The following is a 72,089-nucleotide window of genomic DNA, read 5'->3' as shown; positions in this document are numbered from 1 at the left end:
CAAGCTCCTCCTGCACCCAGCTCCCTCCAGCCTCCTGCACCCAGCTCCCTCCAGCCTCCAGCACCCAGCTCCCTCCAGCCTCCTGCACCCAGCTCCCTCCAGCCTCCTGCACCCAGCTCCCTCCAGCCTCCTGCATCCAGCTCCTTCTGCACCCAGCTCCCTCCAGCCTCCTGCACCCAGCTCCCTCCAGCACCCAGCTCCCTCCAGCCTCCAGCACCCAGCTCCCTCCAGCCTCCTGCACCCAGCTCCCTCCAGCCTCCTGCACCCAGCTCCCTCCAGCCTCCTGCATCCAGCTCCTCCTGCACCCAGTTCCCTCCAGCCTCCTGCACCCAGCTCCTCCTATAGGAGTTCAGCTCCCTCCAGCCTCCTGCACCCAGCTCCCTCCAGCCTCCTTCACCCAGCTCTTCCTATAGGAATCCAGCTCTCTCCAGCCTCCTGCACCCAGCTCCCTCCAGCCTCCAGCACCCAGCCTCCTCCAGCCTCCTGCACCCAGCTTCCTCCAGCCTCCTGCACCCAGCCCCCTGCACCCAGCTCCCTCCAGCCTCCTGCACCCAGCTCCTCCTATAGGAATCCAGCTCCCTCCAGCCTCCTGCGCCCAGCTCCTCCTATAGGAATCCAGCTCCCTCCAGCCTCCTGCACCCAGCTCCTCCTATAGGAACCCAGCTCCCTCCAGCCTCCTGCACCCAGCTCCTCCTATAGGAATCCAGCTCCCTCCAGCCTCCTGCACCCAGCTCCCTCCAGCCTCCTGCACCCAGCTCCCTCCAGCCTCCTGCCCCCAGCTCCCTCCAGCCTCCTGAACCCAGCTCCCTCCAGAACCCAGTTCCTCATGCACCCAGCTCCCTCTAGCCTCCAGCACCCAGCTCCCTCCAGCCTCCTGCACCCAGCTCCCTCCAGCCTCCTGCACCAAGCTCCCTTCAGCCTCCTTCACCAAGCTCCTCCTGCACCCAGCTCCCTCCAGCCTCCTGCACCCAGCTCCCTCCAGCCTCCAGCACCCAGCTCCCTCCAGCCTCCTGCACCCAGCTCCCTCCAGCCTCCTGCACCCAGCTCCCTCCAGCCTCCTGCACCCAGCTCCTCCTATAAGAATCCAGCTCCCTCCAGCCTCCTGCCCCCAGCTCCTCCTGCACCCAGCTCCTTCCAGCCTCCAGCACCCAGCCTCCTGCACCCATCCCCCTCCAGCCTCCTGCACCCAGCTCCTCCTATAGGAATTCAGCTCCCTCCAGCCTCCTGCACCCAGCTCCCTCCAGCCTCCTGCACCCAGCTCCCTCCAGCCTCCTTCACCCAGCTCTTCCTATAGGAATCCAGCTCCCTCCAGCCTCCAGCACCCAGCCTCCTCCAGCCTCCTGCACCCAGCTTCCTCCAGCCTCCTGCACCCAGCCCCCTCCAGCCTCCTGCACCCAGCCCCCTCCAGCCTCCTGCACCCAGCCCCCTCCAGCCTCCTGCACCCAGCTCCCTCCAGCCTCCTGCACCCAGCTCCTCCTATAAGAATCCAGCTCCCTCCAGCCTCCTGCACCCAGCTCCCTCCAGCCTCCTGCCCCCAGCTCCTCCTGCACCCAGCTCCCTCCAGCCTCCAGCACCCAGCTCCCTCCAGCCTCCTGCACCCAGCCCCCTCCAGCCTCCTGCACCCAGCTCCCTCCAGCCTCCTGCACCCAGCTCTTCCTATAGGAATCCAGCTCCCTCCAGCCTCCTGCACCCAGCTCCCTCCAGCCTCCTTCACCCAGCTCCCTCCAGCACCCAGCTCCCTCCAGCCTCCTGCACCCAGCCCCCTCCAGCCTCCTGCACCCAGCTCCTCCTATAGGAATTCAGCTCCCTCCAGCCTCCTGCAACCAGCTCCCTCCAGCTTCCTTCACCCAGCTCTTCCTATAGGAATCCAGCTCCCTCCAGCCTCCAGCACCCAGCCTCCTCCAGCCTCCTGCACCCAGCCCCCTCCAGCCTCCTGCACCCAGCTCCCTCCAGCCTCCTGCACCCAGCTCCTCCTATAGGAATCCAGCTCCCTCCAGCCTCCTGCACCCAGCTCCTCTTATAGGAACCCAGGTCCCTCCAGCCTCCTGCACCCAGCTCCCTCCAGCCTCCTTTACCCAGCTCCTCCTATAGGAATCCAGCTCCCTCCAGCCTCCTGCACCCAGCTCCCTCCAGCCTCCAGCACCCAGCTCCCTCCAGCCTCCTGCACCCAGCTCCCTCCAGCCTCCTGAACCCAGCTCCCTCCAGCCTCCTTCAACCAGCTCTTCCTATAGGAATCCAGCTCCCTCCAGCCTCCAGCACCCAGCCTCCTCCAGCCTCCTGCACTCAGCTTCCTCCAGCCTCCTGCACCCAGCCCCCTCCAGCCTCCTGCACCCAGCCCCCTCCAGCCTCCTGCACCCAGCCCCCTCCAGCCTCCTGCACCCAGCTCCCTCCAGCCTCCTGCACCCAGCTCCTATAAGAATCCAGCTCCCTCCAGCCTCCTGCACCCAGCTCCCTCCAGCCTCCTGCACCCAGCTCCCTCCAGCCTCCTGCCCCCAGCTCCTCCTGCACCCAGCTCCCTCCAGCCTCCTGCACCCAGCCCCCTCCAGCCTCCTGCACCCAGCTCCTCCTATAGGAATTCAGCTCCCTCCAGCCTCCTGCAACCAGCTCCCTCCAGCCTCCTTCACCCAGCTCTTCCTATAGGAATCCAGCTCCCTCCAGCCTCCAGCACCCAGCCTCCTCCAGCCTCCTGCACCCAGCCCCCTCCAGCCTCCTGCACCCAGCCCCCTCCAGCCTCCTGCACCCAGCTCCTCCTATAGGAATCCAGCTCCCCCCAGCCTCCTGCACCCAGCTCTTCTTATAGGAACCCAGGTCCCTTCAGCCTCCTGCACCCAGCTCCCTCCAGCCTCCTGCACCCAGCTCCTTCTAGTCTCCTGCACCCAGCACTTCCTATAGGAATCCAGCTCCCTCCAGCCTCCTGCACCCAGCTCCCTCCAGCCTCCAGCACCCAGCCTCCTGCACCCAGCCTCCTCCAGCCTTCTGCACCCAGCTCCCTCCAGCCTCCTGCACCCAGCCCCCTTCAGTCTCTTGCACCCAGCTCCCCCCAGCCTCCTGCACCCAGCTCCCTCCAGCCTCCTGCACCCAGCTCCCCCCAGCCTTCTGCACCCAGCTCCCTCCAGCCTCCTGCACCCAGCCTCCTCCAGCCTCCTGCACCCAGCTCCCCCCAGCCTCCTGTACCCCTGCCCCCTCCAGCCTCCTGCACCCAGCTCCCCCCAGCCTCCTGCACCCAGCTCCCTCCAGCCTCCTGCACCCAGCCTCCTGCACCCAGCTCCCTCCAGCCTCCTGCACCCAGCTCCTCCTATAGGAATCCAGCTCCCTCCAGCCTCCTACACCCAGCTCCCTCCAGCCTCCTGCACCCAGCTGCTCCTGCACCCAGCTCCCTCCAGCCTTCAGCTCCCTCCAGCCTCCTGCACCCAGCTCCCTCCAGCCTCCTGCACCCAGCTCCCCCCAGCCTCCGGCACCCAGCTTCCTCCAGCCTCCTGCACCCAGCTCCCTCCAGCCTCCTTCACCCAGCTCCTCCTATAGGAATCCAGCCCCCTCCAGCCTCCTTCACCCAGTTCCCTTCAGCCTCCGGCACCCAGCTTCCTCCAGCCTCCTGCACCCAGCTCCCTCCAGCCTCCTTCACCCAGCTCCTCCTATAGGAATCCAGCCCCCTCCAGCCTCCTTCACCCAGTTCCCTTCAGCCTCCTGCACCCAGCTCCCTCCAGCCTCCTGCACCCAGCTCCCCCCAGCCTCCTGCACCCAGCTGCCTCCTGCACCCAGCTCCCTCCAGCCTCCTGCACCCAGCTCCCCCCAGCCTCCTGCACCCAGCTTCCTCCAGCCTCCTGCACCCAGCTCCCCCCAGCCTCCTGCACCCAGCTTCCTCCAGCCTCCTGCACCCAGCTCCCTCCAGCCTCCTGCACCCAGCTCCCCCCAGCCTCCTGCACCCACCTCCCTCCATCCTCCTGCACCCAGCTCCCTCCAGCCTCCTGCACCCAGCTTCCTCCAGCCTCCTGCACCCAGCTCCCCCCAGCCTCCTGCACCCAGCTTCCTCCAGCCTCCTGCACCCAGCTCCCCCCAGCCTCCTGCACCCAGCTTCCTCCAGCCTCCTGCACCCAGCTCCCTCCAGCCTCCTGCACCCAGCTCCCCCCAGCCTCCTACACCCACCTCCCTCCAGCCTCCTGCACCCAGCTCCCTCCAGCCTCCTGCACCCAGCTTCCTCCAGCCTCCTGCACCCAGCTCCTCCTGCTCTGTCCCTCCCTGCCAGTCCTGTATAGTGGCAGTGTGATCAGCAGAGCAGGCAACAGCAGCAGCAGTACTGGTAAAGGTACATGATACACCCCCAGAATGATACAGTACCTTCAGATAGCTGCTTTTAATCCAAGATCTGTCCTGGGGTCCCTTCGGCAGGTGACGCAGTTATTGTCCTAAAAAACAACTTTTAAACTTGCAGCCCTGTGCCTAACAGCTGTGGCCTAGATTGTGTATGCATTAGGCTGGCACAACCTCTCCGTCCCTCCTCCCCGCCCTCCTCATTATTAGGAATACTCCAGGCAGGTATTTTCCTATTCATCACCTGGGTGAGCACAGCACATGGGCTGGATTGTTAAGGCACCTGTGCATTGTTCACTGCAGAGGAATAGGAAATATCCTGCCAGTGGCATTCCTAATGATGAAGAGGGTGGGGAGGAGGGACAGAGGGGTGGTGCAAGGTTAGGGCACGGATACGTTTGGCACAGGGATGCAAGTTTAAAAGTTGTTTTTTATGACAATAACTGCATCACCTGCCGAACGGACCCCAGGACAGATCTTGGAGTAAAAGCAGCTATCCGAAGGTACAAGTGGTTTAGGGGGGTCAGATTGTGGGAACAGAGTCACTTTAAGTAAAACACTAGTACAGGTGATAGGGGGCTACAAGGAGCGGCCTATCTAGGCAGTGCTGAACTCTGTCAGAGTGACTTTAGTGACTTGACTTTTGATAGATGAAACCCGTAATAAGGGTTTAGAGAATATCGCCTCTTGTCGGAATCTCTTCGGGCAAGAAGTGGTATTCTCTAAACTGTGAGATTAATTGCTGTGTGCAATATAGACAGCAGTTAGTTGGGCTGAGACTGACTCTAAGAAAGATTCGTGGACCAGCGTGTGCAGGTGAAGACATCAGACGTGTTTATTGGAAAGACCCATAAGACCATGGACACCTCGATCACTTCTCATAGAACGTCAACGCGTTTCCGGCGCATGCGCGCCCTTGATCACGACAAAGATAGGTAACATAGTGCACACATATATACACGTAGCCCATCCCCCCTCATGAGGAAATGGCTCACGTGTTAACAATATAAAGCATTCATTATAACTAGTTACAAATATGTTTAAAAACATTGCTGTATAAGTTCACTGAAAGGACTGTACATGAATATTAGAAACTTATTCCATTATTAGATATCAATAATACAAATGCAGTTCACGACGCTGATTCAACCCGTTAGGGGCACATGTTTCTAAGTGATACATCCAGAAAGCTTCTCTTTCTTGCAATTTAACCCTTCTGTCCCCACCCCTCCATGGACGCTGAACTTGTTCAATAGCCATGACTTTCATGTTATCTACCTTACCCTCATGGGCATCGGCAAAGTGTCGCGAGGCACCAGAGAGGTTGCGCGAGTTGCTATGTCCCGCATCATAGATATGTTCTAAGATACGGGTTCGTAGCTGTCTCGTGGTGCACCCCACGTACTGTACGTTGCATGCCACACAGATTATGGCGTACACCACAAAAGAGCTTTTGCAGTTTAGAAAAGTTTTTATTTCATGCCTGTTGGCATTTTTGTTGTCTAAAAATTTTTTACTTTGGTTCGCATATTTGCATATGCTGCAGCTCCCGCATCTATAATACCCTTTGCAAGATAGCCATGTTCTCGCTGAAGTGTTAGATCTGGGAACCGATGGGGATAAAGTATCCCCTAAGGTTTGTGCTCGTTTGGAAACTATATTACACCCTTCTTTCAGAATTTCATTCAGAATGGGATCCCCTCGCAAAATACTTAAATTTTTGGTGATAATTTGTTTGATGCTCTTGAACTGTGGACTAAATTTGGTTACAAAAACTGGTTTGTTTTTTATTTCCTCCCTGTTTTTCCTTGGGTTAATGAGATTTTCTCTATCTCTATTCTCCACCCTTCTTAGGGCTCTTTTTAGCATCCATGTCGGGTAACCCCGATCATGGAGTCTCTCCTGACTGATATTGCATTCTTGGGCAAATGCCTCCATGGTGCTGCAATTACGTCTCATACGTGTCAGCTTCCCAACCGGGATAGACCTGACAGTATGAGGTGTATGGCAGCTTCTGGCATGAAGTGTAACATTCCCTGAGATCGGTTACCTATGAGTTCTCGTCATAACTGTTTTGTGCTGAACACCTGTTAGCTCAAAATCCAAAAATATAATTTTATCTTGACTGTACACATGAGTAAATTTTAGACCCCATGGATTGGAGTTGGCATACTCCATAAACAGTGGTATGGCAGGCACAGGACCACTCCAGACCAGGAGCAAGTCATCTATGTACCTGCCATACCACTGTATATACTGTAAATATGGATTATTATGTGCATAGATATACCTCTCCTCCCAATACGCCATGGCTAAATTTGCCATGGAAGGCGAATGTTTCGCCCCCATGGAAACTCCTGCTACTTGTAGGTAATATGAGTCACAGCACAAAAAATAGTTATGAGTCATTAAGTACCATGCCACACATTTAGTAAATTCTTGAAAGTTTTCGTCATAGTTGCTGTATTTTTTAAGATGGTAATCCAGAGCCTCCATTGCCAGTGTATGTGGTATACTGATGTATAAAGACACCACATCCATACCCACCCAATGGTAGCTGTTGGACCATTCAAATCCTGAAAATATTTCAAGAACAGAACCCGTGTCCTTCAAATACCCTGGTGTGCGTTGAACAAGTGGCTGTAAGATGTCATCTAGCCAAGCAGATAATCTTTCCCCTAATGAACCCCTCCCTGATACTATGGGTCTCATCGGAGGTGGGATGAGGCCCTTGTGTGTTTTAGGGAGACCATATAGTATTGGGGTCACAGGGTCAGAAGGACATAGGTATTCTTGTTCTCTAGTGTTCAGTACACCTAATGCAACACCTTCCCCCAATAATTTAGACATTTCTTCTATGTACTTGCTAGTCGGATTTTTATCTAGTAATTGGTAAGTGGAAGTGTCAGAAACCATATTGAGCATCTGCTCCCGATACATACTCTCGTCCATCACTACAACCAGACCACCTTTATCTGAATTTTTTATAACCACATTGGTCAGAGCCCTAAGTTCTTGTACAGCAATTTTTTGTTTGGTGGTCAGGTTGTACGAGTGAGAGCGAGAGGATGCATCATACAGCAGTTTCAGCTCATGCATAACCCGGTCCTGAAAAAGTTCCATGTGGAAGGTTCTGTCTTGTATTGGATAGTAACCTGGGTTATGCATTCTGAAACCATCATGACGTGCGATTTTATTTGTGGCATGGTAATCACTACCCAACTCCAACAAATCCTTAAAGGGAACCAATCACACACAAATTGGCCATAAAGATAAGGAAACGTGCTGGTACATCAGCCAGCACGCTTCCTAACCATCCCCCTGTCCCCTCCGTCCCATGAACATTCAGCCCGCAAAGTTAGTGTAATAGTGTCCCGCGCTGTATGCAAATTACCATCTAAGTAGTCAAGGTGGGCGGGCGGCTGGTCAAGTAGTCACGGTGGGCGGGGGCTTCGTCATGTAGTCACAGGCTCCTGGGCCGCCACCGGTGCTGTAATCACGCCCCTCCGGGCGTGTTGTAAAGCGGCTCCTGGTGACGTCACTCGGGGGGGGGGGGCGACATTGCACGTCGGCCACGCCGACGTCTTTACTAAGCTGCGCATGCGCAGTGCAGCCTGAGAAGACGCTGCTGTACTGCGCTTGTGCGGCATAGTACAGCAGCGGCTTCACCCACTGTACTGCGCATGCGCAGCTTAGTAAAGACGTCGGCGTGGCCGACGTGCAATGTCGCCCCCCCCCGAGTGACGTCACCAGGAGCCGCTTTACAACACGCCCGGAGGGGCGTGATTACAGCACCGGAGGCGGCCCAGGAGCCTGTGACTACATGACGAAGCCCCCGCCCACCGTGACTGCTTGACCAGCCGCCCGCCCACCTTGACTACTTAGATGGTAATTTGCATACAGCGCGGGACACTATTACACTAACTTTGCGGGCTGAATGTTCATGGGACGGAGGGGACAGGGGGATGGTTAGGAAGCGTGCTGGCTGATGTACCAGCACGTTTCCTTATCTTTATGGCCAATTTGTGTGTGATTGGTTCCCTTTAAGGGCAACCTGTTCTAGAAAATTAAATTCACAAAATTCATTGTTATCATTAACCTTGTTAAGTACATTTTTATTTTCTTTTTGTATATCATGCTCACCAAAAAAGTGCTTCTTAACAGTAAGATCCCTTATGAATTTGTTAACGTCCGTAATGGTGGAAAATAAATCAAAGTTCTTAGTCGGAGCAAAGTTCAGACCCAACGAAAGAACATCTATTTGTTCAGGAGTTAAATTAACACTTGACAAGTTCAAGACGCTTTTACTTGTTGTTTCCGATGTGCTCCTTGACTCTTCGCCTCCCTTGGTAATGTTGCTCTTGTGCTTCCGCCCCCCCCCCCTCCTCCTGCGTTTTTTGGAGACTTGCGGTTCCTGGGTTTCTTATAATAGGATGGAGCTGGGGCGGTTGTAGTAGATTCGGCTCCATCTGTGTCAGTTTGATCATCTGTGGAGTCACATTCTGTGGAGGTAAAGCTGACATGAGTCTGTAATCTATTTGACACATTACGATCCCCGGGTGTTTTTTTCTTTTTAAGAATGGGCTTTGGTTTCGGGACGTCTCGGTCCCACCTCCCCCACTCATAAACTTGATCATGTTTGTAATCGTATGTGTCACGCTGATATTTACTTTTTTTAAGTTTTGCAATGATATCTTCTAATTCTTCTATACGTTTATTTACTTGATTAAGCATAGTATCATAGTCAGATAAAACATTGTACTTTACCATTGCAGTCTTTAGATCCTCTATTTCCATCTGCGTTTGTTGATGTTTCTCCTTTTCATACCGAATAATTAGCTTCATTAGATCCAAAGAGCAGCGTGTTAGGAGAGCATTCCATTCACATACGAAAACCTCTGAAAATACCGTTGTTGGGATTTTCTTTATTCTTAATCCTCTTGGTATCATCTCTCGTTCAAGATAAGTTTCCAATGTGGTATAATCCCACCATAGACGTGTTTCACTCGATTTGTGCTTTTCCAATTTCTTGGTATCAGCCTTAAATTCCAAATCCAGCAAGTCAATGGTGTTCTCCTGAGCAAACACATCAGCTGCTTTGTCCATGCGTGATCGTGCACCTGTGGACTCGGCCATGTTTTGTCAGTCTCAGTGAAATTGAACAGCAACAAAATTCAACAGAGAAGGATGGCAAAATTAGATCGGAAAGTCCATGTTCTCATCAAATGATAAGGGTCTTGTACATAGCAATGAATTGCAAACCTGGAGCCCGGCTGCTTGAAATCAACTCTGTGAAAGATATATACAGCCAGCTCCCCTCGGTTGCTGGTCTGCCTCGCACGGTCTGGCACTCAAGCATGTGCTGCAAATATTCCAAGAAAGATTCGTGGACCAGCGTGTGCAGGTGAAGACATCAGACGTGTTTATTGGAAAGACCCATAAGACCATGGACACCTCGATCACTTCTCATAGAACGTCAACGCGTTTCCGGCGCATGCGCGCCCTTGATCACGACAAAGATAGGTAACATAGTGCACACATATATACACGTAGCCCATCCCCCCTCATGAGGAAATGGCTCACGTGTTAACAATATAAAGCATTCATTATAACTAGTTACAAATATGTTTAAAAACATATTGTCCACAGTGTCTTCCCTTTAGTTTCTCAGCAAATGCAACAACAATAGTAGCTTGGTTCTTATTGTAACCCTTTCTTTGCTCTGATCCTGCTGCCTTTTCTGTCGTTTGCTCACACAGAAATTTGCCAACCCAGTGCATCAGTAACTTCCTCTCTCTTCACATGCTATCCATAATAGTGTACTGTGTAAATCATCACAACAGGACAGTGCCAACTTTTTTTCATCCAGTGAACTTTCTGTAGCACTTTGTCATGAAATAGCACACAAAAGTATGTGCTGTGCTGTGACTGGACAGAGAAGTAAGTTTATATATGTGTGCTACTGGGAAACAGCCAAGCTCTTAGCTGACCCTGTTAAATGGAGAGAATGTAAATGGCTATTTAATACAATTGGAAAACATAATCTGACCCCCTTGTTTGCACTTGAATGTACGCATAGGATACCAGCACGCCCCCAGCCTCCGGGTGCCCCACCACAAGTGGTTTTTATTCATATCTTGCACTATAAGGACAGAAACATTGTTCTACGCAAAGCTCAGGAGATAGAGCACTTAACCATTGATAGGCACAACATATCAATATTCCCTGACTTCTCTGCTGAAGTACAGAAGAGAGCAAAATATGCAGATATAAAGAGGAGGCTGCGCTCACTTGAGATTCCTTACTCCATGTTTTACCCTGCGCGCCTTGGGGTGATAGCCCTGGGCACTACACATTTTTTTGATGACTCGGCTTCTGCACTTGTCTGGATCGATGACAACGAAGCTAGGCTCTGCAGATCCAATAGACGCTCTCCAGATTAAAGGAGTTATCCAGGGCTACAAAAACATGGCCACTTTCTTTCAGAGACAACATGACTCTTTTCTCCAGTCCAGGTGCGGTTTGCAATTAAGCTCCATTCACTTCAATGGAACTGAGCAGCAAAACCCCGGCCAAGCTGGAGACAAGAGTGGGGCTCTCTTTAGAAGAAAGTGGCCATGTTTTTGTAGCGCTGGATAACCCCTTTAAGGGGCTGCCTTGTGTTGGTTGCTATGGAGACAATGTACTTGGTTGAAGAGTCCTGAGGGCCTATTGAGTTTTGCCTGTTCCCAGATGGCCAGGACTTATCAATAGAGTTCTATTTCAAGTGGATGCTGTGCTGTACAGTTTATTTGCTCATATTTACCATGCTCATGGAAGAGGTCTTATTCAAAAAGTTGCCTGGGTGAAATATGTTGTACAGTATTGTATTGTGTGTATCAGTTCTATATTCACAATAAGAGGCCATATACTAACGTGCACTACTCTTGATGCATGTTCTATTGCTTTACCCTCTAATATTGTAACTCTCCCTTGTCTGTTTTCTTCCTTCTTTATGAGCTGTTCCATACTCACCATTCATTTGATAGATGCAATGTTTCTGATAGAGCAGGACTGAGATATGATTATGAGCCGTGAGCCGTTCATTGTTGTTTTGCTACTGTATGTCCTGCTCTCAATTTTGGCCTATGGTTTTGGTCCCATGCACCGCCACAGGCACTTGAAATTTTGTATTGTGCACTATGTCTGTTGTTTCCCAACTAATCATATTACAGTTCTATGTTTGCTGAGATGAAATCCCTAGTGGATTCAGAGGGGAAGTTTGTGAGTCTATGTCTATACTGTCAAATTTATTGTGTACGCTACGTCATAATTTCTGTATATATCCCTCCTCCATATTCCCATGGCATATTTAGGGCTCTGATATCTTTTATGGGAGATAGAGATAGGTGGGAGATAGAGAATAGCTCCAACAGGATCACTCTTTAAGGGCCCTATTCCACCGGACGATTATCGTTTGCATAATCGTTAACGATTAACGATCTCAAACGACCGCTATTGCGAAAGACCTGAAAACGTTCACTCACTTCCAAGGAACGATAATTGTTACTTATGATCATAACTGCGATCGTTTTTTCTTCGCTATTTATTAGCTATTGCGTTCGTATCTATTGCGAACGACCGAACGATGTCTTATTCAATGCGAACGATTTGCGAACGAGCAACAATAAAAATAGGTCCAGGTCTTAAGGCCCTATTCCACTGGTCGTTTAGAGGAGCAATATCGTTAGTATTCGGCCGATAACGGCCGCTACGAACGATATTCGTCCCGTGGAATAGAGTGCCACGATCAGCCGACATCGTTCATGTCGACTGATCGTTGCAGTCGCTTGTTTTTCAACATGTTGAAAAACAAGCGACTGATATAGCAGCGATCTGCTGCCGTCGCTCCGTTGAATAGGACCGTCGGCAGCAGATGCTGCTATATCCTATGCATACCTCCCAACCGTCCCGGATTTCGCGGGACAGTCCCGTTTTCGGGGTGCTGTCCCGCGGTCCCGGAACGGCCCCCCGTGTCCCGCAATATATGTGGCCCCAGCGAAAAAAACAATAAACCAGTAACTCACCTGTCCGCCGGTCCCAGCAGCTCCTCTCCCGGCAGAGCGCGCACTCCCGTCATCCTCCGGGGCGGGCAGCGGAGTACAGAGTCACTGACAGTACCGGAAGTAATTCATATAGAGGCTGCAGGTCACTTCCGGCACAGTCAGTGTCTCTGTACCCCGCTGCCCGCCCCGGAGGATGACGGGAGTGCGCGCTCTGCCGGGAGAGGAGCTGCTGGGACCGGAGGACAGGTGAGTTACTGGTTTATTGTTTTTTCCGCTGGGGCCACACTAATGGGGGGTATTGGCTACTATGTGGGGCACTATATGGGGGGATTGGCTACTCTGTGGGGCACTATATGGGGGCATTGGCTACTATGTGGGGCACTATATGGGGGATTGGCTATGTGGGGCACTATATGGGGGCATTGGCTACTATGTGGGGCACTATATGGGGGATTGGCTATGTGGGGCACTATATGGGGGATTGGCTACTATATGGGGGATTGGCTATGTGGGGCACTATATGGGGGATTGGCTACTATGTGGGGCACTATATGGGGGATTGGCTACTATGGGGCATATATGGGGGATGGGCTACTATGTGGGGCATATATGGGGGATTGGCTACTATGTGGGGCATATATGGGGGATTGGCTACTATGTGGGGCACTATATGGGGGCATTGGCTACTATGTGGGGCACTATATGGGGGCATTGGCTACTATGTGGGGCACTATATGGGGGATTGGCTATGTGGGGCACTATATGGGGGATTGGCTACTATGTGGGGCACTATATGGGGGATTGGCTACTATGGGGCATATATGGGGGATGGGCTACTATGTGGGGCATATATGGGGGATTGGCTACTATGTGGGGCATATATGGGGGATTGGCTACTATGTGGGGCACTATATGGGGGCATTGGCTACTATGTGGGCACTCTATGGGGGATTGGCTACTATGTGGGGCACTATATGGGGGGATTGGCTACTATGTGGGGCTCTATATGGGGGATTGGATAATATGTGGGGCACTATATGGGGCATTAGCTACTATGTGGGGCACTATGTGGGGCACTATATGGGGATTGGCTACTATGTGGGCACTATATGGGGGGATTGGCTACTATGTGGGGAACTATATGGGGGGATTGGCTACTATGTGGGGCACTATATGGGGGCATTGGCTACTATGTGGGGCACTATATGGGGGCATAGGCTACTATGTGGGGCTCTATATGGGGGCATTGGCTACTATGTGGGGCACTATATGGGGGCATTGGATACTATGTGGGGCACTATATGGGGGATTGGATTCTATGTGGGGGATTGGACACTATGTGGGGCACTATGTGCGGGATTGGATACTATGTCGGGCATATATGGGGGCATTGGATACTATGTGGGGCATATATGGGGGCATTGGATACTATGTGGGGCACTATAATGGGGGATTGGATACTATATAGGGCATTTTTGGGGGGATTGGATACTGTATAGGGCACTATTCAGTCAGCAGCATGTGGTGACTGTAGGGGAGTGGCTATGGAGGGTTGCTATGGGGGCGTGGCTATGGAGGGTTGCTATGGGGGCGTGGCTATGGAGGGTCGCTATGGGGGCGTGGCTATGGGGACCGCGGCGCACATGTCCCTCTTTGCTCTTTGCAAAAGTTGGGAGGTATGCCTATGGGCTGCCCGGACGATCAGCGATCCCCCGGGCAGCCCCCCCAGCAGCTCCCCGCCGCCCCTTCCGCACTCACCCACTCGCTGCAGCCGCGTTGAATAGCCGCGGCAGCGAGCGGGGAACGAGGAGCAAACGAGCGCTAATAGCGCTCGTTTGCTCCTACAAACGACTCGTGGAATAGGGGCATGAGGGCCCTATTCCACCGGACGATCAGATCCATCGTTCAGATTATCGTTAAATCGTTCGAATCTAAACGATAATCGTTCGGTTAAAATGCAGTTAACGATTAACGACCGAACGAGAAATCGTTGATCGCTTTATAAGACCTGGACCTATTTTTATCGTTGCTCATTCACAAAACGTTCGCAAATCGTTCGCATTGAATAAGACATCGTTCAGTTGTTCGCAATAGATACGAACGCAATAGCGAATAAATAGCGAAGACAAACGATCGCAATTACGATCATAAGTAATGATTATCTTTCCATGGAAATGAGTGAACGTTTTCAGGTCTTTTGAGATCGTTAATCATTAACGATTATGCAAACGATAATCGTCCGGTGGAATAGGGCCCTTATAAAGTGATCAATGATTTCTCGTTCAGTCGTTAATCGTTAACTGCATTTCAACCGAACGATTATCGTTTAGATTCGAACGATTTAACGATAATCTGAACGATAATCGTCCGGTAGAATAGGGCCCTAAATGTGTGGCTGGTGGTGTGCTTCTGGCTTATTTGCTGGAAATTGCTTCACAGACTAGACCTTCTAATGTATCAGTTCTCTTATCCATGATTTAAAAAAGTTTAGGCACACATTTTGAAATGTGTGCCTTATACTAAATTTAACTCCACTGTGGCGCAATTTGTACTTTTTGCATTTAAAAGAGGGGCCACATTTAGGGAAGGCAAGGGGCTGAGCACTTTGTCACAAATATATAGTAATGGATCCTTTAAAACATTTGCTCAGTTGTAGTCTGATTTAGAGCTGCCTAATTCTGGCCCAGTCTCCTGTCAATGCTGTGGATGGCTAGCAAAAAAAATTACAGTGACATCACATACTATGAGGGGGGCATAAGGCAGATTTGCTTTTGCCCCCCTCCCCCCAGATGCAGTGCTAGCAGAATCTCAGAATCAGCAGGACAAAGTGCCCCCACACAGTATCAAATACCCCAGTACATACACAGTTATCTTATTATAGTGCCACCATACAGTGATTACATATTCTCTCGATACTGCTAGTGAACAAAACAGAAAGATTACTAATTATATCACTACATAATAACACCACATCATGACCACTATCACTACATCTACATACAGTGGCGGATTAAATGTACCCTGGGCCCCGGGTTGCCTCTGTGCAACCCTTTGTTATATAGAAACCTCTGTGTAGCCCCAATGTGGTATAGGATCCTCTGTGCAGACCCGATGTTGAATAGGCCTCTCTGTGCTGCCCCTATGTTGAATATGCGTGCACTGTTAATATACAATGCAACTTTTTCCTGTAGTTTTTGTATGCAGCAAAACTGCTTCTGAACCTTTTATGAGTGTATTAGTTTCATTTAATTACAATACTGCATCTCACACATAGGTGAAATTGCTGAAAGAATGTTTACACGGAACGATCTGCGAATTTTTTTGCAAACGATCAACGATGATTTAAGAACATGTTGAAAGTTAAAAATGAACGATTTTTTGCTGGTCATTTGATCGTTCGCTGCGTTTACACGTACGATTATTGTTCGAATTCGACCGTTATCGTGCAAAAACGAACGATCAATCGTCCCGTGTAAAAGTACCATTACACAGCGTTCTCTGCTGACATCTCTGTCCTAGACAGGAACTGTCTAGAGCAGTAGCAAATATCCATAGAAAACCTCTAAGGACAGTTCCTGTCTCAGACAGAGGTGGCAGCAGACAGCACTGTGTCAGACTGAGAAGAAAACACCACTTTCTGCAGGTCATACAGCAGCTGATAAGTACTGAAAGACTTAAGATTATTTAATAGAAGTAAATTACAAATCTATATAAACCAAATCTAAATAACTTTGTGCTGAGAAGCAGTGGATCCGTCTATAGCATTATAGCATGTAGATGTGCAGTTATGTCTTTTTTTTCTTTATGGCTATGTTTCCACAACATCTATCCTTGCTCATTTTACGGACGCATTTTTGTATTGCTGTCATTCTGGCACCAAAATACGGCATCTTATGCAAATCATGTCCATAACTGACTCTGCCCTGTAAGCCAGCACCAATCTGCTAGATCAGCGCTCACTTACCAAGCCTAAAAACTGCTCAATAATCACGTGGCGGGGCTGTATACATCGCCGGATTAAAGGAAGGGCACCAGGGGCACGTTCCCCGGGCCCTCCACCACCTGGGGGCCCCCACCAGCCTGAACCGTGAAGCAGGGTTTCAGGTTCACGCTGGTGGATCTATAACAACCCCCAGCAGAGCCCAAACAGTGGGGGCCATGGGGCCGGTGGTCAGGTAGGGGCCGGAAGGAGGCGGAATTAACGATCACGGCGCCCCGCATCCATGCTGTGCCACACAGGGAAGCCCCAGAGATTAGAGCTCCCTCACCTGCTTCTCCAGGATATTGCTGAACTCGTCCCTCCAAAAGAAACTTGCTCTAATTCTTTTGGAGGGACGAGTTCAGCCACATCCAGGAGAAGCAAGTGCTGGAGCTCTGATCTCTGGGGCTCTCCTGTGTGGCAGAGCGGCGCACATCATCGTCCGCCTGAAGGAGAAGACCTGCACACTCCTTAGACCTGAAGGTGAAGACCTGTACCTGAGCCTTACAGCCAGGAACGAGCAGGGGTATGTGCTCAACAGTCCTCAACAGTAAGCAGCCATCTGTATAGTTTTTTGGAGGGAAATTGTCGCCCAGGGCCTCCACCAACCTTAATCCGGCCCTGGCTGTATATATAATCTAATATAGTCTAATATAATAAAGACAATACTAACCTGTCAAGGCTCCTTATGTCCTTCAGCCTTGTTCCTGTGTTTCCCACTGACCACAGCTGCCTTGGGAACTTCTGATCCCATCTCTAAAGTGGCAGGCTGCTCAGCCAATAACTGGCCGAAATGAGACGCGTCCAGTAATTTCAGAGATGGGTTTGGAAGGGCCGGAGGCGGCTGTGGTAAGCGGAGAACACAGGAACAAGCCAGCAGGACACCGGGGAGCCTGGACAGGTGAGTATGATCTTTATTTTTTTCCTTACCCTTGCATCAGCTGTTGGCTGCGCATCATTACACAGAGCGATGCGTGAACGGATGTCAATGATTTTAAACATTTGTAAAAGACAACGATCAGCAAATGATTGGCTCTTCAACTGATCGCTGTCTTTATTACACGGAACGACAATCTGCCAAAGAGGCCTTATCAGGCAGATTATTGCAACGTAGAATAGGGTCCTAAGGCTTATCCATAGAGGAAAAAATTAAATATTGAAATCTTAGAGAGTCTTTGCAGCTCCATACAGATTGGATTGTTGGACAATCCCTCTTAAATTAGTGGGTTCGGACAACTTTAGTCTAGTGTATATAGACTCCTTTGGGGAGGTTTAAGATTCATGCAAGTAATCCTTGCATTTAAAGCTTAAATTCAGAAATCACACATATATGAGAAAAAACATATGTCCTAAGCTTATATTAAACATTAGCTTACTTTCCTCTTTGTACTAACAAGTAAACATAGACTTTACCCAGAGACGTGTCAGCAGATTTTCAGTTCTTTTAACTGTGACCACAAACCCTTGACTTGTTAGTGTAATCTTCCTGACGTTTAGACCTGACAATAAAATCTTCACTCTCAAGATGATGGAAAGAGCTGCAAAACAGGAGACAATCTCTATTGTTGGTGGCGGACTGGTAAGCAAATAATTCAAACTGAAAATCATTTAACTTGTACTTTTTACTGTAGTGTAATGGGCCACGACCACACAACATCTTTTTTTGGCCAATTGATGGCCATTTTTTTTGGATGACCATCATATGGCAGCAAAATAACAGCCGTTACTTGGTCACGAAATTATGAGGGACAAAAAAAAAAAAAAAAAAATTGTGTGGTCGTGAGCAAGTTCTGAAAAGACAAACGAGGAGCGCCGTCCTCTTTTAGTAAGCTTCTGTGGCAAAGGAGTGTGTAAACTCTCCCAGACCAAATGTAATTATCTGGTGTGGTTGTGTAATGGATAGGCACAACTCTATAGGACACTGAATATGGGTCAAATTGCAACTCTCAGAGGGTCAACAGTGGTGTGTCCTGGGGTGTGGAGGGTTGAATAGGCTCACCTGGGCCAGTTAAGTAGAGAAGGATGATACCTCCTATAATCAAGCATGCCTGAGGAAGGTTCGTTGTTACTTTTGAGCCAAAACATGTTACTTTTATGAATAAAGGTTTTGCATCTTTGTGATATTGCCTTTGTGGTCAATGTGCTTGATCATAGGAGGTATCGTTCTTCTCTACTTACCTGGTCTGGGTGAGCCTACTTTCTACCTATGACATTTTGGTTGTGTAATGACGATGATCATTGATAACGATGAGGACACCTTGGCAGTGCTGTGACAGAATGAGAACAAACAGCACATTTTACATATACAAACAACTGATTCTGATAATTTATAACAATCATAACTTTGATGTGTTTAGCAGAAAGATTAAAACAGATCTTATTTTTAATGGATAACATATTCGGTCACTTCCTGATGACAAGTAGGTTTCAGTTTGAGTAGCTTCTTTGTGGCTTCTCATTTAAGATTATTGCAAAACATAATGGCTGCATAGAAGACTTTACTTTTTTTCCCATAACACTTTGGTTACAAATACATGGATAAGTACAATGAACATGACGGTTGGATGCCACTGTATGTTGCATGTTACAGAACTTAATTTCACTATTTAGTGAGTCCTGGGACTTTGTGATATCTTCAATAGTCAGGTTTTGATCTAGTCACTGCTTGCTTACAAAACATTCATAGAGTTACACGTAAAGAACTGATAGAAAAGTTGAGTGAGAATTGGACTTAATCCCTGGATAGTTCAGTGGATTTGTGGTTTGTGAAGGATAGATATCAGAGGATTGTTGTTAATGGTGTACTGTATCTTTCAAGCAGAGACTGTTTACAAGTAGTGGCCTCAAGAGTTCTGGGTCCTGTTCTTTTTAATATGTAAGTAACATAGGAGAAGGTTTGGTAGGTAAGGATAGTGACATAGGAGAAGGTTTGGTAGGTAAGGATAGTGACATAGGAGAAGGTTTGGTAGGTAAGGATAGTGACATAGGAGAAGGTTTGGTAGATAAGGATAGTGACATAGGAGAAGGTTTGGTAGGTAAGGATAGTGACATAGGAGAAGGTTTGGTAGGTAAGGATAGTGACATAGGAGAAGGTTTGGTAGGTAAGGATAGTGACATAGGGGAAAGTTTGGTAGGTAAGGATAGTGACATAGGAGAAGGTTTGGTAGGTAAGGATAGTGACATAGGAGAAGGTTTGGTAGGTAAGAATAGTGACATAGGAGAAGGTTTGGTAGATAAGGATAGTGATATAGGAGAAGGTTTGGTAGGTAAGGATAGTGACATAGGAGAAGGTTTGGTAGGTAAGGATAGTGACATAGGAGGAGGTTTGGTAGGTAAGGATAGTGACATAGGAGAAGGTTTGGTAGGTAAGGATGGTGATATAGGAGAAGGTTTGGTAGATATGTTTAGTGACATAGGAGAAGGTTTGGTAGGTAAGGATAGTGACATAGGAGAAGGTTTGGTAGATAAGGATAGTGACATAGGAAAAGGTTTGGTAGGTAAGGATAGTGACATAGGAGAAGGTTTGGTAGGTAAGGATGGTGATATAGGAGAAGGTTTGGTAGATATGTTTAGTGACATAGGAGAAGGTTTGGTAGGTAAGGATGGTGATATAGAAGAAGGTTTGGTAGATATGTTTAGTGACATAGGAGAAGGTTTGGGTAGGTAAGGATAGTGACATAGGAGAAGGTTTGGTAGGTAAGGATGGTTATATAGGAGAAGGTTTGGTAGATATGTTTAGTGACATAGGAGAAGGTTTGGTAGGTAAGGATGGTGAAATAGAAGAAGGTTTGGTAGATATGTTTAGTGACATAGGAGAAGGTTTGGTAGGTAAGGATAGTGACATAGGAGAAGGTTTGGTAGGTAAGGATGGTGATATAGGAGAAGGTTTGGTAGATATGTTTAGTGACATAGGAGAAGGTTTGGTAGGTAAGGATGGTGAAATAGAAGAAGGTTTGGTAGATATGTTTAGTGACATAGGAGAAGGTTTGGTAGGTAAGGATAGTGACATAGGAGAAGGTTTGGTAGGTAAGGATGGTGATATAGGAGAAGGTTTGGTAGATATGTTTAGTGACATAGGAGAAGGTTTGGTAGGTAAGGATGGTGAAATAGAAGAAGGTTTGATAGATGTTTAGTGACATAGGAGAAGGTTTGGGTAGGGAAGGATAGTGACATAGGAGAAGGTTTGGTAGATATGTTTAGTGACATTGGAGAAGGTTTGGTAGGTAAGGATAGTGACATAGGAGAAGGTTTGGATAATGTATTGGACATCTGGTTCAGCCGTACAGATAGGATTTGGTAAGGAAGAGATTTATGGATGGTTTTAGCTACTCCTCTCGCTCTGGTAGTTGGGTTATTGGCATAATGCCACTGTGTATAATGTCTGTGGCATAAGGTGGGTGCATGGCCTGTTTTAAAACATGATCCTGAAAGCAAACAATGGAAATGATAAAGAATTTGCGACTTTTGCGGGTGTGTTTTGACCCTTCAAGTTGAAGGAAGATAGATGTAGAAATGTAGATCCATCATTAGTTAGAAGAAGTTGGTGGTGGATGTCAGAAACATGAGGGATTGGAAAATGAAGACAAAAACAAAAGGGAGGGGGGGGGAAGAGATGAGTAGAGAAAAGACCAGTAGAAAAGGAAAAAAAAGTAAGATGAAAAAAAGATGAAAACCAAGCAGTACTGATACAACAGATAAGATATTCAGTAACTATTGTTTTCTGAAAAACTGGAGAATGGATGGTTTACTGGACACCCAGATCAACTATGGTGGTAGAAATCTGATTTCGTAATAAGTTATCGCACCTGAAATGGATCTCCACAAGCTATGGTTTGTAAAGCTATGTTCACACAAAGCATCTAAATAGTGTTTATGCATCAAAATGTAATAATCGTGGTAGAATAGCGCTATTTGACTTGTTTCTCCATGGATAGTGAGGATTCTATCCAATCTGTATGAAAGAAAAATACAAGCTCCTTAAGTAGAATATGTTTAGTGGGAAGTGGGTTTGATATCCATTACACAGATGTAATGTCTATAATACCCAAGGGAAAGAAGCCTGCACATCTCCTCATTCTTCATTTAATCATTGGCCCAGATGTTCTCATGTGTCTGCGACAGAGTTGTGTCTAGAAATGTTGCACACAGGGCATGGCTTCACATTTATTATAGTTTTTATTTTAGGGTCCCTGAGACCCTGTGTCACTTAAGAAGCAAACTTTGAATTCCATATACCTTATTGTTGTGTGTTACAGGTTGGGAGCTTAAATGCTTGTTTCTTTGCAAAGAAAGGATTCCAAGTTGACCTGTATGAAGCAAGAGAAGGTACGTTCACTGTATTTTCTACATAAAGGGAATCTGTTGGCTGAATTTCAAGTTCCAAACTGCTGACACTGTTAGATATGACTGATATATGGAAAATACCACGTGTCTCCTTGACTGGTGTTTTTAGGACTTAAGAAATATTTAAAAGATATTTTTATTCTTCAGGGGTTTGGAAACGCCTCTTGCATTTTGCACTAAAGTGCTGTAGGTGCTAAATGCCTCCTCGTTCCTTCCATCCCTATCCTCCTGCTTGGTTGACACTTAGCTAAGCCCCAAGCAAGGCCAAGAATAGCAGGTGTTACACACAGTGTCTTGTAATACATTTTAAACACAATAAAACACATTTAAAAGATGCTAAGGGTAATAGCACCCTTATTGGGAAACAATTGGACTTACCATGCCCCACCCCCCAGTGTCCACCACTGAGCCTGTATATGCCTATGGGAGGTGGGGAATGATCACTTGCTCCTCCATGTTGGCCATCTTATGGACAGACTCACCACAGAGCAGGGCAGCACAGCCTGGAGGAGGGAGCCTGATTTTAACTGTATGAGGTACAAACGGAGCTGCTGTCAGTAAGTAATGTGAATACACCTACTAATACTACACACACTATACTAAACAATACTACTATAAAGTGGCCAACCCCTTTAAATACTATTATTTCTTTTAGAAGCATGGGGGAATAGGTGCTAAGAGGGGGAATGAAGGTAAATTAGTTCCCCTAAGGAGATGTTTTGTTTCGGACGTTCGGGTCTGGACCTTGTTTAGAGAGCAAAATTATATGGAATAAGTGTTTGGAAGCTTGGCTGTAAAATTCTCCTGTCCTAACTGTGAGGTGAATCAATATTGGGTGGGGCTGAAAATTTTTATGCCATGTTTTTTATCTATTTTGTTTTCTTTCTTTTTTTTTAATTTACAAGCAAATACATACTATTTTCAGTTTCCATTACATCTATTTTTCCCCTTTCTCCCAAGATTCTCAAATATTTGGTTGGATTCGGAAATATTTGAGAATCGCAAACTTTCTAATAAAAGATTTAACATGTTCCAATCTCCCTTCAAGTACCCTTTCACTTCACGGTGTGAAGCACCTTTTGTATCCTGTGTTAATTTGAGTGGCAACAGTAACTTTTAGTTTAATTAAAATAAACTAGTGCATGGATGTTGAAGCGTTTAAAATGGTCTGACCCTATCATGGTATGGCTAGTTGCAGCGTCAGACATGGCGATTCTAGCAAGCTTGGACCAAGGTTGCAGCCCCTAGTACTGTGACCATAAAGTGGCTCAGGAATTTAGGTTCAAACCCAGGTACTACTTCTTATGCATCAGCACATGGAAGAACCGGGACCCCCACCCCACGGATTGCCTGTAAAAAAAAAAAAAACGTCTGCAGCCACCTTTGCACAGCCCCATCTCTCCAAATCAGGATTATGAAACCACGGTTGGAAGCAGTAGGTCCATCACATCTACCTCTGCCTCCTCTGTCGGGACAAGAGGGAAAACACCACCACAGCCGAGACAACAGTTACTGTCTTAAGCCATCAGAATAATGACAGTACTACGCCAGCACCCACCCTACGGCAAATATGATTCATGGACAATTGGCTATGTTGATTGCCCTGTATTTCTTATATTGAACTTTCATATATAAAAATAACTAAATATCAAAATAAACGTACCATATCTTAATTGAAGAAAATAATAAAAATCTACAAAACATAACTACACCATAACATAAGGGTACAAACGGTCTTTCCCTACACTCATTCCTCCCCACAAACAACCTATACAATCCATATTTACAATTTATCCCCCCCAAATTTTAACTACTAATAACTATAACATAAAAATAACCCTGACTAGTTAGCAGCTGAGGGCAGTCCCCATGTCTTCATCGGTAGGATGTACAAAGTACGACTTTGGAGCCATATAAGTAACACTCATAGCTATTAGTTATGTGGCTGGAAATAGTACACGGGGGTCATATAGCAATGTATTTATAGCTACAGGGGGGATTTTTCAGTGATTGGTTCCCTGTAAAGTGGATCCAGCCTCAATCTAGTCCTTTAAGTGTTTTGTGTTAATATTATATATGTTGTATTCCACTAGGGGTGTTACTGTTACATACACCCTTCGCAAAAGTCTGTACTTTTTTTGGTCTTATTATGATGAAAGTATTATTAAGAGTTGGCCACTAGATGTCGCTGTATTGTGTATTAGTGTATGTAAGCTGCACAGCTGAAGGATCGCAAAGGGTTATTGTGTTTATGTGTTACCAGAATCTGTAGACCAGTAGGATTTCTGCTTTCTACTTTCCTATCACCTCTCCTCTCTGTTCTTCTATTGCACTCTTTTCACCCAATCACAGCGCACCCTACCTGCTGTAGAGGAAGTTAGTCCCATGGGTGGGGGAGGAGCAAGAGTCTTCTGTTCGGGACGGTGTGGAGAAAGGACGCTAACTAGACAGTTATCCACAGTGGTCCTATCTGGGCCCTGGCCCTCTGCCAGGTCCCCAAGTAGTCAGTCTTAGCCAGTACCCTGCATGGGTAGGACGCAGAACAGCACACTTTTACCAACCTTCTTACAAGTACCTACACCAAGCACTATGCAGTGTTAAGCCTCTCAGGAGAGGACTAGCGAAAGGATAACCTCAACCCACGCCATGGACATGGAGAAGTCACAGAGCAGGACAGTATCCACTATAGAGCCACAGAGTTAGGAACTGGTCTGGACAGAGCAAAGTTGCAGTAAGCCTAGGAACTCTGTCTCGCAGTGCAGGTATCAGCAGGGAACCCTCAGCATTCTGCTCAACCCAGGTAACAAGGTCTGGGACCTGTGTCACCCATTAGTACGGTTCAGCCAACGCTAGTGGGCATAAGGTGATGTGAAGACTGAAGTCAAAGGTCAATACACAGGCACAGGTGTTCTTCCTATTCTTCTCATTCTTCTAAGTATTCTACCTCATCCTCCAACATCCTGGCAGAGCACTCCTACACTGCATTTATCCTACAGATCTGGTCGTCCTATGTTCAAGTCTTTTCTGGAACTTTGTCAAGTGTATATCAGAGACCTTCTGTATTACCTGTTGCACATTTACAAGTAGTAAACTAACTCAACATTACTCCAAGAGTCTGTGGTTCATTCATCACCACCTTTGCAGCATACACCGCAACCTTGGGACACTTCCCCTTTCTTTGGGTGGCGGGTCCTACTTTCTGGGAGGGTCATTATACCGCTCTGGCCACCTGTGACTACATCATCTGTGACACTATCCCAAGGGACCCGGTAGCAACCTGGCAGAACACTGACCACAGGGGAAAAGGGTACAACCGGCTTTACCCACTAAAAGCAGGCATGTCATCACACCTGTGTACCCACCAGGCACTGGCGTCACGTGACAACCTATTAAGGTCTGGCTGTATTTCGGCCATCCACCACCGGAGTGGTGTCACACTACAACACCTAGCAAGTGACCGGCCGTCCCTCCGATATAACACCTCCGGGGGTTCACCACATATACAGTGCTACTATTTAATATATAATGCAGTTATTGGCTATCCTGTTTGTGCCCACATTTATTTGGCATCCATTTTGTGTGTGTGTGTGTGTATATATATATATATATGTGTGTTACTGTCATCTTCATCATCTAAGGTGGAGATGCCTCAGCATTATTGATAGTGCCATGTTGAGCTCTACTGCTACTCTTAGGGCCCATTCACACTGAGCAAAACAGGTGGAATTCCTGTCAGCCTCAGTGTCACACAGTGCCTCTATGGGATGGCTTACGTGCCTCCGCTTCCATGGCTGTCCGCTCAAAGAATTAAAGACTAGCAGTAAGTAGCAGTGCATCTTGCACCCCTACTTTCTGTGAAAGAGCGGGGATTCCTGTCATAATGATGGGAATCCCTGTTATAAACAGGTGTTCCCCGCAGCAGAGAGAGAGTCTGGAGTGGGCTGCTGTTTAAATTTGCTGCGCTGCTCCTTCTTCTCTCAGCTGCTGGAAACACTCATTAAGAGCGGGGATTCCTGTCATTGTGACAGGAATCCCCTCTTCTTTAGGGTGCCTTCACACCTACCGGATCCACAGCGGATCTCACTTCTGCGGATCCGAAGCGAGAACCGCTGCGGATCCGGTATCAATTCACCCCTATGATAGCACATATTCGCAGCGGGATTAACATCCCGCTGTGAATATGTACTTTAACTCCCTGGTGCCCGCAGCCCCGCCGTCGCATCCCCCATCCATGGCGGCGGCACATCCCCCCCATCCTGGCCACATCCCCCCATCAGCCCATCTCCCGCCCGCCGCCGCGCGCATACATTACCTGCTCGGTGGCGCGGCTGCAGTGAGGCTCCCGGCTCCGGTCCCGCTCAGCTGATCTGCCGGCTGGGTGTGGGCTGATGGGGGGATGTGGCTGGGATGGGGGGGATGCGCCGGGGATGCGACGGCAAGGCTGCGGGCACCAGGGAGTTAAAGCACATATTCACAGCGGGATGTCAATCCCGCTGCGAATATGTGCTATCATAGGGGTGAATTGATACCGGATCCGCAGCGGTTCTCGCTTCGAATCCGCAGAAGTGAGATCCGCTGTGGATCCGGTAGGTGTGAAGGCACCCTTAAAGGGTATTCCCTTCAGCTGAGAGAAGCAGAAATGGCACGGCAAGTTTAAACAGCAGCCCACTCCTGTCTCTCTCTCTCTCTCTGCTGCGGGGAACACTAACAGATGCACAGCAGTGAAGAGGCGCATGGACAAGGCAGCACTGATCGGAGGTAATTCAGCAACTGTGCACACTGCAAGCAATAGTATGTTAGCAGAAGACCTTCGGTGTTACACACTTATTGGATCTTGTTTATGAAACCTCTCTTCTATAAAGACGGGCCTTATTGTACATATCAACTAATCTGAGGTTGGCTTTCATTTCTCCTCTGGAAATATAGCTAAATAAATAAAAATAACCAAATAAAATAGCTATGTTGCCACTTTGAGAACATATTGTGGCCATCTTATTAAATAGGTTGAGACCGCCTCTATGTTCCCCCACTATGTTCCCGAAGGGGGACTATAGCCTCAATGTGTATATTAAATTAGCTAAGCTATACACTTTTTATTTTATTGAGATACAAACAAGTTGAATGTATTTTTTGCCATTTTTTCTGTTATAGATATAAGGACAGCCAAAAGTGTTAGTGGAAGAAGCATTAATTTGGCATTGTCACACCGAGGTCGGCAAGCTCTTAAGGCCGTTGATTTAGAAGACAAGGTACAGGAAATATTTATTTCATACATGTTAAGCCTCTTTCACATTATATTTTGAGCATTTGTTACTGGTATATGTTGGCAACTTGTCAAAAAAGTACAGCAGTATATACTGCGGCATGATCCTGGCAGGCACATTCAGTTTAACAGACCAAATGTAATCTAATAGTGCTTATGTTTGCCTATTGATAGGCTGGGGAGGGATATCCTGACGTTGTGAGGTCCTGACATTGTGAGGACGTTGGTCTCTGTCTCCCCCTGCCTTCCGTTCCACCCTCTGTCCTCCCGCACAGTGTTAGCTGTAAGTGCGCATGCGCCATTGTCTGACCCCCTGCCACTGCTGCAGTGACGTTGCCAGGTTCGCGCCGCCTCTGTGGTGTGTCCTCTTTGCGTCGTCCCCGAGCAGTGGTAGTGACATGCCCAGCCCTGCACCACCTCTTGCCTGTCACCCTCCCCTCATACCATGGTGCCGCCTGCTACCGGAATCAGCTTCCCCTCTTCTTTGCACATGCGCCATTGCACGCCGTTTTACGCCAATCCCGCACAGGTGCAGTGACACGACCGTCTGTCTCCAGCCTAGTGCGGCGCCATGCAGGAGAGGCGGTGCAGGGCCGGGCGCATCACTACAACAGGGCGGGGACGACGCAGAGTGGACACACCACAGAGGCGGCGCGGACCCGGCAACGTCACTGCAGCGGCGCCTGGGGTCAGAAAATGGCGCATGAGCACTTACAGCTATACCTTTAAAGCATTGCTGCCACTAGGGTGTGCTGCTCTCAGGGGTCCCAGATTAGGAGCACTGTTTGCTCTATAGTTAGAGTGCCCTGACCAAAGTTATTAATTATATGGGTGAATTGCAATACTGAGTGAGATTAGAAATACAATACAAAGATCTAATGATCCATTTATACGCAAGACCATAACTAAAACAAAGGGCAGCCACTAAAGGAGTTTCTACTAGAAAGTCACCAATAAACTCAGTGCCAGAGCTATCAATGAGGGGCACATGTCCCTATGTTGTCAGAACAGTGGATTAGTTTAAATAAGCATTGTCTTAGGGTACAAACACACACACCGTATACGCTGCGTATTTTCTGCTGCGATACGCAGCGGATACGCAGTAGATTAGATCTAAATAACTGAACACAGCATCAAATCTGCACCATCAAATCTGCTGCGTATATGGTGTGTGTGTTTGTACCCTGAGGCTATGTTCACACTACGTATATTTCCGGCCGTAGTGCGAACCGCGAATATACGCACGTAGTTTTGAGGTTGATGCGTTTGCTTGAAAGTATACGATATACGGCCGCACAATGCACACTACGTATGAGCTTACGGCCAGATTGTATACGGCGCCGTGAAAAATGAACAAGACCATTGTTTGAGGACGGAAATGTTCCAACTCACGGCCGTGGATTCCCATGCGTTCCTGTACGGAGTACTTATTTCAGCAAAATTGAACGTGATTTTTAGATCCAAAAGGTTCTGTGTGTTTTATTGGGCTGGGCGAAGATTTCCAAGTAAATGACCTGTTTCAGGTCGCTTCGAAACAAGCTAGGGAAGCATAACTGTACTACGGGCGTATGTTCGCAGTTCGCCCGAATGTTCGCAATCCGGCCGCATGTCTATTTTTCCCACAGCCGTACTTTCAGCCGCACATGTACGGCTGCGTACGAACTACGGCTGGACTCATACGTAGTGTGAACATAGCTTTATAGTTCTTAAGTCACTGATTTTAAGTTTCCTTTAATCTACAGATTGTGACCAATGGCATTCCAATGTATGCAAGGATGATTCATTCAGTTAATGGTAAAAAATACTCTATACCCTATGGCAAACATAACCAGGTAATATTCCCTGCTTTGTAATATGTTTTGCTTTGCTTTTTATGCTACATTTTTTCTATTAAAGTTATTCTTATGTCATTTGCTATATGGATTGCTGTCTGTAGCATTGAATGACTAAAGCATGCAGATGCTTGACCCTGTGGGTTGTTCTACGAGATTATTGAGTGCTGTATAAAGGTCTTACCCTCTTCCAGATTTTTTCTCACATTGCATATTTTTTTTTTACTGAATGGCTTCTTAAAATTCTACGGAACTTTGATTTCTATAATTTGCTTTTAAATCATCAAAGCACCTTATTTACCATTCAACCAAACGATTTTTATATTGTGGTACTGTATCTCTGAAGCTGCATTTACACACATACTGTATATAGGAAATTTCCCACCTCAGCTAATTTTCATTTTTACACTTTTGTTTTTTCCTCCTCATGTTTAAAAGGCCATAGTGCTTGAATTTTTTCACCTACAGACCCACGTGAGCCTCTGTTTTTGGGTCACAAATTGTACTTTGCAACATCATAAGACAGAGGAGAAAGGAGCAGGACCTGTTTAACACCCATCTGACGATTCCCCAAATCGTCATACTATAAACCCACATATCTCTGGAACTAGGGGCGTATGAATAAACTGTGCTTGGGGTAGGCAAGTTCCATGCAGGAATAGCTGGGTACTTTGGTTTTAAAGTCTGTGGAATTGTGAATAATAAATACTGTGTGCATGATCAGTACAAGAGAAGTAAAATCTGTAAATCTTTAAAAAAAAAAAAAAATCCAAGCATACACTTTAACAGTATTACTAATGTATACACAACCTTATGGTCTTTATAATTCTTTTCTTTATAGTATATCCTATCAGTTGACAGAGCAAATTTAAATAAAGAACTGCTTAATGGTAAGTCCTTTCATTTTAAAGTGATCAAAGCTGAGTGTCTACTAATATGGTTAGGCCTTATTCACATGGCCGCAAAGTTGCCTGTGATTGCAGATCTGCGATCATTGGCAATTTTAGGGCGCACTGATTTCTCTTGGGCTGGTCACACGATCCAAGTTTTTACAGATCCGCACTCCGTGAGTGTGAAGCTTTATTGCGGCACCGATTTCCCATAGAGGTTTATAGGATTTGCTTTTTTTTATGGATGTAATGTCCACAAATCTGTATAAAAACACGGATGTGATGTAAGCGATGTGATGTTAACTTTATCATAACTAGCACTGTACAATTTTAGCAGATCCGCAAAAAAAAAAAAAAAAAAATGTTAATATGTTATTTCATAAGCAATATTAGACAAATTCCTAATGTACACTAATTATGGGAAATGCACATGCTATTTTCATCAATTTAGTAGCTCAGACAGGCTTCAATTTCTTTAAAAAAAATGTGATGTCACAATCCGGTCTATACCTAAAGAGTCCAGCAGGGCGCGCAGTATATGTAGAAATTACATATAAAAATGATAACAGGGCCCATCTTGTGCTTTCTGTGGCACGGGCACTCTATCACACCTTCACACCTCGTACCTCAACCACCAGCCCCGTCCCGTGCAGCAGGGTGAACGCTCCTTAGCTACCATCCTCTATAGCGCGACTCTCCCGCTGCAGTAATTGATCAGGTTAAGGACTACGGCAACTACCTGATTTAAAGAAGTATTCCACCTTCAACTAACTTGTCCCCTATTCAAGAGATTGCAGGGGTTCAAGAATGAAAGGAGCTGCCAGAGAGAACTGAATACAGCACTCTGCTCTTTCCAGCAGCTCCATAGGAATGAATAGAGCCTTGGGTCACATGCCGTACCCGCAGCTGTATTCATAACAAAGGACCCGAGGGCCGATCTGAGATTGGCAAGGGGTATGGAGGTCAGAGCCCCCGCAATCTCTTATGTGTCCTTTATCCTGTGGATGGAAGACAAATTAGTTTAAGGTGGACAACCTATTTAAGTCTGCTAGCTGCTCTGTGATTTGGCGCGGCTCTCTCCCGCTCTGTGTGTGCATGAGTGACGTCATTCATACATCGCAGCGCAAGGGGAGGGAGAGGCCTCTTGTGACTGGAAGCAAAGTGTTTCTGCCACCAGCCACAAGAATAATTAGCAGAGTGGGGGGCCAATGTGCTCTTTGCTTTGTCAATTTCACTGCACTGGCTGAGTGGGCCCCCAATGAGAACGTGGCCTGCACTTGCTGGTTGCTGATGCCAGCTGGGGGCCATGAAACAGCCAATAACCAGCAAGACTTCAGTGGGCTCCCTGCCTACTAGGTTTCCCATGGCCCGCCTATTTGGTATTTTGGACCCCCCATCAGGCTAACAACAAGGAGCTCAGCCGGGAACCCTGTGAGGTGAGGCGGGTGAGGGGGCCAGGTCGGCCTGGGAGTTACAGACTGCCAATAACCAGCAGAGACTTAAGTGGGCCCCCTGCTTGTGTGGGCTCCGGAGTGCCCCCCCCCCCTAATTTCACTACTGGTGACATCACATCAGTGTTTCTCACAGATTCCACTGATGTGGCATTCATAAAATATGTGAAAAACACAGATCCCATAGACTTCTAATGGGGAATCCTTGGGGCAACGGATGTCCTAGTTTTAGCGGCACACATTATTTGAATATACCAATAAAAATAAATGGATCCTCAAATTGTCCATGATCGTAGATTCGTGATCACAGACAACTTAAGAGGATGTGTGAATAAGGCCTTAATCCATAGAGTTTAAAAATCGCTGAACGTATGAATAAGGCCTTTGTCATACTGATATTTGTCAATGAGAATTACAGATTTACTAGATAAGAATTCACTTAAAGAAAATAGCTTTATCCAGCAAATCAGACATAACATGTTGTGCCAAACCATACAGAACCCCCTTCAATTCTCCCTGTACGTATTTGAGACCATCACTCCTTGCCATAAGGGGTCAACATTAGACATGAGTGTTCTTTCCAAATTCAATCACAGATTTTATCCTAAAAGTATAAAGCCACATTTATCATCAACTTTTTTTTTTTGCACTTGCGCATTTTTCCCACGATGCTCAAAAACTCACAGACCTTGATTAAAATTTGTCATCGTGTGCACATGCCCATTTTTTTTTTGGCTTAAAACTACGCCAGAGTAGAATGGAGTACTTTTTGCCTAATAACTCAAAATACTGCAAAATAATGGCACAAATACAATGGTAAATGGGCCCCTAAATATTCTATGTCTCTAAGGGGAACCAGACATCCCTGTAGTTAGACTCCCACCCATCGTATATTTAGGTTATGATGCAAGTTTGTGGGTGTGTCCTTGTTTTGTTTAGTTATATCAGTATATTCTTTGGATTGTCCAACAGCTGCAGAAAAGTTTTCGAATGTGAAGCTGCACTTCGAACAAAAGTTGACTGACTGCAACATTGACTCTGGTACACTAGTTTTTCAGGGGTAAGCAGTATACAATTTCCTATAGTATCATTCTACTATAATATTTATGGGCAAGTGTTACCTGTTTTGGTGGTGGGAGAGTACAAAATGTTAAAACTAACAGTATCTATCTCGGACAGAGAGCAGTGTGTCAGACTGAAAAGAACAGGGCTGGGACAAGGAGTTTTGGTGCCCTAGGCATAAAAGGCAAATGCCCCCCGCATAAAAAAAAGACATATACAGTGGTGCCTTGGATTATGAGCATAATTCGTTCCGGGACCGTGCTTGTAATCCAAAGCCACTCTTAAACCAAAGCAAATTTTCACTGATATGCAGACAATTGGTTCCACACCCCAAAAATAATGATTTATTATTCTGAAAAACATGTAAAAGAAATGAAACAAACATTCAGAAACAGCAGAATATGTGATATTATAAGTTACTGTACAGTAATTGAGAGGATGAAAGACACAAGGGCTGACAGAGACTGCAGGGAGCATGAAGGAGTGAGCAGGGCAGATGTGGGCACATACATGCAGCACTCTCTGTCCGGGGAGAGAGGGGTTACAGCTATGAAGAGATTACCTCCACAGTCCTGTCCCCTGATGCAAGCCCCAGCCTGAAGTGATTCTGCTATGATTTAGAAGGTGAGGGAGACTTCCTGGGTCAGAGTACAGGGCTGTAGACCCCACTATGCAGACCATGCCCCTCCTCCACTCGCGCTCCCACCACGTACAGGGAGCTCTTAAACCAAAGCAATGCTCTTAAACCAAGTTACAATTTTGAAAAACTGTGAGCTCTTAAACCAAAACGCTCTTAAACCAAGGTACCACTGTATTCACATAGGGGGAGATTTATGATAGGGTGTAATTATACACCTGGTGTAAACTGCCCACAATAACCAATCACAGCTCCTCTTATCTTTTCCCAGAGCTGAAAGCTGAGCTGTGATTGGTTGCCGTGGGCAGTTTACACCAGGTGTATATTTACACCTTTCCTAAATCTCCCCCAAATTGTATAGTTCCCACAGCGTATAGCGCCCCCCCCCCCCCATATCACCACCCCATAGTGACTGAATATTACCATTACACAATGAAAAAATAATATCTTGAACTGTACATAGTCCAGCATTACCACCCCCCGAACCCCCCCCCTACACACACATACACACACACAGTGACAGTATAGTAAACAGGGTGCATGGACTGCAAAAGATGCATTGTGAAACCAGCCTTAGGTCTCATTCACACCTTCAGTAATTTTTCTGGACTGCAAAATCTCCCGCTATTTTTACTACATGGTCCGTATAAATTCATCCGTATTTCAATCTGTATTGCATCCATTTCCGTTTCCATATCCGTTTCCGTAAAATTTGAATAGTACGAGTTTGCATATATTTGATCCCATATTTGATCCCATAGACTACTATTGGTAATCCGTACCACAATGACAAACCGCACTAAAGCATGTCCTTTTTTTTACGGAATGGAATATGGATCAGAATTAAAACGGATTGTGTGAATAGCCCAAAAGAAATCAATGTGTTCCAAGATGAACCGTGAACAGATTAGCAATTTCGGACAACTTTATGTGTGAATAAGGCCTTAGGCATAAATTGTGCAAGATGTATCAATGCACAATGCATAATGAAGTGATAACATTGTGACCTGGAGCAATGAAATCTGGCCTTGGCTATTTTAAACCCCTGGTATAGAATATATCCCCTGGGGTATACTGGGCTAAAGGTGAGAAAACCAGTGACATGATAACTTGGAGAGATATAGTCTGGCCTAGACTGTTTTACACCCCCAAATATAGAGTTTATCCCCCGGGGTATACTGCTGCCTGGTTCAACATCAGATGGATATATTCTGTCCTGGATGGGTATACTCCAGGCTATGTTACACCCCGGGGTATAGTTTGGCCTAGGCTATTTTATACCCCAGGGTATACTCTGGCCTAGGCAATTTTATACCCCGGGGTATACTTTGGCGTAGGCCATTTTATACCCCTGGGTATATTCTGGCCTGGAGGGGTATAGTTTGGCCTAGGCTATTTTATACCCCGGGGTATACTCTGGCCTATACCTAAACTATACCTGGGTACAATCTGGAGGGGGGTTAATCTGGCCTGCGATACCATGACATCTATCGGACAGACATTTTAGGCTCTACAATTTACTAACACTCTCCTCACCCCTATACCATATCTCATCCGTAGTGCCCCAACATGAACAGTTCCCCCTATCTGACATCCACGCAGTAACTAGCCCCTTCTCTTCTCTATGCTGTAAATACTTCAAATTTGCCCTGACACTTTATGAGATCCCTTCTACACCTCCACACCAATAAAAGGCTCCCCCATGTCTCCTAATGTAGTCATAATCCCCCCTATCCTGTGCCCCCATGTAGTCATAATCCCCATCCTGTCTCATGTAGTCATAATCCCCCCCCCCATCCTGTGCCCCCCATGTAGTAATTATCCCCATCCTGTCTCCTCATGTAGTCATAACCCCCCCTTCATCCTGTGCCCAGTCGTTGTCATAATCCCTCCTGTAGTTCCCCTCCTGTGTCCTCATAATCCCCCTGTAGTCCCCCTGCTGTGTCCCCCTTCTCTGTCCTCATAATTCCCCTGTGGTCCCCTTGCTTTGTCCCCCTCCTCTGTCCTCATAATCCCCCTGTAGTTCTTCTGCTGTGTCCCCCTGTGGGCCCTCTCCTCTGTCCTCATAATCCCCCTGTAGTTCTTCTGCTGTGTCCCCCTGTGGTCCCTCTCCTCTGTCTTCATAATCCACCTGTAGTCCCTCTCCTCTGTCCTCATAATCCCCCTCCTTTTCCCACGTCTAATGTCCCTCTGTGCCCCCCATTTCCTGGATGAGTGAAAAAAACCACTTCCTGGATGCTTCCTGGCCAGGCTGCACACAGATCTCATGGAGCAGTCTGACCAGGAAGACATCATTGGCTGCTCCAGATCACTTCTAGATCGCAGCCCTAACACAGCCTAACGATCACAATAACGATTTATTTGTATAAACGCTGATCGTTATAAAAACCAAATCGTTGCTTTAAAATCATTAAACGATCGATTGGGCGAATTATTGCTCTGTGTAAACGCAGCATTAGGGTCCTATTACACTAAACGTTTTTTAACGACTAACGATAAACAATCGCAAACTATATTGTTTATCGTTAACCTGAAATCGTTCACCATATTACACAGAACCATGGTTGTTCGATACGATTGTTACTATGATCGTTAGTGCGATCGTTACCATGATCGCTTACTTCATCTGATCCCAGCAAAACAATGAACAATGTGCAATTACACTAAACGATTAGTGAAAAAATGCGGAACTTGAGCGAACAAATGTGGAATTACAGCAAACGATTAACGATAATTTTAGGTTCAGATCTAAATCAACGATCAACGACACAAGAACAATTTTTCGATCGTTGCCTGCAATTACACAGAACGATTATCGTTTAAATTCGAATATAACGATTTTTTGCACGATAATCGTCCCGTGTAATAGGGCCCTTACTCTCTCTATGTTAGCACACCATTAGGTTCAAAGTCTGCTCACCTGCTACTTTCTAGTGAGATCCAGTGCACATGACAACCCAGAGAAATAGGTTTGAAAAAATCCACAAAAGCAAGATCCAGCACTAGTGTTGAGCGAATGTTAGAAGAGTGTCGGTGTATAGCCATATACTACCTATGGGTGGGTTCAGACTGAGGAATTCTTGCGGATAATGTCCGCGGAATTCCGCTGTCTGTCTGCGGACATTATCTGCGAGAATTCCTCAGTATGAACCCACTCTATGGCTGTATCCATATTTTCTAGGACTCCCTAGGGCGGCATTAAATTTCTCCAGGCACAGAAAGTTGCATGCTGAGCATTTGGGTTCTGCCACACGGCTAAACACGGACACTCTTCTGACGTTTAGGGTCAACACTATTCAGCACCAGTATCGTCATATATACATATATTTTTTTATTCAGCAAATATTAAAATGTGTTAATTATTACTATACATTTCTCACATATGATTTTCCCTCTTTGTCATTGTTCATGTTTCTTAGGAAGCAGGGCACTATAAAGCAGGCACATGCAGATTTGATTGTGGGATGTGATGGCGCCTTCTCATCTGTACGAAAACAATTCATGAAAAAAATATGTTTTAATTACAGCCATGTATATATCCCTCATGGATACAAGGAATTAACAATCCCTCCTAAACAGGGAGAGGTAAATTTAAAAATAGTAAATATGTTATAAATAAATCTTAAATTGTGTTTAAAGGGGTTGTCCAGCCAGAGGTAGAGGTACAAAAATAACATACACTTACATCCCTGGCTCCTGCAGTGCCGCCCCCCCCCCCCCCCACACACACACACACTTTATTCAACATTGTGCTGACGTAAACAGCAATCTGTTATTATGGTGCAAAATTCTTTTTTTTTAAAGCAAATGTACCATCAGGTACACTACTTTTTTTACATGAATAGACCAGCGTCAAGATGCTGGTGCCGTGGTCCTTTTTTTGAACCACAGGCCCATCGGACCCCCAGTGTGACTAAACCCCTCCTCTCTGTTATGTGGCTCCATTGATTCTAATAGATCAATACAGGGCTGGCGGGCCCGCAACCAGTGCTTCACGCCAGGACAGTGCCAGGGAATATACCAGTGCTGTGTGTGGGAATTGGGCTGCAGTTCAAAAAAGGACCGCGGCACCGGCATCCCCGAACCAGCGCCGGTCTATTCATGTAAAAAACTTGGTACAATGGTACATTCACTTTAAAAATGTTGCCTACTTTTTCTTTTACAACCTATACAATGTGCTCCATGAGTTCCACTTTCTCTCTATGGGTATGTCCACACTACGGAATCCCGGTGGATCATCCATCGCAGATTCCGCAGCTTGCCCCCACTCACGGCCGCGTGCATCTCCGCTGGTCCCATAGGCTTCATTCTATGGTTTGCCAGATTCCGCCGTCCGCCCAAAGAATGAGCCGGTACATTATGTAGGACAGTAAACAAGTAGCCAGTATTTGAGGAATTCACACAGGACTGATATGCCAGTAACATTTTCATTGCATTGTAGTACCATACATGGTTGAGGTACTGAATTTTTTAAATCTGCATTTTGGGGAAATTTTTTAAATTGGCCAGTGGTATGGAGTTGTAAAACCTGCAGCTAGGGATGGTCCGATCCCTCCGAGCTTTGGGTTCGTATGAACCCGAACGCTCGGCATCAGATTCCAGCTGTCTGCCCGCTCCTATGGATAAGGCTGTATCCCAGTTTTCCAGGCGGTCCTCCCGGGAATCATTACAGAGAGTTCGGGTTTGTACGAACACAAACCGAACTTGGTTCGGACCATCCCTACCTGCAGCATATCAGTGTTTGACACATAATGATCACTGATCACACCCTAGGGCTGCATCCTACTTCTTCAGCCACCGGTAATGAAATGCTGAGCATTCGGGTTCAAACAAACCTCCGCGTGGTCAAGGTTCACCCATCTTTAACCCACAACAAAACTGCAATTAGTCTTTCAAGTTTCTCTGTAAAAAATGTCTAAAGCATATCCAGCCCAGGTGAACTGTCCCTTATTATGTAACTTTAAATAACTTATTTGCATCTTTGTAGTAGTGAGTAGGCTCTCAAGTATGTATTAAAATATACATATATGATATGTAAGTTGGGAAGTATATAGGTAGAAGGTATATAAATGTATATAAATGAAAACGTTTTATGAAGTATGAATAAAAAATTTTATATGCAACAAAAAAATTGGTATATAATAAAAGAATTCATAAAAGAAAAAACATCACATTTACCTAAAACATATCTATAACTTATAGTCCATTAATATGTATAAATTCATATAATATTAAAAACATAAATTCATATAGAGTCAAAGTTAGCTATCCTTGCAGGGCTCTTTGCACTGGCAGCTTTAATCCTAAAGATTGTGAGTTGTGTATCAATCTGTTATATAATATTTGTAGATTGTACAGTGTTCCAAGTTCATTTAACCTATAGTCTCTTCTTACTAGTGCTGGTAAATGGTTCGATATAATTTTAGTTATTGTTCACATAATGATGCATATACGTATATATATATAGTGGTCCTGCAGTGCTTGAAATTTGTGCAAAGAGCCCTGCATGGATAACTAACTTTGACTCTATATGGATTTATGTTTTAAATACTATATGAATTTATACATATTTTATGGATTATAAGTTATAGATTTGTTTTAGGTAAAAGTGATGTTTTTTTTTTTCTTTTATTATATACCAATTTTTTTTTTTTTGCATTTAAATTTATTTATTGATAAAACATACTCATTTATATACATTTATATACCTTCTACCTATATACTTCCCAACTTACATATCATGGCAATTATATTTTAATACATACTTCTTGAGAGCCTACTCACTACTTCATTTCTTATAGTCCCTGGGGGCTGAGACAGTAGTGCAATTGAAGTCGGTATATTCACACTTATTGGTGGGGTGCAGCAAACTTATACACTTTTTTATTTGCATCTTTGCTTCTAGTTTGCCATGGAACCTAATTATTTACACATATGGCCAAGAAATACTTTCATGATGATTGCATTACCCAACTTGGTAAGATATCAACACTCCTGTTTTAATGTTTGTTTCTCTGAACACAGGTTTTCTGTCACCTCTTTTGAGTGTTTTACAATAGTTTTTGAGTTGTATACTTTAATATGCATTTTCTTTAGGTGTTTTTTTTAAATACAGATATATATAATACCTGTCCAGAGCAGGAGAGGTTTTCTATGGGATTTTCTACTGCTCTGGACAGTTATTGGCATGAACAGAGGTGGCAGAAGAGAGCAGTGTGTCAGACTGGAAAGAATACACCACTTCCTCCATGACATACAGCAGCTTATAAGTACTGGAAGACTGGAGATTTTTTAAATAGGAGAAAAATACAAATCTGTATAACTTTCTGGTACCAGTTAATTAAAAAAAAAAAAAAGATTCCTTTTAAAGGGGTAGTGCGGCGGTAAACAATTATTCACAGAATAACACACATTACAAAGTTATACAACTTTGGGCTGGGTTCACACTATGTATATTTGAGGCTGTATTTGGTCCTCATGTCAGGTCCTCATAGCAACCAAAACCAGGAGTGGATTGAAAACACAGAAAGGATCTGTTCACACAATGTTGAAATTGAGTGGATGGCCACCATATAACAGTAAATAACTTATTTCAATATAACAGCCGTTGTTTTAAAATAACAGCAAATATTTGCCATTAAATGACGGCCATCCACTCAATTTCAACATTATGTGAACAGAGCCTTTCTGTATTTTCAATCTACTCCTGGTTTTGGTTGCTATGAGGACCTGACATGAGGACCAAATACTGCCTGAAATATACTGTGTGTGAACCCAGCCTTGTAATGTATGTTATGTCTGTGAATGGCCCCCTTCCCCGTGTCCCACCACCCCCACCCGCGGGCGTGTCATCAGATGCTCAGCCAATCGCGTCTGAGCAGCCGATAATGCCGGGCCGTCCGAAGACGACATCGCAGACTGAAGATCGGAGACGAGTCAGCACGTGACAGGTATGTATAGCGCACCACACTTCCTGGTACACGGGTGGGGGTGGTGGGACACAGGGAAGGGGGCCATTCACAGACATAACATACATTACAAAGTTGTATAACTTTGTAATGTGTGTTATTCTGTGAATAATTGTTTACCGCCGCACTACCCCTTTAACTTAGTACAAGCGATTAAAAGAAAAAACTCTGTAAGGGTGCGTTCACACCTACAGGATCTGCAGCAGATCTGCAGCAGATTTGATGCTGTGTTCAGTTATTTAAATGAAATTTGCTGCAGAAAATCAGCTGCAGATCCTGTAGGTGTGAACGCACCATAATAGGTTTTATTGGACAGAAAGCCTGTTTCTGTACTCAAAGCTGTTTCCCAGCCTCTCTCCTCACTGCTTTTCTGTTCATTATCAGGTAAAGTGGTCTTCATTACAGAGGAGCAAAGTAAAGACGGGTTCTGCTGTGTCCATTATATCCTATGGAGGGGGAGGGGTCAAGGGGATAAGTGAGCAGGAGGAGGAGACAAGAAGCTGTACAGTTTGCAGACTCACTGAGCACATAAAACACTGGATTCAGAGGTCAGAAAGGTCACTGCTTATCTGGCAACTTGGTGAGAGAAGATTGCAGGATGTAGTGTTTTGCAGGACTGCCCTTTCTCCTCTTTGTGCTCTTTCACCCCCTCAACCCCTCCCCTCTCCATTGAGCATAATGGACACAGAAGTCCTGCTTCTTTTGAAATGAGGTTGAGGTAGTACAGATGGAAACTCTTTTGCTTAATAAAACCTATTACAGAGTTTCTTAAAATCGCTTGTACTGCTGATAATTTATTGATTTATGAAAAGTGACATTTAAGTGACAGTTACGCTTTAACAATTTGTCAAAATGTATATAAATAGCAGTACCACTTTAGGTCAAAGCCTTGAAAGGATTCTATAGAAATGGGAAATAAAGAGGAAGGATTTATACTACTTCTTCCTTCTAGTTTCACTTCTGGCAGTGAGCTAGTTGCCAGTAGCTAGTAAAGGGGCTGTGGAAGCTTCTGATGACAAGGTGTTATTGCGTGGCTCAATGGTGACATCTTTGGGGAATCCTAACTGTGGATTATAGCAAGGTACAGTGGTGCCTTGGATTCCGCGCATAATTCGTTCCAGGTCCGTGCTTGTAATCCAAATCCACTCTTAAACCAAAGCAGATTTTCCCATAAGAAATCATAGAAATGCAGACAATTGGTTCCACAGCCCAAAAATAATAATTTATTATTCTGATTAACATGTAAAACTAATGAAACAAACATTCAGAAACAGCAGAATATGTGATATTATAAGTTACTGTACAGTAATGGAGAGGATGGGAAACACAAGGGCTGACAGAGACTGCAGGGAGCATGAAGGAATAAGCAGGACAGATGTGGGCACATACATGGAGCACTCTCTGTCTGGGGAGAGAGGGTTTACAGCAATGCAAGCCCCAGCCTGAAGTGGATTTGCTATGATTTGGAAGGTGTGGGAGACTTCCTGGGTCATAGTACAGAGCTGAAGACCCCACTATGCAGGCCATGCCCCTCCCCCCCTCCCCCTCCCACCCAGTACAGGGAGCTCTTAAACCAAATCAATGCTCTTAAACCAAGTCATAATTTTGAAAAACTGTGAGCTCTTAAACCAAAACGCTCTTAAACCAAGTTACTCTTAAACCAAGGTACCACTGTATTTATCTTTCTAAAAACCAAATCTGAAAAACAGAATACAATGTAACCCTGAGTGGTACTTAACCCTTTCACAACCATGGGTCATTGATCCCTCAATGCCCAGGTCGTTTTTGGACATCAGCTTATGGGATCATAATAATCCCATAAACTGATGTCCCTATGTCTGCCCCCTCTCCTCTGTCCCCTGCTGCTGTCATAATCTTGTGATAGCCGCAGGGGGGAGAGGGGAGGGGGCAGAGTGCACGACCACACGCCCTGCCTTCCCTCCCCCTGCCGGCCTCCGTAGCCAGGAAACAAGAAGCCTGAGGCTTCCGGTTTCCATGGCTACCATCGGGGCTCTGCAATCACTCCGCAGAGCCCCAATGAACACCGAACAGAGAATTCTCCCTCTGTAGAGGGAGAATTCTCTTTCAGGAGCCCTATAGAGTTAACTCTCAGCCATGCTCCGGTGCTGAGAGTTGCGGCAGGTCCCCGGCTATCACTGATAGCTGGGACCCGCCGCGGATGACACAGGCACAGCTTCTACGCTGTGTCAACCTGCAGCATGAATTAACATCACTGCAGCATCAGGTATAGGCTGCAGCAACGTTAATTTACTGTGCAGCGGCGGGAGAGGGTTAATCCCTTGCCACACAATGATGTCCCAGGGCACATAAATGAACAATGACCTGGTCTTTAAGGCCAAAATAATCTGAAGAGGCAAGAAAGGGGTTAATTCCTTATACACAACATACACAGGACAGGATTTAGCGGGGACCTCTGTCTGTGCAGTGTTCTCAGCCAATCAGCATTGCTAAGAAAACAACTGGCAATCAGTGACACACTTACAATTGATGATGCCCAGGGCAAGAAACGAAATAGGTCAAAGTCAATTAAGGCCGCGTGTCAGGGCAGCTACATTACTTCTCCTGTAAATTTCCACAAGCCAACCTAATGACAGAGGCATTTTAAAGGGATATAATACAGTTTGTTGTTTTAAGACCTTATACTAAAATCAAAAGAACTCACGTTTTCACCCATTAATCAAGCAATTTTTGCAAACCACGTTTTTCTGTGTGTTTTCCAAAACAGATGCAGTGAGACGGATTGCAAAATCGTGATGTGAACCGAGCCTTACATAGATAGAGTGCAAAAGTTCTAAAATCATGTAATACTCCCCAGGGGACAGAACTAGAAGAACTAGAAAGACCCTTTAATATACTAGACCTCTCTATATGGAGGGAACACTCACCAGGACGTTCTTTTCTATCAGCTGGAGGACAGTTGATTTTAAAATAAACCTGATTTTTTTGCTCTGGGCAGCTTTTTGTTACTGTATCTATAGGAAGAAAAAACTGGATAGAGTAAGATAGATTTTTTATCATATTTAGTATCTATACATCTGAGATGTTCTCTGCCACAAGTCCAGACTTGCAGTAGATAGGGCTATAGGTCTGATATTGGGCAATACTGATTTTGGCTTTTGTGGCAGCCGCCTGGTGACTGTCTCAAGGCAGATTGAGCTCTTCCATGGGGTCTTTCAGATTAGCATTAAACCACTTATTAACCTTTTAATGATCGCGGATATGCCTTTTTACGTCATTAAAGGTCCTTACTCTAGGCTGCAGCTTTTTAAGGTGGGCCTAGATTAAGGAAGTGTATGCAGCGTATACTCTGCTGGCATAAAGCTCTAAATTCCTTCTTCTTATGGATGAGCGGACAAAATCCTTCATTCTAATAACTACATCACAGGTAGAAGGAGGGCTAGCAGTAGCAACTTTAGCAGAATGGCAGCAGGAAAAGGTTTGTTGCATTCACTGCATGTCAGGTGACATCTCCTACTGGTATTCTTAGTAGACATAAAATAAATAAATAAATAAATAAATACATGAAGAAAACAGATTTTATAAAACAAAAGAAAAAAAAACCTTTACTTGTAATTGTAGTAATAAACTTTGGTCACTAGGTGGTGCTATAACACAAGAAGGGAGAGCACTAACTTGGCAGTCACTGCTGCACAGACAAAGAAGCCCTTCCTAAGGGGAAGGAAAAGATTTAACCCTTAGGCTACGTATAACACCAGCAGTTCTGTGACCCGGTGTTATATGTTCTATGTAATTTTTTTTAATATAGTGCTCGGGCTGGAGAGAAAATAATAAACAACCCATAGACTCTTAACACTCTCTCCTGGGGGTCTTCCTGTGACAACTTCGGGTCCTCCTCTGAATGCTCTGGCTTCTTCAGGGGAGTGTGTTTGGCGAGTTTGGGTTGTTTAAAGGGTTACTCAGGTGATTTTTCTTTTTTTTTTCTCTTCAAAATCAACTGGTATCAGAAGGTTATATAGATTTGTAATTTACTTCTATTTAGAAAATCTCCAGTCTTCCAGTACTTATCAGCTGCTGTAAGTCCTGCAGGAAGTGATGTATTCTTTCCAGTCTGACACAGTGCTCTCTGCTGCCACCTATGTCCATGTCAGGAACTGTCCAGAGCAGTAGAGGTTTTCTATGTGGATTTCATACTGGACAGTTCCTGACATGGACATAGGTGGCAGCAGAGAGCACTGTGTCAGACTGGAAGACTGGAGATTTTTAAATAGAAATAAATTATTAATCTATACATTTTCCTGACAGCAGTTGATTTGAAAGGAAAAAAAAATTGAAATAAATACCCCTTTAATATTTTCTCTGTAGCCCCAGCAATATATAAAAATATGTAATTCCAGAGTAACTCCCAAACTTTTATAGTGAAAAAAAAGTGTTTTTTTTTTTTTTTTTTTTTTTTTTTATGAAATAACATGCTGTGAACAGTTCTAACCTCTGTCTTAATATACTTTCATTTTATACCACAGGATAAATCTTTTACATGTACTCTGTTTATGCCATTCGAAGACTTTGAAAAGCTTTGCAAAGCAGAGGAAGTATTAGAATTTTTCAAGACACATTTTCCAGACTCCATAAATTTAATTGGACCGTAAGATTACTTCTGTTGCAATAATCTATCTATCTATCTATCTATCTATCTATCTATCTATCTATCTATCTATCTATCTATCTGTCTCAAGGTCATGTAACTAATGCCAATATTAAAATAATCTAAAAAAAATATACTGTTCAATATGATCTTATATAAAGTAACTTTCTAACGGAAACATCATTCCAGATTTATATTCATTTTTTTTTTTTTTTAACTTTAATACAGAGTTAATTTACAATGTGCATACGAAACTTTTCTCTCTCCTGATACACACTACCTCAAAAGTTATATTCACTTATTTTTAAGTAAACGTTGATAAGATATTTCACACAAGTCCAGTGGTGCCATAACTGAATGCAAAGAGCCATGAAAGGGATTTCCAGTAATGACACTTTATTGTCTATCCACAGAATAGAGAATATATGCTTGAATGGTAAGGGTCTGATCGCTGGAAAGTGTAGCTGTCAGCTCTCTTTATCTGGTTCTGGTAGTTCAGCTATCCTTGCATTAGAATGGAGGTCGCATGCATTTCTGTCATGGCGTGGTTCCTAGCCATGGAATCCTGACTTTCCGGATGAAGAGAGGAATTCAACACTGATCCATCCGCACCCGTGGTGCTCTATTACACAAACCGATTATCGACCGTCACAGCCGATAATCGTCTTTTGTAATGGAAGGCAAAGATCAGCTGACATGAGCTGATGTCGGCTGATGGTTGCTTTTGTTTGTCTTTCAACATGTTGACAGACAAATGACTATGATAGCAGCGATCTGCTGCCGTCGCTCCATGGAATAGGAGCGCCGTCAGCAGACCACTGCTATCTGCTATGGGCTGCCTGGACGATCTAGCGATCACCGGGGCAGCCCCCACCCCCGCAGCCAAAAAAAGCTAAAAAAAGACATTGTAGGAACATAGCCTTAGGCTATGTTCACACAACGTATATTTTGTATTACTCACGGCCGTTGTCGTGATTAATACAAAAAATACATTCATAGAAGTCGGAAGGAATCTCGGCTGGAGTGTATACACATAGGCCGCACAAAAAATTGTCAGTTTTGTGCAGCCACTATTCATTGAATAGTGGCCACACAGACCTGTCAGTTCACACAATGGAGAGTGCGACTCCGGCTGGGTCACAGAACAGCCAGTGTTTCACGTAGTGTGACACTGTGACAATCAACCCTTATGGATCAGTGGCGAGATCCTCTGCTAATCTGCAAGGTTGAGTCTTCATGAATGCGGAGACACAATCAGACGATAATGCATTCTCCGCATTTAGAGGCTGCAGCAGTGTCCCGCCTCATGCTGATTGGCTGAGCGGCGATAGTGAGGACAGATAGAAGACTGGAGTAGTTAGTATAATAGTAGTGTACTAATACTGTTATTTATCAACTAATATTATTTTCCCATCTTTTTCAATAAGGGACAACTTAAAAACAGATTTTTTCCTGCTGCCTCCACAAGCCTTGATCTCTGTTAAATGTTCATCATTTTGCCTAGACAGTAAATGTGTTTTGATGGGTGATGCCGCCCACGCTGTCGTACCGTTCTACGGACAAGGAATGAATGCTGTAAGTTATAGTCCTATAGTGAAATAATGCATTAAACAGAACATTATGACAGTGAAGGAATAAGAACATGTATTTTCAACTAGTAAATTGTACTTGGAATTCTAAGATAAGTATATAAAAGTGACTATTGATGTTTCGCACAGCTGTTTTTACGACAGGAATACACCACTCCCTGCAGGACATACAGCAGCTGACAAGTTCTGGGAGACTGGAAATTTTTAAATAGAAGTAATTTAAAGTGTAACTGTCATGTTTTTTTTTTTTTTTGCACAAACCAATAGTACAAGTAATTTAAATAATCTTTGTAATAGGTTTATTAGGCAAAAAAGCCTCTTTCTGTACTCAAGAAGCTGTTTCCCAGCCTCCCACCCCCCTCACTTCTTATCTGTTCATTATCAGGCAAATCCGTCTTCATTACAGAGAAGCAAGTGAAGACGGATTCTGCTGTGTCCATTATATCCTATGGAGGGGAGGGGTGGACGTAGATGAGTAAGCAGGAAGAAGAGACATGAAGGTAAGCTGTTTGTAGACACTCTGGGCATCTAAAACTGATTCAGAGGTCAGAAAGGTCAGTGGTTATCTGGGAACTTGCTAAAAGAAGATTGCAGGGTGATGTGCTGTGCAGGACTGATATTTGTCTCCTCTATGCTCACTCACTCCTCTCAACCCCTCCCTTCTCCATAGAGCATAATGGACTTTTTCTGAAGTGAGGGGGGGGGGGGTGTAAAAAAAAACTGCTTTTTGAGTACAGAAGGAAACACTTTTGCTAAATAAAACCTATTACAGAGTTTCTTAAAACCGCTTGTACTATATAAATTATTTATATTTATATATAAATCAGTATACAAATCTATATAACTTTTCGTTACCATTTTTTTTCTAAACGGTTTCTGGAACTGTTTCATGCTTATTTAACGCTTGAGGCACAGTGCATTTTCTGCTAAAAGAGTCATTCTGCCCTGGCCGTCGTATGTTGTAGTCCATCTTGCTAAGGAAAAAAGGACATGGGGCAGCACCATAGTATTTATGGAATGTGGAATGTGCTCCACTTGTACAGTATGTCAGAACCACTTTTGACCTCTTACTCTGAGGTTTTCAAATCCACAGAATCTCTTCTTGAGATTGAAAAGCGACTTGAGGGTCGCCTGACACATCAAGCCTATTCTGCATTGCAGCGGGCTCTGGTGAAGCCCAGCCGCCCCCTAGACTCTGCTCCCTGGTGCAACTTACACCATTGCCAGCAGCGGTCCAGTGGATCCACAACTCCAGTCGTTACACAGTTACATATGTTACACAGACCTTAATACATGTTACACTTATATATGTTACACAGACATGCATACACTTTACTTATATATGTTACACAGACATGCATACACATTACACTTATATATGTTACACAGACATACATACACATTACACTAATATAGGTTACACAGAGATGCATATACTTTAGTTATATATGTTACACAGACCTGCATAAGCATTACACTTATATAAGTGTAATGTGCATACATGTGGGAAATCAAAAATGTAAAAGAACACTGCAGAGACACTATCATATGTCTCAACGTCAGTGAACTAGCCAGACCTTCCTCCAGAAGGAACAACCAGGCCACGGAATGTCTCCAATCAAGGAAACCACCCAAGCTACTCCACACTGATGAGGGGCAAATACCCCGAAACAGCTATCTTTGGATGTATACCTTGCTTGGGTAGTCCCCTTGATTGGAGACATTCCTTGGCTTGTTTGTTCCTTCCCGGAGGAAGGTCTGGCTAGTTCACTGGCGTCGAGACATGTGATGGTGTCTCTGCAGTGTTCTTTTGCATGTTTTATTTCCCAGAGGGCAATGTTCTAGAATACACTGACGTTGAGACACGTGATGGTGTCCCTGCGGTGGTTTGGTTGATCTCCCTGAGGCCAACCAGCGTCCTTTTAAATGTAAGTTAAATAAACTTGCAGTAGGAAGATGTACTCAGATACACTTCAGAAGAATAAAATAGCATTTCTACAAGCCCTAAAAATAGAATATTCATTTTGTAATTTGTAGCAAAATCTAGACAGGTCTTATATCTAAACAGCATTTTTGTCTTCACAGGGTTTTGAAGATTGCCTTGTATTTTCTGAATTAATGGAGCAATGTAGCAATGATTTCAGTGAGTACTTAATATGTTACCACAAGTGCTAACGATACCCAGTTTATTTGCCTGATCATGAATACTTTTTTTTTTTGTAGGGATCTGTGTCCCAGAATTTTCTCGACTTAGGGTCCCCGATGCTCATGCAATTTCAGACCTGGCTATGTACAATTACAAAGAGGTACATCATTTTTTCCCCTTGGCATTAATATTTATTATATTTTTTAAAGCGAATGTACCAGCAGTACATTCACTTTAAATTTCCACTTTTAGGCTATGTTCACACTACGTATATTTGAGGCTGTATGTTTGAGGCTGTATAGCAATCAAAACAAGGAGTGGATTGAAAACACAGAAAGGCTCTGTTCACATAATGTTATAATTAAGTGGATGGCCGTCATTTAATGGCAAATATGTGCTGTTATTTTAAAACAACGGCTGCTGTATTGAAATAATGGCAGTTATTTACCGTTATATGACGGCCATCCACTCAATTACAACATTATGTGAACAGATCCTTTCTGTGTTTTCAATCCACTCCTGGTTTCGGTTGCTATGAGGACCTGACATGAGGACCAAATACAGCCTCAAATATACATAGTGTGAACCCAGCCTCAATTGGATAGAATCGATGGAGCCGTATCACAGAGGGATGGGGGTTTCCTTCCAATGGGGGGCGGGCCGGCCCGCCTCCAGTGCTTCAGCCCTCTGTTCTCTGTTTCTTTAATAGAAAAAGAATTGGACACATGCAATATTTATAGAAATACTAATATATAATATTTAAAAGTTAAAATCCATTTGAGATTTAAACTGGTAGAAGAGTTAGAGTACATATGTAACTCATATAAAGTTCATAAATTAAGAATAGTATATGTAACAAATCAGAATTACTCAGAACAGGTGAGCAAATCTCTTTGGAACATGTTTACTTTCTATGAATCGGGTTACAGAACTGAACAGCTGCACCAAAGCTTCATAAAGCAGTAATATTATATCCCTGTCCAGAGAGTCCAGGCCTGTTATATACATCACAATATCCTGCTGGCCTTAGAAGCAGCTAATTATAAAATTTATTTCCATTTTAAGGGATAGCTCGCTAAATTGGCAGAAAAAAGGCAAATCTAGCTTGGTGCAGTTGTTCCATAATCCATATGTGAAGCTGTGTAGCCTGATGTTTAACCCTTTGAGGACCAGGCCCAAAATGACCCAGTGGACCGCGCAAATTTTGATCTTAGTGTTTCCGTTTTTCCCTCCTACCCTTCTAAGAGCTCCAGCACTTTCAGTTTTTTATCTACAGGCCATGTAAGGGCTTATTTGTTACAGGAATAGTTGTACTTTGTAATGGCGTCATTCATTTTACCATAACATGTATGATGGAATTCCAAATATATTATTTTTGAAGATATAAATTGGTGAAATCGCAAAAAAGAATGCAGTATGGTAACGTTTGGGGGGTTCCTGTGTCTACGTAATGCACTATATGGTAAAAGCGACATGATACCATTACTCTATAGGTCAGTACGAACACAACCATATGCAGGTTTACGCAGATTCTCTAATGTTATATATTTTTTTTAAATGAAATCCTTTTTTTTGGCAATTAATTATAAATAAAATGGGCCTATTGTGACGCTTATAACGGTTTTATTTTTTCACCTACGGGGCTGTATGGGGTGTCATTTTTTCCGCCATGATCTCTAGTTTTTATTAATACCATATTTGTGAAGATCGGACGTTTTGATCACTTTTTATTAATTTTTTTATATATATAATGTAACATAAAATCAGTAATCCGCGCACTTTTCTCCCTTTTTTCGTGTACGCCGTTTACCGTTCGCAATGACACTTGTTATATTTTAATAGATCGGACAATTACGCACGCTACGGTATATTATATGTTTATCTATTTATTTATTTTTATATGTTTTATTTATATAATGGGAAAGGGGGGTGATTTCAACTTTTATTGGGGGAGGGGTTTTGGGGTTGTGTGTTAGTGTTTTTAACTTTTTTTTTTTTACACATTTGAAGTCCCTTTGGGGGACTTTTACATACAGTACTTGGATTTTTACACTGATGAATGCTATGCCATAGCCATAGCATTGATCAGTGTTATCGGCGCTCTGCTCATTGAGCCTGCCTGTGCAGGCTCAGTGACCAGAGCGCCGATCGGACCGCACGGAGGCAGGTGAGAGACCTCCGGCGGCCCGTTTTACCGATCGGGACCCCCGCAGTGTGACTGCGGGGGTCCCGATCGGTAAGTGACAGGGGACTCCCCCTGTCACTTACACTTAAACGCCGCGGCCGCGGCGTTTAAGGAGTTAATGACACGCGGCAGCGCGATCGCTGCAGCGTGTCATTACCGTGAGGTCCCGGCTGCTGATTGCAGCCGGCCCCCACCTGCTATGAAGCGCGCTCCGCTCCGGAGCACGCTTCATAGCGGGAGAAACACCCAGGGCGTACAGTTACGCCCTAGGTCGTCTGGGGACAGACTTCCATGGCGTAACTATACGCCCTGGGTCGTCTAAGGGTTAAGGAACTTTTCATTCAAAAGAATATGATGAACAATAAAACGTATAACAAGATAATTTGAAAAAATAGACAACAACGCGTTTTAAGGTTTTACTTTGCGTTTTCGTCAAGTTTCCATTGTAAATTAAATTCTTGAGTACAATGAATTAACAGCTTTTTGCTGGGAAGATCCTAAATAATAAAACTTAACTTTAAAGAATAATTGTAAAAATGTGCGATCAAATAGTGAGTTAAAATTAAATAGAGGTGTTAGGGAGGATTAGTATATAGTCAGGACACGTAATGCATCGATGTGAACTGAACTAGTGTATATAAGTAGCGTATGACAGATAAACTGACTATCGCTACTCAGTAGTTGTTGCCACCCCTATTACATTTTTGACAGCTATGCCGGTATCACACAAATAATTGTTGCTGCAGGTGATACAGTGCAGTATCAGGCTAGAGTATGTTGCAGTAATACAGCTCAGTGATTACTCGATTGTTAGGGCACATATCGTGCGTGTCAGGACCAGTCACACCAAACACACAGAGACAGTGAGCCCTGAGCTCAGCCCCTCCCACTGTCCCTACCTAATTGCCGCAATCTGCCCTAAAATGGCAGCGGACAACTTGGCGGCGATCCCTGGCCTGGATACGTGAAACAATGGACAAGACAAAACGAACAAACACAATAAGAATGGTCAGCAATCCGGGTCACAATGATCTGGCAGCAAAGGTACAAAATCAGGATCCAAAAGAGTAGTTGAATAACAGGCAATAAGGTTGGGGGCAGGCAGCAAGCAAGCGAGGTCAAAAGAAACTAAGCAGGAGTCAGGAGAAACCAGAAAACAGAACACACAAGCAGGCAGAGACTAAGTCAATATCTGGCAATGATATCCCAGACTGAGGTAGTTATATAGGAGGCCAGGATTCTGGTCCAGAATGTAATTGGACCATCCCCCTGATCTCCAAGCACAGACACCTGAGAACAAAACAGATCCACTGGCAGGATAACCTGTCAGTCATAGCAGAACCAAAACACAGATTAACCATGACAAGGCCAGACAGAACTCAGCAGGTGAATTCGGGTGTGTCTCCCAACAAAGGTGAGCATATAAACCAGTGTTCACACACTGCAAACAAGAACAGAATACAAGAATATCAGCGCCTTCTCGGCCGCACAGCACGAGCCGAGGGGCGCATAATGCTCTGCAAAGATACCATCCTGACAGTGCGACAGGCAAACCCAAACGTGGCTACTCAGTAAATGCCTTGCTAGTTAAGCTATTGTATCACCCTGCATAGGGCTAGCTACTAGTAGGTTAGTATTATTGCAAGCGGTCAGGTAGCGGTATCTTGCCCAGCAGAGTCGGCATAGCCGGGCTACCGCTCAGTAAGGTGTCCCAGACTAGTAGTAGATTAACAATAAACACCTCTAACTATTAAAATAAAACAAAAATCCCACCACCACTCCGATGTTTTACCACTAACTGTGGCTTTATCAAGGGGAAATCATAGCGAACTGGCCGCCAAACGCGGACCTTTATAAGGGATTTGCTGTATACGTAATGATTAAGGTACCCATCATTATTTCAGCCAATAATCTATTTGCAAATTAAGTTAAAGTCCAATTGTGTTTTTTGTTTATTTATAAAGAAACCATTCAGAATGCACTATGTTAATGTCGTCACTATGATCTGATGTAAGGATTCCATGAGAGATCAAAGTGCAGTGATTAATAGATGTTCTGCGCATGAATACGGATTAGGAATTTGATGGAAGGCATTATGGATATCTAATCAGGTCAGCGCACTTAGGTTTTTCCAAAGATAAGCCAGCAAAGTGCGCATGTCTATAAACTTATAAAATGATCGGCGCTGAGTAATTTCAAATGCGCAGGTCTGTAGACATAGAGAAAATCCTGGGCCAAATAGGGAACTCATTGCGCAAGTCCGCTGACTTACACAGCAGAGACACGGACTTAGTGGACACGTATATTTGGACACTTAGAATTATCAGCGCAGGAAAAACTCGCGCGCAAGTCCATGGACTTAAAGAGAATCCCGGACTAAGAGGGGACTTATAGCGCAAGTCTATAGACTTTGGACACCGGAGACAGATTGAGGACATCAGAGACATGGACATTGTAAGTATGCATGCTTTGTCTCTTTGAGTATCATCGGGCAGAAGAGGTTGGCAGTGCAAGTGTTGTGTTGTAATTATTGCACTGCATTTTACATTGTATACTTATAGGTTTTATGCCCGGAGAAATAAATAGCGTTGTAATTAAAGTTGTATGCCACGATGTTCACGTATTTAGATATTCAGATATTAAATAGTTGTCGCAATTAGGGATGGTCCGAACCAAGTTGGGATCGGGTTCGTACGAACCCGAACCCTCGGTAATGATTCCCGCTGTCTGCCCGCTCCGTGCAGCGGGCGGATCCAGCGGGAGGACCGCCTGGAAAAATGGGATACAGCCATAGCCATAGGCTGTATCCCATTTTTCCAGGCGGTCTTCCCGCTGGATCCGCCCGCTGCACGGAGCGGGCAGACAGCAGGAATCCGATGCCGAGCGTTCGGGTTCATCCGAACCCGAACCTCGGCGGGTTCGGACCATCCCTAGTCACAATGTTCTTACACATGGTTTAGGAAACATTATAGTGCATATTAATCCATACATCAAATGAAGTGACAATTAATGTAGGTTTTAAGATGGGCCTTTTCCATATTAGAATTTATGATCTTTACTGTATAGGGCAAATTAGAAATAAAAACCTTTGTTTACCATTAGGATAATGGGAACTATATCGCTACTGATTATGTACATATAAACAACATCTGAACCAATTGTTCAGGTATAATGGCCATTAAGGCTTCTAGAGAGAACTAAATCAAAATAATCATATAAATGGGGTATACGTGAAACCCCCATTAAGGCCTTTCAGATACATAGTGTCCAACCTATAAATCCATCTTGCCTCTTCCTGTAGTAGTATATTATCAAGATTCCCACCTCTTGGGCTAAGTGTGGGTTTACATAGACCAAAGAATGAAAGAGAATTAATGTCATTATTGTGGAATTCCTTAACATGACGGACTTCTAAGTGCAGGTGACTTCTACGTTTATATATGGTACATATTCTTTGAACAAACAGCCATCGAGTGTATATTCAGTTCACGTCGATGCATTACGTGTCCTGACTATATACCAATCCTCCCTAAGGGCCCTATTCCACCGGAAGATTATCGTTCGCATAATCGTTAACGATCTCAAATGACCGCTATTGCGAAAGAGCTGAAAACGTTCACTAATTTCCATGGAATGATAATCGTTACTTATGATCGTATTTGCGATTGTTTATTCTTTGCTATTTCGTTCATATTTACTGCGAACGACGTCTTATTCAATGCGAATGATTTGCGAACGTTTTGCGAACAAGCAACAATAAAAATAGGTCCAGGTCTTATAAAGCGATCGACAATTTCTCGTTCGGTCGTTAATCGTTAACTGCATTTCAACCGAACGATTATCGTTTAGATTCGAACGATTTAACGATAATCTGAACGATAATCGTCCAGTGGAATAGGGCCCTAACACCTCTATTTAATTTTAACTCACTATTTAAAAGCACATTTTTACAATTATTATTAAAAGTTAAGTTTTATTATTTAGGATCTTCACAGCAAAAAGCTGTTTATTCATTGTACTCTAGTTGGTACTTAGCGTGATGATCTGGGGCGACCTCAGTTGGAAATGTAATTCTACTGTCCCTCACACAACCTTCGATCCTCCAGTGACCTCAGTCTGCGCTCCCCCCTTGTATGTACCTCGCACAACTGCCTCCAAGACTTTGACCGAGCCTCCCCCATACTCTGGAACTCGCTACCCCGACACATCCGGCTCTCATCCACCATCAAGTCCTTCAAAAGTAACTTGAAAACCCATCTCTTGGATGGTATAATATTACAGGGGAGGATAATTTATTATAATATTGCTTCTGAAATGGGTGGGTTACAGTACCAAGACAGTTTATCAAGCTTGGGGTTATTTAGTTTAGAAAAAAAGACGTCTTAGAGGCGATCTGATTACAATGTATAAATGTATGAATGGACAGTACAGAGATATTTCTAGTGATCTTTTTACACCTAGACCTGCAACCATGACAAAGAAGCATTGTCTAAATCTAGAGTAAAGAAGGTTTCACCATCAGCACAGATTCTTTACTGTAAGAGCACTGAGACTATGGGACTATGGGACTTTCTGCCACATAATGTTGTCATGGCCAATTCATTATATAAGTACAAGGGAGGCCTGGATGCTTCTCTCTATAAAATCTATTATTAGTTATGGGCACTACAATACATGTGATAGGACGCTGATCAAGGGATTATTCTGATTGCCATTTTGGAGTTGGGAAGGAATTTTCTCCCTGTGATGGGGCATGTGGCATCTACCTAAGGGTTTTTACCCTCCCCTGGATCAACATAGTAGGGTTATAGGGTCACCCTTTCTCCTGACCTAATCCTGGCTTCCCCTGGTTTGCTGCAGTGCCTCGGGTCCCGCTCCGCTACCTTGACAGCCAACATGTGTCCTAATAAGCTGTAGAAAGGCAAATCAGCTCACCATGTGTGCAATAGTCAGTGGTGCTGGTCCTCAATTACGTCTGGAGCAGGTGGAAGGAAACAGAGATCCGGGCCATTTTCCGGTGGCAATAGGTAAAAAGTGGAAGTCCACAGCTCCAAGTAAAATGTAAAGTCTTTATTAGAAATCCTCTTAAAATCCAAACATAACAATAAAAAACACGCCAACGCATTTCAGGACGTTTCAGGTCCTAATAAGCTGCCCGCAGCGACGGAAAAGCTGCAGGTGCTCGCCCGCACAAGCAGCCAAGATGGCACTGGCTCCTCACCACAACACAGTTCCCGCCAGCCACGAGCCCCAACACAGCAGCAGCCTTCCGACCCCCAGCACAATGAGGGGGATGTGCAGGAGGAACCTGCATAACCCACATTATGGGAACTGCTCACCGCCATAACTGGATGCAAGGCCTCCCTATGTTGGAAGAGGTGAAGATAGATATCAGCCTGCTGAGGCAAGATTTTCAGAACCTAAGAGATAGGGTTCCCCAAGCAGAGGACCAGAGCTCAGAGGGAGCAGACACTGGCAAGTTTGTGGAAAAGTGTCTCAGAGACCTGTTCCCTAATGCTCCATTTTCAGCTGCCTATGCTGTTGAACGGGCCCATAGGGCACCAACCAGACCTCCACCGCCTCTCCCCACCGTGGCCTTTCCTTGTTAGAATGCTGAACTGTAATGACAGAGATCTAGTTTTACGTTTGGTGAGACAACTGCAAGACCTATAATGGAGCGCGAGTATCCGTCTTCCCCCATTTCTCTGCGGAACTCCAGAAGAAACGAGCATCCTTCACTGTGGTGAAACAACGCCTCTGTGAGCTTGAGATTCCCTATTCTATCACGTATCCGGCGCGCCTTAGAGTCATACATGGCGACAGCTGGGTGCGCTGCAAAAGACCGACCCCTCATGGCCCTCATGGACTGGGCCACACCGCTGACTTTTTTCTGACCGACATGGGTGAGATTGTTCCAGCTTTTGCTATATGCCTTATGCACCTGTTCATGTGTTCCGGAACTAAGTCTGAGTTGCTCTCATGTTGTCACATCGTGGTGATGGACTTGGCCACACTAGTGACTTTCTTCTAACCGACATGGGTGAGATTGTTCCAGCCTTTGCTAAACCCCATGTTTATCTAAGCCTGGATAGATGGCGTGGGGGTACTGTTATCACAGATCCTTTAACAATGGGTTAAAATCTGCTACCCTGATGTAGAACAAACTTTTTCTACTGGAGCCTTACCCAATAGACCAAAGCAATGCCGGGGCCTTACCAGACAGACCAAGGGGAAGCCTTGGCCTCACCATCTAAAGCTTTATCCACTGGCTGATTTTTGGTCACATCACATAGAAGAAAAAAAATTGAATAAAAAGTCATCAAGAAGCCACATCTGAGCTTTCTTTATAGGCAGTACACAGCAAGTTTTTTTTGTTTGGAAAAAAAAGGTTTTATTTTTATTAGCAAAAATACCCAAGTTTAGTGTTGTTGTATCTGTACTGACATGTACAATACATTCAGCATGTCAAGTTTTTTTTAACCACATGATGAAAGAAAAAAATATCGTCTTACTCTTTTTTTTTTTTAATTTAGCCATTTTTGTAGTCATGTTTGTCACTAACATGCCCAGTCCAGTCAATGGACAGATGCTGGATCCTGGCTCTCCTTTTAAATGGTAACCTGACTGCCACAGGCCTACCCACCAGACATGCCAAGCTATTATGTAAAATCACAGTCAGTAAAAAAAGGTATAGGGGTCGGCACTATCTAACGTCCATTAGCCTTACATGCCAAACATTACTATGCTCTAGTAAAATACTCTGTGCTGTGGTGCAAATCCAGATAGAGCAAGATAGCAATGCATGTACACAACCGTAGGGAAAGAGAATCTGAATGCACTCACCAATTGTGTAGAAAAAAAGCTTCTTTATTCGTGTCTCATTCTACACAGCATGTTGCAAGCGGGTGGAGGACGCCAACACCCTCCACTGATGATGACAGCTGTTTCACGCCCACTTTACGGCGCTTCTTCAGATCCCGCCCCTTCAGTCACGTCACTTCATATACTCATGGATCGTGACGCGTCTGATAAGAGGCGTTACAGTGTTATTTAAAAACAATAGAAAAATACAAATATTTTGAAATACATCTTACACATGTGACTACAGGAACATACCTAAGTAAGTGTGGTCATTAAGACCCATTTGACTTTGGGCATTAGATGCTAGGATCCAGCGTGCTTCGCATTGGAGCAGCTGCTTCTTGCTGTCTCTTCCTCTTCTACAGTGAACTGGTTGTAATCCCATGAATTTCAAATCTTTTATGTTACCTTTGTGTTGTTTGTATACATGTTCAATTAGTCGTGGGGCTCCCTGCCCTGTACGTAGGGACCTTCTGTTCATAGGGCAAATGGTCTTTCCTATATAATATAGGCCGCATGTACAGGTGATGGCATACACTACGTACTTTGTTTTACAGCATATCATATCTTTGATGTCCCGAGTATAGCCTCATAGATTAACAGTTTTACATTGTTCTAGATTTGGGCACCATTTGCAGTTTCCACTCTTATGATTACCATGTAGCATATCACTTAATCAATTGCTTTTCTTTTTGACATCTCTATTGGAATATTTACTGGGTACAATTTTATCTTTTATATTTTTGGTTTGTGCTCATAGGCTTATTAGTATAGGTTTTTTCAAAAAGGGGATGTAGTATGTACAGTGATGTAGTATGGCATTTGAGGCTGTGGGTTTTCGATAGCTTGTGGTGTTATCTTTATTATTGTCGATTGTTATTAGGACGTCCAGAAACTCTGTTTGTGTTCTATGATGTTTACTTGTGAATATCATGTTCATGTCGTTATTATTTAGATGTTTTATAAAAAGATCGAATTCTATATCTGTCCCCAACCATATGACGAAACTGTCATCCACAAATCTGCGATAATGTATATGTCTAAAAAAAAAAGTTTTTTTTTCAGAAAATACCATTTGTTTTTCCTATATTACAAGGTATAGGTTGGCGAGGGTAGATGCGACAGGCGTACCCATCGCTTTACCCTCGCCCTGTATATACCACTCGTTGTCAAATTGGAAGCAATTATTCTGTAAAATGAAAAATTATGCATCACAAACTAAATCAACAAACTCTTTACTTTTATCTGTGTTTTCCAATAGTCTGCATATTACGGCTACTCCTTGATTGTGCGGTATACGAGTATATAAATTCTCCGCATCGATGGTACCCAATAGGGCCCCCCCTGGCCACTGCACATCCGCTAATGTCATTAGGAAGTCGTTGGTATCCTTTACCAGAGATGGTACGCCTTCTAGGAGCAGTTTTAGCAACCACTCCAAATATTTTGATAACGGTTCTGTAACAGAGCCTATCGCGGGGACTATAGGACGTCCCGGGGGTGGGAGCTACCATCCTCCACACAAAAAATGGCAGTTCCGTACCGTCAGTACCTCTGCTTGTGGAGGATAAGTAGCTCAGATGAGACATATAAAAAACAAGCTGATGAACTTACCGCACGCCTCCTCAGAAGAGGGTACCCGTCTAAGGTCCTACAAGAGGCAAACAAAAAAGCCTTTAAGAAACAACAGAGAGAGTTACTTACCTCTAAAAGCGGTATAAAAAACATGTAAACAAAGTAGAAGACAGGACACGTTTTGTTTTTTCTTTTAAAAATAGTCCATTGGCCGACACAATACGAAAAGTTATTATGGATAACTGGTACATAATCCACCACGATCCCCTTTTTGAAAAAACCTATACTAATAAGCCTATGAGCACAAACCAAAAATATAAAAGATAAAATTGTACCCAGTAAATATTCCAATAGAGATGTCAAAAAGAAAAGCAATTGGTTAAGTGATACGCTACATGGTAATCATAAGAGTGGAAACTGCAAATGGTGCCCAAATCTAGAACAATGTAAAACTGTTAATCTAGGAGGCTATACTCGGGACATCAAAGATATGATATGCTATAAAACAAAGTACGTAGTGTATGCCATCACCTGTACATGCTGCCTATATTATATAGGAATGACCATTCGCACTATGAACAAGCGCTTCAGCGAGCACGTCAGGTCCCTACGTACAGGGCAGGGGCCCCACAACTAATTGAACATGTAAACAAACAACACAAAGGTAACATAAAAGATTTGAAATTCATGGGATTACAACCAGTTCACTTAAGAAGAGGAGGAGACAGCAATAAGCAGCTGCTCCAATGCGAAGCACGCTGGATCCTAGCATCTAATGCCCAAAGTCAAATGGGTCTAAATGACCGCACTGACTTAGGTATGTTCCTGTAGTCACATGTGTAAGATGTTTTCAAAATATTTGTATTTTTCTATTGTTTTAAATAACACTCTAACGCCTCTTATCAAACGCGTCACGATCCATGAGTATATGAAGTGACGTGACTGAAGGGGCCGGATCTGAGGAAGTGCCGTGAAGTGGGCGTGAAACAGCTGTCATCATCAGTGGAGGGTTTGGCGTCCTCCACCTGCTTGCAACATGCTGTGTAGTAGGAGACACAAAAAAAAATTTTTTTTTCTGCACAATTGGTGAGTGCATTCAGATTCTCTTTCCCTACGGCTATTATGTAAAATAGATAACTTCAATTCCCCCATAAAAAATATTAGCAAAACAAATGCTTACAAGTATGGGTGTATTGTTGACATATGTTTAGGCTTCTACAGAGTAGGGTACCATGCTTGCTGGAAATCTTTTAGTCAGCAGCTTCTTAAGACACCCCAGAAACAGCAGGTACCCCATCGTCTACATGGGTTGCAATGGCAACATGTCTTCTATAGAAATCATAAAGATTAAGTAGAATGTTGTTCTTTGTATGTTCCTTGGATGTCCCTGTCCCTCTTATAATGAGATTTACACAAACAAATGCATAAACATCAGTAACTAATGTTGGGAATGATAGAAAATGGTAATAATGTAAATGTATGTCAGCAGGGAATAAAGTGTTTGCTTTCTAATAGCATCGTTCTTCTTTTTCATCAGATGAGGTCCCATGTCAATTCCAGGTGGTTTCTTTACCGAAAATACATAGACAATGCTCTACACATGTTACTGCCCTCCACTTTCATTCCTCTTTACTCGATGGTAAGAAAATGAATTATTATTACTTTCTCTGGGATAATTTTTTACTTGGTTGTTATTTAATGATTAGAGATGAGCGAACGGGGTTTGGGTTCGAGTCCATTTGAACCCGAACAATCGGCATTTGATTATTGGTGGCTGCTGAACTTGGATAAGGCTCTAAGCCAATGACTATATCCATGATTTCCACATAGCCTTTAGGGCTTTATCCAAGTTCAGCAGCCACCACTAATCAAATGCCGAAAGTTCGGGTTCGGATCGACTTGAGCATGCTCCAAGTTTGCTCATCTCTATTAATGATATACATGCTGAAATATATCTGGCTGTACATTTCAAAGGTAACATCATACATAGCAAAAAAGGCTCTGTACAATTACAACTTATAATTGTACTACTTTCTGGTATCCATTTATTTGAAATATAGATATATATTTTTTTTCCGCAGGAGTAACCCTTTAAAAACAACCTACAATAATATGATGATAAAGGGAAGTGCACTTCTGGTATTTGTGCTGCTTCAATTTACAAATTGCCACAAACTCGGATTATGCAGAGTATACATTGAAGTAGTGATACAATACATAAAAAATCAATACATACGCAATATAAATATGGTAAACATTCAATGGCCATCTGGAACCAATTAATATCGTATGTTGAGGGACCACTGTATATCCTGTGTGTATCTGTGTTTTTTTTATTTTTTTTATTGGAGGGGGGGGGGGGGGACAACCGGAGTACTCCTTTAAAATGTTGGAATTAGTGGCCAGCCAGGGAGTGGATCACACTGCTGCTGCTGCCGTGCTCTCTCCACGGCTCTCTCACAGTGGGTCTCAGCAGTAAGTGATCAATATCTTTTGACATGACTGACATATCAAAAGTAATTTTTAATGACAGATAAACTTAATATTGTTTCATGTGAGATAAGAGAGGTTGGAACAAGCATTTTAAATTACATTTTTCAATTTTTTCTTTAATTTTTTTTTTTTACTGTTTAATATTTTTTATTTATTAGGTACCGTATTTTCCGTTGTATAAGGCGACTGGGGGTATAAGACGACCCCTGACTTTTAATTGTCAGGGATTCGCCTTATACGCCGGAAAATGTTAACTGCAGCTAAACTGATGAAAAAAGCAAACAGTTAACTCAACCGGCCCGTTCCCGGCCTCCGCGCGTCTTCTCCTCCGCTCCCATTGCCAGCACAGCCAGTGTGATGTACACTGACTGCGCCAGGGATGCCCGAAACTCTCCCCAGCAGCCGAGTGTCTAATCGGAGACGCTTGGCTGCTCAGGAGAGCTTCGGAAGAATGACAGAGGCTTCGGGCATCCCAGGCGCAGTCAATGTACGTCACTCTGGCTGCGCCGGCAATGGGAGCGGAGGAGAAGACGCGCGGAGGCTGGGAATGGGCCGGTTGAGTTAACTGTTTGTTTTTTACATTAGTTTAGCTGCAGTTAACATTTTTAAATGGTCGCCCCATACGATAGGGATGCGGGCCATTTTTGAGCCCTCCCACTGTATGGGGCAACCATACCCGGCTTATAAGACGACCCACGACTTCTGACAAGATTTTTTGGGGTTAAAAAGTCGACTTATACGCCGGAAAATACGGTAAGTTGAATTTGTTACTGTGGGGGCGCAAGTTAGCAGGGAGCAGATGACCTCAGTGTTTTGTGTAACAGGCCACCTATAAAAGAAAAAAATATCTGATTATAGCTTTATTTTTGTTTAAGGGATAATCTATTGCCTTTCTATTAATATTTAAAATGAACATGACCTGACCTTTACATGAGACTGGGCTTTATTTGTACTGCATTTACTTATTTAAACATTCTCTGTATTTGTTTCTAAGGTTACTTTCACTAGGATACGATACCACAAAGTTGTCCTCCACTGGAATTGGCAAAATAGGGTAAATATAATTTATAGAATTTTAATATGTGGAAAGATAACTGACATAAGTTACTATTAATGCATATTATTTCTTCAGAAGAGGGAAAGTAGGAATTGCAGGGTCCTGTACAGGCAGGATCCAAAAACAGGAGGCAAGGGAAAAGGGTACAATGTCTCCCTCTGGGTCAATCCAACTTTTTTTTTTTTTATTGGAAAAACTTGCTCTTGTAACTGATCTAATATGGCAGCCATATTCAAGACCATATAGGAGATAGATACCAGCTCTACACAGACCCTACATATCATAAGTGATTACAGTGCAGTTACAGCCAATGACTCACAGGAGGCATCTTCTTTGAGTGAGTCACAAGGGACTTCTTCTCCAATCACAGTTGTTCACTTTTCCTTTTCTTCTTCATCCGACCTGGGCCATCATGGGCACATCTCTCAGCTATGAGTCATCCCTGTAGAGTTTGCCACAAGAACATTTTAGGCTCCTCACTCATGCACTAGCATCATCCTCCACATCTATATTGCCCCCTCTGTGCCCCCATGTAGTAGTTAGGTCTGTCTGGGCCCCAATGTAGTAGTCAGCCCCCTCTGTGCATCTATATAGTATTTTGGCCTCCTTGTGCAGGTAGTCTTCCCCCCAGTAGGCAGTATACCCCATGTAGCAAATTCCCCCATAGGTAATCTCACTGGTAAGTAGACATCCCCCTGTAAGTAAAACCCACACTAGTAACAACCCCACACATGCACACACAGTAGAAAAAAACAGACAAAAAACAACAGAGAACAAATGTGCTGCTACCACGGCAGGCACAAGCTAATGGTAGTGTTATGCTCTAGGTGATGATTTTGCAGCAGTCTCTGGGGCCAGTTACCCATGTGAAAGGTAGCCTCACTCAATTTGAGTATGAATCTGGCAGATCACATATACCCATACATGCTGTCTTCTCTGGGGCAGATAGGATCTTCCAGTAAGATAATGGGACATGTCACATGGCAAGAAAAGTCTGACATTGGTTGGAAGAGCAAAAGCAAGACTTCCAAGTAGTACCCCTGCCCTCAAATTTCAAAAACCCAGTTGAGCATCTGTGGGACCAAATCAATTATTGTGTTTACCTGTCTTTATACCGCTAGCAAAAGCCTGTACTTTTAAGTATCAGTGGTTGTGAGGTATTGCTTAAGTTTTGCCACTAGATGTCGCTAGTATATTTACTGTATGCCTAAGTATTGCACAGCTGTGGTGTCTAAAGGGTTATTGTTTCTGTGATCTGTGCACCAATGAGAGCTCTATCCTTCTCTTTTCTTTGCACTCTCTTCTCACCCACTCACAGCACACGTTACAGATGCTGTAGGAAGTTGTCACATAGGGAGCAGAAAAGGGCGTGACACACACAACTAGTCCAGTGTAGTGTAGTCTGAGGTGTCTTAGTAGTGTCCCCATCTTCCATCTCTCTTTAGCCCTGCTGAATCGGGGAGAGACTGGGAGCCACCTTTCATAATTGTATGTAAGTTTATGTAGTAGTTGTAGGTAGCATGGTGCTTTATGGTGCTGGTGGCTGATCAGCCATATGAACAGCTTTAGAAAATGCAAGAATAGTAGAAAAATTGGTAAACTTACAATTGATTTTTTTTTTAAATATATAGGTTATAAATGCTGGACTTGTGGCATTTGGTTGCACAATGACATGCTGCGGCACTTACCTGCTAATAAAATATCTCCCTGGAGTCATCAAGAAGGAAACACTTACTCGGCTTTCAGTCCACTTGCCAACAGTTCATTTTTTTCCCTGCTAAACTTTGATTTTACAAAAAGTTCTTGTTAACAGTAAAGCAGCTGTTTTCATCAAAGCTACACAATGGCCACATCTTGACTTCAGCCTCCAAACAGCCGGTTGTCAAACTAATAAAAATAAATGTTTTGACATTTTAAATAAAATATTTTGAAAATGCCATGAAGTTTTTTTTGTTTACTGTTGCCGCATAGCGTCTCTTTTTTTAAGTGTTATTAGATTGGACTATGGCTGGGCGGTATACCGTGAAAATACCGATACCGTCTCTGGCGTCGGTAAACCGACCTCAACTGCGCCAGGACGGTATTTGCGGTATTTCAGTGCTGCACAGTGTGCTGTATGTGTCATAGCACTTGCCTTCCCGCCATGCCTGACAAAGCGCCCCCCAACGGCCCCTGCCCGCCCGTCCCTCAGTGCGCCCTGCAATCCTGCACCAGCGTATAACGTCCCCACCCCCAGCCGGACAGGCGCTGACCCGCTCCACAAACCCGGGAGTGAGCGGCCGGGGGTACATAAGCTGTATCTCCTCCTCCCCTTGTAACCCGCTCAGCATTGGTACGCTTGTGGCCCCGTCGGACGTTTGCACAGGCAGATCCCGGTCTCTGGAGGAGGAGACCGCAGGATCATGTGATGGCGTCCCTGCGGGTGCTGGAGCTGAATAGCGGGATCTAGGGCCGCAGTGCAGATCCCCGATCCCGCTATTCAGCTCCAGCACCCGCAGGGACGCCATCACATGATCCTGCGGTCTCCTCCTCCAGAGACCGGGATCTGCCTGTGCAAACGTCCGACGGGGCCACAAGCGTACCAATGCTGAGCGGGTTACAAGGGGAGGAGGAGATACAGCCGCTCACTCCTGGGTATGTGGAGCGGGTCAGCGCCTGTCCGGCTGGGAGAAGGAGATACAGCTTATGCCCCCCCCCCCTCAGCAGCTTCCCCCCATTCTGCCTAGATCCCCCCCAGCAGTTCCCCCCCCCCCCTTCTGCCCAGATCCCCCCCCCAGCTGCCCCCCCACTTCTGCCCAGATCCCCCCCAGCTGCTTTCCCCCTTCTGCCCAGATCCCCCCCAGCTGCTCCCCCCCTTCTGCCCAGATCCCCCCAGCTGCTCCCCCCCATTCTGCCTAGATCCCCCCCCAGCAGCTCCCCCCCCCTTCTGCCCAGATCCCCCCCAGTTGCTTTCCCCCTTCTGCCCAGATCCCCCCCAGCTGCTCTCCCCCCCCCTTCTGCCCAGATCCCCCCCAGCTGCTCCCCCCCCTTCTGCCCAGATCCCCCCCTAGCTGCTCCTCCCCCTTCTGCCCAGATCCCCCCCAGCTGCTCTCCCCCCCACCTTCTGCCCAGATCCCCCCAGCTGCTCCCCCCCCTTCTGCCCAGATCCCCCCCTAGCTGCTCCTCCCCCTTCTGCTTTCCCCCTTCTGCCCAGATCCTCCCCAGCTGCTTCCCCCCCTTCTGCCCAGATCCCCCCAGCTGCTCCCCCCCCTTCTGCCCAGATCCCCCCTACTGCTCCCCCCCTTCAGATCCCCCCCAGCTGCTCCCCCCCCTTCTGCCCAGATCCCCCCTACTGCTCCCCCTCCCTTCAGATCCCCCCCAGCTGCTCCCCCCCTTCAGATCCCCCCCAGCTGCTCCCCCCCCTTCAGATCCCCCCCAGCTGCTTTCCCCCTTCTGCCCAGATCCCCCTAACTATTTCTTGTAATTCTATAATACATATGAATGCTCAGCTTAGCTGAGTGTGCATGAGTTATTAATGGAAAATCTGCATAGCTGTATACCTGTATATACATATCTTGTAGTGTGTGTGCATAAATACATAAATAATACTGCCACTACAGGACTTGCATATTTGAGTATACAGCTACGTAAACACTACAGGATGTGTATATACAGGTATACAGCTATGTACACACTACAGAACATGTATATAAAAGGTATACAGCTATGTACACACTACAGAACATGTATATAAAAGGTATACAGCTATGTACACACTACCGGATGTATATATACTGGTATAGGGCTATGTACACAGTACAGGACATGTATACAGCTATGTTGCTGTATACCTGTATATAAACGTCCTGTAGTGTGTACATAGCTGTATATACCTGTGTATATAGCTGTATGTATATGTACATAGCTGTATACCTGTGTATACATATCCTGTAATGGCTGTATACCTGTATATACACGTCCAGGTCTCTGCTGAGACCCCTAATAATGACAAATAATAATAAGGACAATAGCCTATATGGCCCAGCCTTGTGTTGCTGCTCAGTGAGTTATTTTTTTTAATAAGAGTATAAAAAAAAAGTATCACCAGGTTTGCACGGTCAAGTGGGTGTGGCTTGCAAAAGGGGCGTGTCATAATGATCGCTCAGTTATCGTTACCGCGGCTATATGTACGATTAACCGCGATAATAATTTAGGCCAATATCGCCCAGCCCTAGATTGGACTGTAATGATATTTAACGGACTCACACAAATGCACAGTAAGTTGTAAAAATTTTTATATATTTATATATCGTTATACAAAATATAACCTTGTGCCTTTTATGTAATGTATTTTTCAAGGGTCAGGCCTAATTCACACTCTTAGTACTGCTAAGTCTAACAATTGCAGTGTTAGGTCCCCTAGGGGGCCAAAAAAAAACAAAAACATAAAAAGAATAAAATAGAAAAAGAATGAAAATAATATAGTAATAGAAAAAGAATGAAAATAATATAGTAATAATAATATAATTATAAAATATAATTAATAATAATAGAAACAAAAGTGTAAAAAGATATAAAAATAGCCCCTTTCCCAATAAAGTCATTTATTACAAAAAGCTGAAAAAACACTACATACATAATCGTTATTGCTGCGTTTGTCATGGCCTGCACTATAAAACGGTACTATCGTGCTCGGGGGAAAAAAAACAAACAAAAAAAATGGCCTCAGAATTGCTAATTTTGGCATAGTAACTCCAAAAAAGTAAAGTAAAAATGATCAAGAGATCGCACATATCACAAGTTTGGTATTAACAAAAAGTACAGCTTGTCCAGTAAAAAGCAAGTCCTCATACAACTCTATCGGACAAAAAAATAAAACAATTCTTTTACAGGATTTTCCCAAGATTACAATTTATGACGTTTCCACAGATTAGATGACAAATGATTTGTAAGGGTTATTCTGACCGACCCCTAGAAATTAAAGGGGTTATCGACCTAAGAGCGGAAAAATTTAATCCTAGCTGATCTATATCCATGACAGGAAACTACATTTCCCATCATGCATTTCCCTGATTCCCCTGATTTTGCATCTCATCACCCCAATATGTATTACATACTAGCTGATGATGTAGCAGAGCTGACACGCACATAGTTTAGCTATGTGCTGCAAAACGGGCATCTGCTTGCTGGGGGTGGTTACAGTTCTGCTACAGTTCATGAAAGAATTAACCTTATAGGGAACCTGCCCCCCCCCCCCCGTGCCGGTGTAGTAGGCCAGATTAACCCCTCGTCCAGATTATACCCAGGTATAAAATGGCCTAGGCCAGAGTATGCCCCGGGGTATAAAATGGCCTAGGCCAAACTATACCCAGTGTGTAAAATAGCCTAGACCAAACTATCCCCCAGTGTGTAACATAGCCTAGGCCAGAGTATACCCATCCAGGCCAGAATATACCCATCTAATGTCGAACCAGGCCACAGTATACCCCTGGGGATAAACCCTACACCTGGGGGTGTAAAACAGCCTAGGCCATGCTATATCTCTCTAGGCCATAATGGTATTACTTCACTGGTTTTCTGACCCCTGGCCCAGGCCACAGTATACCCCAGGGCATATATTATCATACTCAGGGGTATAATATAGCCTAGGCTATACTATAAATCTGGGGACAGTCTAGCACAGGCCACAATATACCCCAGGGGATAAACTCTATATTTGGGGGTGTAAAACCAGACCAGACTATATCCCTCCAAGTTATCATGTCATTGGTTTTCTCAGTTCTGGCCCAGGCTACAGTATACCCCAGGGGATATATTCTATACCAGGGGGCCTAGGCCAGAATATATCCCTCCAGGTCATAATGTTATCACGTCACTGGTTTTCTCACTTTATCTCTAGTTTGTTGAAAAGTGTGCAGATTTTATTTTATTTTTTATCAAACTCGGACACACAGCTACTTCTTCTTGTTGAGAACTACAGTACAGTGCTTACATTAAACTGACATTAGGTAGTACTGTCCCATCAGGGAATGTGTCACAAAGTAAAAAAAAAAACATGAAAAGTCTTAAAATTTAATCTGTTATTTTTTGTTAATTTATATGTGCATTTTTTTTTTACATGTAAGGAAATATGAAACATTAACTACCTAATTTTTCATACTTCCCAGTGATGGCCCCTAGGGGGAGCTCCAACAGAAAAACTGCTGGTAAAAAGTGACAGCTGTGCTGAGAAAAGAGGCAGTCTCTGCTCAACTGCTGTGACATCATCACCTCCCTCCTCTTTTCACAGGGGAAAAGAGGGGAAAGGTGCTACTGTTTGTACTGCTGAGCAGCGCTATTTTGTTGTCTGCACAGTACACCTACAACAAGTGTGTCCCTAGCTTTTCATAATACACCTCAGCTGCTGCAGAACCTCATAATACACCTCCTCATTACTGAGGAAAGAGCTGAGCAGTGCTCTGAAACGCGTATAAAGAGTTGCTACTACTATTGAATATACTGCAGAAATATACTGCCATAACCACCTACCACCGGTCCCACCATTTATTAGCTCACAGCATAGTGAATGCATACAAATACTCCTATGCTGACAGAGAACACAGGAGCAGCGCTTAAAGAGAACCAATCACCTAAATGTAACTGTCCCTATTATGAAAGTATATCTCTCCCTAAGTCTATTCATGAAGATATAGACTGCATTTGCAGTCTGTATCTTTATACTTTACCTGATCCTCTGTTCCCTGGCTGTTCCGGTGGGCGCCGCCATCTTGATGACGTCACTTGCGTTCCAGCGGTGCGTTCCAGCGTGACGTCATCAAGATGGCGCCGCCGCCGGAACAGCCAGGGAACAGAGAATCGGGTAAAGTATAAAGATACAGACTGCAAAGGCAGTCTGTATCTTCATAGATAGACTTCATGAAGATACAGACTGTATTTGCAGTCTGTATCTTTACACTTTACCTATCCTCTGCTTCAGTGCCGCTCGGCCGGGCGCCGCCATCTTGATTACGGGCCTTGCGTTCCACCGCTGGAACGCAAGTGACGTAATCAAGATGGCGGCGCCGGCCTTGCTGCACCGAAGAAGAGGATAGGTAAAGTATAAAGATACAGACTGCAGAGGCAGTCTGTATCTTCATAAATAGATTAGAGAAGAGGGACTAGAAAATACACAGCGATCTTGCGCTGTATAGCGCGAGATCACTGTGTATTAACGGAGCGGCAGGCACAGGATCATGGGAACCTTTCCTGACGCTCTGCATGACGGGAGTTTCCTGTCTCGCGCCGGCTCTTTTGAAAAGAGCCGGCTCGAGACAGGAAAGTAAAAAGTGAATAATTAAAAAACGTGGCAATAAAAATAATGAATTATATTTACAAATGTCAATAAAATGATGATTTACATCTAATTAGGGAATAATTTTTTTTTAACTTTCGTCCATGATTGGTTCTCTTTAACCCCTTAGTGACCGCCATGCTGCCTTTTCACGGCGGCCACTAATGGGCTTTATTCCGATGCGTACGCCTTTTAACGGCGGGCGCATCGGAATGAATAGCCGCCCGGCGGCGGCTGCAGGACGGGGGATCAGCGGTCAGTGTGACCGCTGACACCCTCCTGTAACTGCCCGGAGCGGAGAATTCTCCGCTCCGGGCAGTTTAACCCGTTAAATGCCGCTGTCAAACCATGACAGCGGCATCTAACGGGTCCCGGTGGATCCCGGACGGCGCCGTGGTTCACTTACATGATCGCGATGTCCCGCGGCGCCGTCCGGGGTCCCGATGTCTCCATGGTGATCCCGGGGTCCTAATGAAGGTCCCCGGGGTCACCATGGAGATGCCTGATGCTGACAGGGGTGGCCGCGGCTATTGCCTGTCAGCATGAGGCATGATACAATACATTGCAGTACATCAGGTACTGCAATGTATTGTATCAGTGATCAAAGTATTTTACACTAGTGTACAGTAATGTACACTAGTGTAAAAGTAAAAAAAAGTGAAAAAAAGTGTGCACCAAACACAACACAGCCCCCCCCCCAGCCCCCCCAATAATAAAGATGCATTACATTCCCCATACACTATAAAACATTACATAAAAGTGATCAAAAACACAAATCCTATACATATTTGGTATCGTTACGTCCGTAACAACCCAATCTATAAAACTATATCAATAATTATATTGCACGACACACGCTGTAAAAAAAAAATAAAAAAAACAGTACTAGAATAGCTGTATTTTATCAATCCACTTTAGAAAATACGTCATAAAAGAGATCAAAAAGTCATATACATATAAAACTTGGTATCAATAGAAACTACAGATCTTCCCGCAAAAAATAAGCCCAAAACCAGCTCTGTCGCGCAAAAGATGAGAACGCTATGGATCTTGCAATGCAGGGACAGTTTTTGTGGGTTTTGGCTAGGAAGATAGTTTCTATTGCGCCAAAGCGGTAATAGTTAAAAAAAAACTATACAAATGTGGTATCGCCGTAACCGTAGCGACCCAGAGAATACATGTGTTATGTTATTAGTGACCGCCGATACGGATTTTTACGGCGATCACTAATGGGCTCTATTCTTCTGCCATCAGCTCTTTATGGCGATGGTGCAGAATAGTGCAGCGGCGCCGGTAATGCCCGCAGCCTCCTCCTCTCAGCTATCGGAGGTCGCTGAGGGGTTGGGGGAGAGTGTGGGGTCAGTCCCGGCCAGTCCCCTCACCGGTGATCGCCGTTATTATCAGTATAAAGGCGGCTACCGGTAACGGGCATTGCCAGCGCAGCTGAACGCTTTCATCTCTTCTCACCGTGAATCCACAGTGAGAGGAGATGAAAACATGTCCCCCCATCCCCAGAATTAACCCTAGTGACCTGGCCACTGACCCTCCCCTCCCTGGGCGGCCATCTGATACAAGATGGCCGCCGTCATCACTGTGAACAGACTCTGTTCACAGTGATGGATTCCTAGAAATGATCAAAGCTTCATTCTTTCCACCACAGGAGGTGGCGGAGAGCATGGGGCAATGATCGGTGACCACCCGGTGTGGTCCTAGTACAAGTGATCAGCGGTTTATACTATATACCACTGATCGCTTGTTCCAAATGGTGCCGACACTTTTTTACGCCTGTCACCAAAGTCAAGTGCCCTGGATTACCCGTAACCACCCTGGATTACTTGTAACCACCCCAGATTACCTGTAACCACCCCAGATTACCCGTCACCACCCCAGATTACCCGTAACCACCCCAGATTACCCGTAACCACCCCAGATTGCCCGTAACCACCCCAGATTGCCCGTAACCACCCCAGATTGCCCGTAACCACCCCAGATTGCCCGTAACCACCCCAGATTGCCCGTAACCACCCCAGATTGCCCGTAACCACCCCAGATTGCCCGTAACCACCCCAGATTGCCCGTAACCACCCTAAATTGCCTGTAACCTCCCCAGATTGTCCGTATCCACCCCAGATTGCCCGTATCCACCCCAGACAGCCCATAACCATCCCAGACAGCCCATAACCATCCCAGACAGCCCATAACCATCCCAGACAGCCCATAACCATCCCAGACAGCCCATAACCACCCCAGATTGCCTGTCACCACCCCAGAATGCCCGTAATCTCCACAGATTGCCCGTAATCTCCCCAGATTGCCTGTATCCCCCCCCATAGCCCATAACCATTCCAGACAGCCCGTAACCACCCCAGATTGCCACAGACTGCCTGTAACTACCCCAAATTGCCTGTAACCACCACAGATTGCTCGCAACCACCCCAGATTTCCCGTCACCACCCCAGATTTTCTGTCACC

The 72,089-nt window shown here is 44.7% G+C and overlaps 1 protein-coding gene across 1 annotated transcript; it reads left to right on the top strand.

Moving 5' to 3' along the window:
- The first annotated feature begins 17,791 nt into the window (after positions 1 to 17,791).
- KMO (kynurenine 3-monooxygenase) lies at positions 17,792 to 64,245 on the top strand. Its single transcript, XM_069955067.1, has 15 exons — positions 17,792 to 17,911; positions 21,588 to 21,657; positions 26,827 to 26,924; positions 28,681 to 28,770; positions 29,612 to 29,660; positions 32,084 to 32,171; positions 36,230 to 36,395; positions 38,716 to 38,787; positions 44,281 to 44,402; positions 45,830 to 45,977; positions 48,077 to 48,134; positions 48,215 to 48,297; positions 60,296 to 60,397; positions 62,246 to 62,305; positions 63,940 to 64,245. The coding sequence occupies exons 1-15, from the start codon at positions 17,858 to 17,860 to the stop codon at positions 64,087 to 64,089; spliced, it is 1,410 nt and encodes a 469-aa protein (XP_069811168.1). The 5' UTR covers positions 17,792 to 17,857; the 3' UTR covers positions 64,090 to 64,245.
- Positions 64,246 to 72,089: the final 7,844 nt, after the last annotated feature.

The sequence above is a fragment of the Dendropsophus ebraccatus genome, chromosome 15 (genome assembly GCF_027789765.1).
Source record: "Dendropsophus ebraccatus isolate aDenEbr1 chromosome 15, aDenEbr1.pat, whole genome shotgun sequence".
In the NCBI taxonomy this organism is placed as follows: Eukaryota; Metazoa; Chordata; class Amphibia; order Anura; family Hylidae; genus Dendropsophus; species Dendropsophus ebraccatus.
The sequence above is the reverse complement of the archived record's forward strand: the minus strand, read 5'-3'. Positions and strand labels throughout refer to the sequence as shown.

Bases quoted from the DNA above. Each gene is read 5' to 3' on its own strand.
- KMO (XM_069955067.1), top strand. From the start codon at position 17,858: ATGATGGAAAGAGCTGCAAAACAGGAGACAATCTCTATTGTTGGTGGC. The intron at 38,788-44,280 runs GTAAGATATCAA...TTTATACCACAG, and splicing joins TGATTGCATTACCCAACTTG to GATAAATCTTTTACATGTAC. The intron at 48,135-48,214 runs GTGAGTACTTAA...TTTTTTTTGTAG, and splicing joins GCAATGTAGCAATGATTTCA to GGATCTGTGTCCCAGAATTT.